The 72,089-nt window shown below is 44.3% G+C and overlaps 2 protein-coding genes across 2 annotated transcripts; one reads left to right on the top strand and one right to left on the bottom strand.

The window, feature by feature from the left end:
• Positions 1-22,988: 22,988 nt before the first annotated feature.
• znf281a (zinc finger protein 281a) lies at positions 22,989-28,379 on the bottom strand (the record flags this gene model as incomplete). Its single annotated transcript, XM_080524918.1, has 6 exons — positions 22,989-24,632; positions 24,836-24,954; positions 25,184-25,267; positions 25,938-26,064; positions 26,233-26,334; positions 27,969-28,379. 6 exons carry the CDS (start codon positions 28,377-28,379, stop codon positions 22,989-22,991), a joined length of 2,487 nt encoding a protein of 828 aa, XP_080381044.1.
• An 8,612-nt stretch (positions 28,380-36,991) lies between these two features.
• kcnj19a (potassium inwardly rectifying channel subfamily J member 19a) lies at positions 36,992-50,789 on the top strand (the record flags this gene model as incomplete). Its single annotated transcript, XM_080522331.1, has 3 exons — positions 36,992-37,657; positions 45,481-45,697; positions 50,128-50,789. The coding sequence occupies 3 exons, from the start codon at positions 36,992-36,994 to the stop codon at positions 50,787-50,789; spliced, it is 1,545 nt and encodes a 514-aa protein (XP_080378457.1).
• Between the last annotated feature and the right edge of the window lie 21,300 nt (positions 50,790-72,089).

The following is a 72,089-nucleotide window of genomic DNA, read 5'->3' as shown; positions in this document are numbered from 1 at the left end:
TATTTGAGCTTACTGTAACTGTTTTTTGTTTAACAGCTTTTTCGTCTGTAATGAGTTCCCTGAGAAACCATAGAGAACAACTCCAGCTGCGTAAAGACGTAAAAAGCTGCTTAGTATCATAAGAGTGGCAAAAGAGTGACTCGATAATCCACAAAAGTGAGAGGTACATAAAAATCCCCTCTTTATTGTAGCTGAAATTCTACTCACTGCAGCATAGCTAAATGAGTCTGTTAGCCAAGATCATTGCAGTTTCTTTAAAGAGGACTCTTATTTTAGCGTCTTATTTGTCTTAGCCTGTTGTTGTGACTCGCCTGTCCCCATTGCTCTTGAATGCACTCTCACTTTCGTCTTTGTGTTACAAAGAGAATAGAGGCAGCCACAGAGCAGCTTGAGGAGCAACAGAAACAGCGGGAGGTCTTTGATACTGCTTAAGCCTGTTTGCGTCAGATCCTCATCTGTAGGCACTGACTTAATGTATTACAACTCTCCTTCCCTCCTTCAGCGTGATATGACGTGCACAGGCAGATGGATTGACGCCTTACACACACAGTGTCTTCTTCCAGGCACCACAATTGTATGAGGAAGTGGGGAGAGACTAATATCTGATTCTTGGTATCCTTCAATTTTCCAGGGACTCAATGTGACAGAGTGTACAGTGTGACCTAATGATGTTATCGCTTGGTAACCAAACTCATTCACATATCAAAAAAACACAGGAGAACACACACCTGTCGAGAACACGGTGGCCATCCGTTTCTGAGATAAAGTACACACTATTCAATCACACACACACACACACACACACACACACACACACACACACACACACACACACACACACACACACACACACACACACACTTGTGGCAGCCAAATGTCAAAAATATATATTTTTTAAAAACAGCTATTTTTAAAAATAGCAATACAAATAGCCTTCTATTCAAAGCTTTTCTCTTGGTCCACCACCTATCATATCTGATAGTTCTATATTTATTTTTTGGCATGTGTGTTTAAAATGACTGATGGATAAATGATTCACTTACCCAAAATGTGTCTAAGTAAGTGAATCATTTATCTATCAGTCATGTAACTATGCTCTGACCAGGACACACGCACACATCCCAACCATAGACACACATTATGAAGGAAGTGGATTGAATAAATATAAAACGATCAGATATGATGGGGGGTGGACCAAGACAAAAGCTTTTATGATCACAGTACTTTTATGATCATTTGTATTGCTATCAATGGTTGACACAGTCAGATGGGGTGGCCGAAACTAGAGTAGTGTAATAGCAACACCCTATTGTAACATAGATGTATCTATCTGTTAGTAGCTGTCATACAGATTAAGAATTAGATGCCATAGTCTGAAGGCTCAAATTTGATTAACAGAGATCAAGATTAAACCCGAACAAAGGCTAATGAGAAAAGTCCCTCCTCTTATTCTCCATGCTAGATGTAAGCAGTTAACACCATGTTGGCATGGATACAGCTGGTTATGTCAGTTACTGTCCATCCTGTATGTCCGTCTATCTATGTTTAGATAGATGGATGACAGATGTCCTTACAGCTTAGGGTGAGGCAGTCTTCTCGCCTAAGAACACTGTGACTCGTTCTGTACATTAACGTGAATCATCATCAGTACAACAAACATAAAGTATCACATTCTGTTCATTTGTAGGATTCCTCTGCATGGATTTGACAATAGGCCTTGACGAAGCAGACATACCTGAGAGAGAGATTGTGTGTGTTCAGACCACTGTGGTTGGACTTGGACAATGTGCAGAACACTACCGTAATGCCTGGTAGTGTTGTGGCTTACCTCAACCTGGCAGCTCCATCTCAGGTCACCATCATTGTACTTGAACCTGAACCTAGATCACACAGTGTGGGTCTGACTGGGTCAAGGACAATGGCCGGCGTAGACTGCCAGCATCAATGCCACCTGCCAAGAGTGGGCAGCCTTTACAGTGATGTTAATGTGTGTTTAAGGAGATGGTGTTGAAAGAGAGCAGGCCTTGCCCCAAAGAAATTGGGAAGGAACCTAGTTTAATCTCAATACACTACTTCCTGGTTCAGTCAAATTCCACTTGGTTTCTTCACCTTCTTTCACAATTTGTATGAGATATTGAGACACATTATGAGAGACTCGACCTTAAAAAATGTTTTACAAAAATAACTGACTGATATCAAAGTTGAGAAATAGTAGTTTGCACTCACCAATAAAAGTCCATACATGACACATCACTTGGTCAGAACAGTGTTTTATAAGCATCCAAACTAAGGTGTTAGTCACATCCTTAAGCCACCATCAAATAAGCATTCCCATCACTGCTGCCATGTATACAATAGCCACCATGATTACCAAGGCAACAGAGTGGAAACAACAAAACTTATTTAACTTGTTTAAAAGAAGAGAGAGCACATCACTCCTGTTTTAGCTTAACTGCACTGGCTCCCTGTTTCTTTTAGAATTGATTTTAAGGTCCTTTTAATTACCTACAAACTATTTAATATCCTATCAACCACTAAAAATCCTTTGATCCTCCAATGCTGGTCTTTTAATCGTGCCCAAAGTACTCCAAAAACAAGCCGCTTTTATGCATTATGCACCAAAACTGTGGAACGCCTTGCCCATATAACAGGCAGGCTCTGTGGACATATTATTATTTTTTTATTATTTTAAACATACCATTATTAGAAGGCTTTTAGCTAACACATTTTTAGCTTTTACAAAAATAAAGAAAAGCATAGTTTCACTTGACCAGCCCGATGAGGACAATGAGCCTGGTTCCTCTGAAGGTTTCTTCCTCCGAGGGAGTTTTTGCCACTGTGCCCAGTGGGTCTACCGTCAGGTCAATAAAATAGTTTGGTTCCTCTCTCCAGGAGTTGTTACTTTTATTTTTATTTTATTTATCTAGCTGTTCTATTAATTTGTTCTTGCCACATTAATTTGTTCTTGTTTTAATGCTTCAAATGTAAAGCACATTGAGATGCATTTTATGTATGAAAAGTGCTTTAAAATTAGTGTGTGTGTGTGTGTGTGTGTGTGTGTGTGTGTGTGTGTGTGTGTGTGTGTGTGTGTGTGTGTGTGTGTGTGTGTGTGTGTGTGTGCGTGGGAACATGTTGACGTTGTGATTGTCGACATTTTCACATTCAATATCACTTTCCTTATGGTCGGATAAACTGAGAAACCCGAAGACAAAATACATCTTTAATTAGTGACTAAAGTGTAAATTAATATATTTGTTTGTAACACATAATAATACACTGAGCCTCCAGCTGGTCCAAGGGGGACTACTGGAGGAACTTGATAGCATACTCCCTGCCTGCCAACAGACACAGGGGGAAGCTACGGCCCTCAAGGTAATTCGCCAGGCAAGAACATCACACACACACACACACACACACACACACACACACACACACACACACACACACACACACATGCACACACTATCCTTATTTCACTTAACATTATTTGTCCAGTTGACGTGAGAAGCAACCTTGCGTTACAATACAGCCTGGTTATTTACTTCCACCACACTGTGGACATTACTTCTCTATTCCCAAACCAGAGAGAAACCATAAACACTTGGAGGAAGTTTGTTTGTAGGTTTCAAATATCACTGTTATATCACTGTTGTTAGTTCCACATTCACACAGAATAGGAGGACTGGCATTATATCCAACTGCATTTCCAACTAATTTGTCATTTAATCCTCAATTACTCATTTGCAGGTACTACCGGTACATAAAGTACAAGAACACAATAAGCATTGTAGAGCTACCAGGGATTTGCAAATTAACCTTTTGCCAGCTAATCCCAGGTAGACACAAAAGGGATGACTGGGTCAAAGGTAACCTAGGTAAGTAACCAGACTATCACTAACCACTGCCACTAACCATTGTTAATTGTTAATTGTTCATTTTATTTATAATGCGCCCCCCATCCAACTTTTACATCGGCCCGGGGCGCAGCCCGTCTAGTATCTAGTTATCTATTTTCTATCTATCTATCTATCTATCTATCTATCTATCTATCTATCTATCTATCTACCTATCTATGTGTCTCTCTGTCTCTCTGTCTGTCAGACTGTCTGTCTATCTATCGATAAATACCACACACTCAGTTGGAGCTACTCACGATGTGGACAAAGTGGACCAGTTGAGCCTGTGGTGTTACGTAGTGCTGGTTTGATGTCATGTCAGTTGATTCACACCATTGGACTGTAATTAACATGAATCACTGAGTGTACCGCACACAATCCTACTCACAAGCAACGTGAAGTCAACACTGTCACAATCACAAACAATGTGGCACAAACATGGCTACAGGCTGCCAACACCCCCCCCCCCCCCCCCGACCCCCCCCTACTCCCACACAGGAAGAAAAGGGAGTAGCGTTGAGGCTGAGCGGAGTCCCGGGACTCTCAGTGTGGGAGTGTGTCGGTTGCTAGGGGAAACGTCCATTACCAGCTGTCAGAGCTCTTGCCTCTCTCTAAATCACTGAAGGGGAGAGAAAGAGAGAGATAGAGACTCCGGCAATGATGACGTTCTTCTGTCATTACAGTGCCGTACTTCACAAGGCTTTCTTTTCATGTGAGACAGTAGCACTTCTGTGAAGCACCTCCTTCATGACCTCTTCTGACTGTCAGAAACAGAATGACATTGTTACCTGTTTCCCCCCCTTCAACCCCAACCCGCTCAACGTTCTAACTTCCTGTCCTACATCTTACTGGAATGAGGGGCCATTGTAAATCGCTTTGGAATAAGGCGCTACATAAGTGCAGTCCATTTCTGTCTTCTTACTGTACTGTGTGCCTAGGCCCTCTCTGGTGATGAGGAGGTTCTCTAAAGGCCAGTTCAGATCAAAGATCTGTGACGCAACGTAACGCAACAGTTGTTAGAACATCCAGCTCCTAGTTGCAGCGGTCTGAATCATCACAAGGCGTCTCCAATGATCTAGCTTGTAAAATCGCCATGGGGAGTTTTAGAACATCCAGCTTCTCAAGAACGTTGCCATTTCTCTTCAGCCAATCAGGAAACAGCACAGACCAGTGTCATCTGTTTGCCAAGAGCGGAGCAGAGCATTTTCTCCAGCTGAAATGCAGTCCCTGTAGTTGGTGTTTTGTTTTTGGATTAACGGCCTCACCAACTCCCAACAGATGACAAAATTGCTCAGGAAATGGGCGAGCGAAATTGCTAAACACGATATATCCCTGGTTTCCAATTCCTCACACAAATTGGCGTAGGCACCCTGTCTCTGCTGCTGCAGTAGCCAAAGACAGCTACATATTCTCTGCTTCCTAGCTCGGCATCTTCACCGTATTGAAAAGTGTTATCACTACAATCAACTTAGCTAATAGCTCACCCAAAAGCCTATTCAATAGCGTCAAGCTTAGTCTGGAATTATAGCTATTCAGATTGGTATAATGTAATATGTGATTTATATTGATATACAAGGTTATACAACAGTTAGTTCCGACCAAGTAATTTGATTGGACAAGAGGCATTCCATGAGTTACGATATATAGTATAACAGCACTGGGACTTTTAACTATATGTATCACTCCGCCGCACAGGTGTTCTATTAAATGACCGTTAATTAGACTACATTACGATACAAAGTAGCTAGCCACGATACAAAGTATGCTAGTTTGTGTTCTGGCCTGGGTTGCACCAATTTGGCGTAAGTCATTACTAAATGTAGGCATTTAGTGGTTACTAAACCCCTAGTAGTTACTAGCTAGTTTCAAACTAGTTGTTTACTAATGTCGGTTGCACCACGCCAATCGTTTGTCAATCTTAGCTAGTAAATACTTAGTAATGCGCAAGTTGTTACTAAAAAGACATTGTCACATAAAACGTAGAAGAAGAACATTATAGCCAATCAGCAAGCAAAGCAAAACCCTCCGTTTTTAAATCCTCAATTTTGGCCGCCATTGGCTAAAAGCTGTAATTTGGCTCTACAAGTGTTAATATGTCATTTTATGAAGTTTTAATATGTTTTCAGGCGAGAAAGTAACCATATATATTCACAAAATGTGTCCAGTTTATCAAAATAACCCGTTTATGTATCTGATCTGACGTTTTTTCCCCCACTTCTGTGGGAAACTTCGCTTCCCGTTGCGGAACTATTTTTTCTTGACGGAGCCAAAATAAATGATTAAATAAACAAACAAATCATAATCTGTTGTCACTTATTACTGTTAACTAATAAATCTGCGCTGTAGAACTGTTGTATAAAAGCAATATCACACTCGAGGTCGTGTGTTATACTGAATATCAGCACGGCTGTGATTGTCTTCGGTACTCGGCCTGCGGCCTCGTACCTATGACCGAATCACAGCCGTGCTGATATTCTGTATAACACACTCCCTCTCGTGTGATATTGCTTAAGTCATGTCTGTGTGTGTTTTCTCCTGCTTGTTGTGAACAGATGGCTGTGAAGCTCATTAACTATTAGTACTGTAGCGGCTACACACATTCACTGTGCCTTAGAAATTGGTGTTGATGATTCTGTGTGTAGTCTGAAGCTAATTATCATCACCATTAGTGCATTAGTGTCTCATCTGGGTAAACGCAACTTGCGTCGTTGTTATGGAAACGGGTCATCTGTGTCTGTGTGCGTCTCGTTGCGAATCTTTGGTTTGAACTACCCAGTTTTAGAACGTCGGTGCCGAGTTTTTCTCTGCGACGTTCTAAAACCGACCCGTCGCGTCGCAGATCTCTGATCTGAACTGGCCCAGGAGTCATGAACGTTCCAGAAAGTTGCTGGCACTCCCAGTCACTTGGAGTTGCCACGGAAACATGCTACAGCTTACGTGCAAGGATTAGAGGAGCACGTTCCTGAAATAGGTTTTATCACTGTGAGGAACACGGATCTGATTAGAAGAATGTAGGGTGAAGACTGTCATGTTGGTATCTGACCCCTCATTCAGCAACAAGAGCCTCAGGCTATAGAAAAGGATCTAATTAGTATGGTAGGTAGGGATTCCTTCAGCGTACGCTCATATCACTATCCACATACTATTCATAGTTAACACTCACAAATGAAATCTTCAACATGCTCAGACTCAAGAGAGATAGAGCATGTGACATGTAATGGATGACTTTAGTCCCATTAATTAGCAATCGAGATCCAGCTAATGAGAGTGAACATTTCTTATACTACTTTATGACTCTGAGGTATTTGGAGAGGCAATGTCCCTTTGCTCCATCCTTGTGTGTACACACACACACACACACACACACACACACACACACACACACACACACATACACACACACACACACACACACAAACAACTAAAACAGTAACAGCAGGTCAGTTTCCCTCATCTTCTCTGAGAGAGAACCTGCCCTGAGGGCCCCATTTCTCTCTGACTGCGGCTGCCACATCAAAGCAGCGCAGCTGACGCCAGTTCACCAGGGGTGACCCTATCTCATGGAAATGAGTAGGACTGGGAGCTTTCAATTTCACCACCTACAGACCAACCAGGACCACATCCCTCTCTCTGTCTCTCTCTGTTGCTAACTGTCTCTTCTCAATAGATCTCTGATTGAATAGTAAAGATATGCAGCAGTCCTTTGAACAGCAAAGCTACTGTAAGTGGTAGTGCTCCTGTGAATATGGTTAGCGCCATTGAAGGTTGTTGATGCCGGTGGTTCTGTGACTGACAGATTCCTCACATAGTTAGAGCTACTTTTGGTTGAAAGACTCTACATGTTGTCTGTGGCCAAGGGAAGGAATCTGAGGATTCTTATCTTACTACACCCATCCAATGCCATTAAAGATGAAATCAACGGAACCATCCAATGATGACACAGTCTATTATTCACAGTTTATTATTCACATTTTAACAAGTGACAGGTATTAAGTACAGGGCTTGAGTGACTCTACGGCAGCTTTACCCATCCTTACGCTCGACAGATGATCACAGAGGCTTTAAAGATTATTTTTCTTGTGTCACATTGCATCAAGGGGCTTTCCTGATGCCCAACAGACAGTGACACACTGTGGAACCCCATGTTGTATAAATAGGTGAATAATTATGAGTGATTGAGCTTTGCACATATTGACATCAAAGCCCCTCCCTTCATGTTGCTCAGTCTGGTTCTGGTCCTTGATGTTGACAAACATGCACGTCACGCATGCGGATAGAGCTCATCTGGTCTATGGCTCCAGCTCTTCCTGTGCCTGGCCTGATGTCTGAGACACATACACACACACAAAACCCATGCAAACACATACACACACAAACATATACACATGCATACACACACACACACAAACATACACACACACACACACACACAAACAAACAAACACGTAGCACGCACGAACCCAAGCACATACGCACGCACACACACACACACACACACACACACACACACACACACACACACACAAACAAACACGTAGCATGCACGAACCCACGCACATATGCGCACGTGCACACACACAAACACACACATACTGACACGTACACACTGACGCGTAAACACTGAGAGCAGAAGGAAGTAACACAGCTACAGGGGCTTCTCGCAACCTATCAATACGGTGGCTACGAGTGGCACACACGGACACACAGAGCACAGGGAAGGGTAATGCATTACATTAGACAGACCAAACGGGTTAACCTGCACTCATTGTTTCTGGATGTAGTCTTTTTCATTTCTTTCTTCCTCTCTCATTTTCCTCCTCTCCCTCTCATTTTACATTTACATTTTTGGCATTTAGCAGACGCCTTATTCCAAAGCGACTTACAATCAATACATTTGAATGCTATAAGCATGTGAATCATCAGTCCACCATTCGTGGCAGGAAGAGTAATCTAGCTCAGGCCCGGGGCCATTGATAGAAGGAGAAACCTTCTTTTTTTATTACATTTTTTAATTATTTTTTTTTATACTGGAGGAACAGAGAAACAGTACAAGGGGGGCAATAGAAGTTCTTAGGGACACAGTAGAGGGGAAAGCGGGCGTCTTTAGGAGACGTAGTGCTGAGGGGCAGAAGATGTCTCTCTCTCTCTGTCATTGACCCGTCAACCTTCGGTTTGAATATTGTCCACATACAGTAATAGGCCTTAAGCGTGGACTTGTATCCGTGTCTCTGTACAGTATGTGAGCAACCGGGGCTCCTGCAGCTCTTAGGTAACAGATGGCTCCCTGGAGCAGCGCTGCTCGCTGACTGGGCCCCCCCCCCCTGCACATATCATATCCTATTAAAGCTCCGCCAGCACATGCTTTCCAATTACAGGGTGAGATTTACTGCTCCTGAGAGCGGCCCTAATCCAACCGGATACAACCGAGAGAGAGAGGGAGGGAGGGAGGGAGGGAGGGAGAGGGGGGGACAGAGACAGAGAGAGAGTCGGGGGGGGGGCAGAGAGAGACAGAGAGAGACAGAGAGAGAGAGAGAGAGAGAGAGAGAGAGAGAGAGAGAGAGAGGGAGGGAGAGGGAGGGAGATAAGGAGAGACAGAGAGAGAGAGAGAGAGAGAGAGGGAGGGAGATAAGGAGAGACAGAGAGAGAGAGAGAGAGAGAGGGAGGAAGGGAGAGAGAGAGAGGGAGGAAAGGAGATTGAGAGAGAGAGAGAGAGAGAGAGAGACAGAGAGAGAGAGAGAGAGAGAGAGATAGAGAGAGACAAGAAAAGGGAGCAAAGAAGAAAGCCATAGAGGGCAGACAGGGAGTGCAGACAAGACAGCTTGGGCAAAGGATAGAAGGTCATGAGGTGAAATCAATTAAATCTTCAATTAGCAATATTACATAAAGAAAGAGGAGGGCGGGGTCACACACTGATGAACAATGATGTAACCAGGTGCTTTACAGACATTAGGATTTGCTAGTCTCTGCTGATCAGATTAACTGGAGCCAGACTGGGATCAGCCTGCACATTGACACATACAGATACAGACCCCCACACTCTGTCTCCTGACCTTCTCATATAAACACCAACCACTGATGCAGTCTGCACTTAATCACACAAAAGAAAACTGATTAACGCGAGTGTGTGCGTGTGTGTGTGTCCTTTTCTTTCATTGTGCACCCCCATCCATTTCCTCCTGTGCAGACCCTGCATGCCTATTACATCATGACTAACCATCAAAGTATGACACTGGAGACATACGAAAACTGAGTCATGGGGCAGCGAAGTAAAGCTAGAGGAGAACAGACACCGAACAAGCTCCTTTTCTCTCTTTGAGAAGTGTCTTATTGAGGGCGCCAGACTCAGAGGAAAAGGGGCGCGAACCTCAGTAGGTCCTTTCATCTGCACCTCTTTAACACTCAGTCATGCCCCATGTTGAAGCCTCCTCGAGACACGAGTCCTTAAAAGAGTCTTTAAACACATGACAAGTGAACGAACCATAAAAACAGCCTGTGGGCCAATGGGATTCAGCACATGACAGCGGGTCCTCTCAGTTGTCATATGCAAAACTTGAACCCCTTCACCTTTCGCTCATCCCTCTAGGGGATATGGAGACAGGCAGAAACCCCCATAACTGCCCTAAACAAGATGCCATGACCAACAGAATGAACTACAGTGGTGCTAATTAGTACAGCAAAGTTGAGCCTATAATGTATATGTTCAGTAAGATTCCACAGTCAACTTTGCTACAGCGCTGCAGGCTCAAAGAATACACTTGGCTGATTTGTTCATAGTTGTGTCCCTAGGAGTTGTTTGACTGGTGGTGCCTCATTGTTCCTGGCATGAACTGTCCACACACCAACACAACTTGGCAACCCCCTGCCCCTGCTTTGACTCACAAACACATTCAGAGAGTGTAGGACCAGTGACTCACTCTTCAGTATATCTTGACTGCTATTTGGAGAGGAATGGGGAACCCCCTATAAGCCCCCTAAGAAACTCACTCCTTCACTTTAAGACTTCGCCAAAAAATGTTCAAGACGAAAATACCTAGGAGTCTAGATCTTGTGGAATGATACATTTTGCTATCCTCCTAACACTACAAGCTATTTAATTTAAAGTCATATTTCATCATAAAATATTTAATTTACAATTGGAAATTCCCAAAAGGTTTGATATTCTATGTAAGCACACAATGGATAATAATGGACTTCAAGTGAGAAGCATGCCGGTCTCAATGTTATCAACTTAATAAACCCAAAAAACGGCATCTGATGACAAACTTAATTCTGATTTAACTGATTCATTTTTGTAACAACAATTAACAATAAACGGATACCCTAATCCAGAATAATATAAGTCTATGATTAATCAAAGAAGACTTACCTGTACCAATAATTAACCATATAAAGATGATCAGTAGTTGATGAGAAAATCGTATCATATTCACTCTAACGCTTGTTCGAGTTCAGATCAAGGAGGGAACAAAAGCAATCTGGCGATGAACGGTTTAAATGTCTTGCTTGAAACGGAGTTATTCCCTTCGTCTGTCCGTGTCTGCCACAGGTGGGTCTCTGGCTGAGAGCGTTTAGAGATCTCAGAGCATTAAATACTTAGTCCGTCCTGGCATGGGGCGGGCTCTGCCTCCAACGCTCTGACTGGAGTTTACTCGCGCTCCAGCTATACTGTATAGTAGGTTATAGGCGGGAGTGCAAGGAGGTGCGAAGCTTTTTGACATGACCGCGACTAATTAGGTGTTGTTTATACGACATTCTTATTCAATGTGTCCTCCTCGGTTAGAAGTACCATACGAAATCAACAATTGAGGCTTTGTAGACATTATACAAATTCCCATAAACAACATTAGCCTAGTCTCCATGCAGCCAGGGAAATATAGGCTGTCATACATTCATAATTGCGATCCTTGACCTGGCTGATGGTTTCCGTGTGAGAGAGAAACTATCAAACACAAACAGGAAAAGTCAAATGAGACCATAAATGCAAGACCCAATACGATCAATCCGTGTCTTAATTGAATCAGTAAATAGATCGGTTGGTCACAACAGGTTTTGCTGGCCTAGGCCTGTCACTCAGTAGCCTAATGTAATCGTGTCTGTAAAACGTCCCGAACTTCGCGGGTCAGAATCTGATTTGGAACACTTTTATGGAAGCGTATAGCTGACTTAATTCAAATGCTAATGCAATATGAGATTGCAATTGCATGTTCCACTTTTGCATGCATTCTTTCAGACAATATTCAAATTCAAATGCAATTCTAATGATTTGCATTTTCATTTTCATGTACCTGATGTGCACATTCGCTGTCAATATTACAATTAGCTATAATGCAAAGCCATTTGACATTTAATTTTCAAAGTCATTCGCTGCTTTGTAGCTGACAAAATTCAAAAGTTCATTCTAATGTGCAAATGACTATGCAATCCCAAAATAGCATATTCATTTGCCACTTTTGCCTGCGTTATTTGAGTCAATATTCAATTAAAGAGAAATGGTACAAGAATACATTTTATCAATCTGAAACTCCATGGCCTTAGCTTATTTTCTATGAAAAACATGTAAAAGGAAAAAAAATAAAATGTTTTACACATCCTACAATACCCCAACAAATGTATGTCCTTCATAAGATGTTCGGGTCATTTAGGCCCGGATGCACAGAGACACACAGAAACATACACACACTCACACTGACACTCACTCACTCACTCACACACCTCTGCTCTGGCTTTCCCGTGCCAAGAAGCCGTCTGCTCTCGCACTTTTTACCCTTTGAAGTGCAACATTGTAAAAAAAAAAAAAAAAAATCTTGCACTATACAGAACGTATGCAGCAACTGCAAAAAGTACATTTGAGGTACACACACTGTCACATTCTGTGCTTCATGTGTTGTGTAGATAGGCATACCCATGCACACACAATTGTAGTCAGTGGTATTTCAGAATTATTTGGGATTTTTCAGACATAATACTGTATTTCGACAGTGACAGTGAAAACAGTGTACATTCCGTTCGTGTTTTGTGATTCAGCATTTGCAGACATTTTTGAGAGATGTATTTCATAGCTATTGGCAAAAACAATCTTAGTTTGGTTCTTTAATTTCTATTCTTGTTCATCACCTGTATTTTCTTTACAGCTTTGATTATAATTAGATAAATGTGAAATTCAATTGAGAATATAAATTCAAAATAATAAACAGCAATGAAAACATTGTTTCATTAACATTTTTCCTAGATAAGTATGATTTATGACACCCAGGTCTTTATTATAGTGGATTTTGCATTTTGAAAGTTAGGGGCATCATGTGCGTAAAAACGGTTCTACTCATCATGCTGTCGTACACCTATTCCCAGGGGTCTGACACTTTGTGGGTTGTTACTAGCATCCTCTGCTCCAGCCTCTCCAAAGGGCAGCCCCCTAGATCCACCAGAACAAAAGATATGCACTTTTGAATGTGTACACAGTACCTATTGTGCATTATTGGGTACAGTACCTGTTTGTGCCCACAGGAGGCGCCCTTTAATATTATGGGCTATTTTGGGGCTTTCTTGCGCCCTGAGTATACCCCCTTGTACGGGTCACCCTTGGGACTAGGAGCACCGTGTCAGGACAAGTGCTTTTAAAACCCCAATGATGTCCCGGGTCAACTGGACCCGAACAGTACGAAAGGGTCCAAAAAGTGAACATCACACAAGGGTTAATCCAGCTCCATCTTGTTTACATTTGGCCTGAACCCAGAGATGATGGACACTGAAACATAAATGAATCCCACTTTAATAATAAATAAATATATATTTAAAAAAAAAAGAATGTTAGGGTTAAAATGATGATGTTCAACAGGTCTCTGATTAATTTACTAAACCTGGATTAAGCCTAAACTCGAAAGTAATCAGCTAATAATATCACCATGGTAACTAGACCTCTTCAACAAGAGTTAACAACTTTTTGACACAATACATAATAATAATAATAATAATAATAATAATAATAATAATAATAATAATAATAATAATAATACATGTATTTTATAAGGCGCCTTTCATGGCACTCAAGGTCGCCGATAACATACATAACAACTATTCTTACCTTGGGCATTGCAGAGAGACCCAAACAGCAGAAAGTATATGTATATACAGTATATATAAAGCAGGTGATGGAGCATCAAACATGTCTTCTCTGTGTGACGGTCAGTTTAACTGAGGTAGCTAATTCATGTCTCTTCTTCTGATTCTGTTTCTCTTCAAAAACTGGTTCTAAAGGCGGACAGTAGGGTTGCCAGATGGGATTGAAAATGTCCATCTTAACCACAGTCTAAAAAACGCTAAATCCACCAAAAAAACAGCCCAAAACATAGATTGTCAGAAAACCTCTAATTACTATTGGCCAGGTGCCCATCTCCTACAGCTAAACTGTATGTCTGTTGCCACAAATGCTTTTTTCCGGCCCAGTGTGATTAAAAGTAGCCCATCTGGCAACCCAGACACTTTCACTACAGTATGAATGAATGAATGAATGGTCTTTATTGTCATTGCTATAGTACAGGTACCAAACAACGACATTTGGGAGGGGTAACTCCCCTGGTGCTAGGAAAGAGAAAAAAAAAACTAAAAAAACAAGAAGGGAAAGGAGCTAGTTTACATAAATAAAGGCTATGTACACTATCCACTATACTATACTGTACAGATAAAACGACTAGGGTTGTCATATTGCACATAGTGTTATTGCACATTCATTTAAAGTGTCGCAGTTTGCAGGCTTGAAATGTACACATTTGTGCCTCAGCACTACGCCTGATTTTTTCAATCCAGCAGCTGCCATCAATCCGTCCAGACTGTCCAGGGCCCAGAACCTAGGTCTTTGCTGTGTTCAGGGCCTGGATGGCCCTGGGGTAGAAGCTGTGCTTCAGTCTGTTTGTCCTTGCGGCCATGGTCCTGTACCGCCTTTTCGAGGGCAGCCGGGCAAAGTGTTCGTACCCAGGGTGGGTTGGGTCTCTGGAGATCTTGGAGGCCTTCCTGAGGCAGCGTGTGTTGTACAGCTCTTCCAGAGAGGGGAGGGGGGCGCCGGTGATCTTCTGGGCTGTTCACGACTCTCTGTAGCGCATTTCTCTCTGCGGTTGTGCAGCTGGAGAACCAGTTGCAGATGCAGTAGGTGAGGATGCTCTCCACTGCGCCGCGGTAGAAGGCCACCATTATCTCCTGCTTGATGTGTTCCTTCCTGAGGACTCTCAGGAAGTAGAGCCGCTGTTGTGCCTTCTTGATGGTGGCTGCTGTGTTGTTCTTCCAGGACAGGTCATCCTGTATGTGCACCCCCAGGAATCGGAGGGTTGAGACTCTCTCCACGCTCTCTCCGTCGATGAGCAGGGGCTGGACCTCAGATTTTTTCCTCCTGAAGTCCACGATGATTTCCTGGGTCTTTGACTGGTTCAGCAGCAGGTTGTTAACCTTGCACAGCTTGCTCAGCTGCTCTACCTCATCCCTGTACGCCGCCTCGTCCCCCCCCCCGAGATGCAGCCCACCACGGTGGTGTCGTCTGCAAACTTTACGATGGAGTTGCTGGGGTGGACGGGGGTGAAGTCGTAGGTGTAGAGGTTGTAGAGGATGGGGCTTAGCACGCAGCCCTGGGGGGACCCAGTGCTGAGTCTGAGGGCTGTGGAGGTGTGGCAGCCCACCCGCACCCTCTGGGGGCGGTCGGACAGGAAGTCCGTGATCCATGCACATATAGAGTGTGATAGTCCCAGGTCTAGTAGTTTGGTCACTAGCCTGTCTGGAAGGATGGTGTTGAAGGCAGAGCTGAAGTCCACAAAGAGCAGTCTCGCGTAGCTGTTTCCCCTCTCCAGGTGGGATAGAGTGGCGTGGAGAGTCGTCGCGATGGCGTCCTCTGTGGACCTGTGGGCTCTGTAGGCGAACTGGTATGGATCCAGGTTGGGCGGGAGGCGTGTGACTATGTGGGCCCGGACTAGTTTCTCGAAGCACTTCATGATGATTGGTGTGAGTGCCACCGGGCGGTAGTCGTTTAGGCAGCTCACCGTGCTTTTCTTCGGGACTGGGATGATGGTTGAGGTTTTCAGGCAGGGTGGGATGGTGGCCTGGGACAGGGACTGGTTGAAGATGTTGGTGAAAACCCCGGCCAGCTGGTCGGCGCAGTCCCTCAGCACCCGTCCCAGGACGCCATCCGGCCCAGAGGCTTTCCTGGGGTCCACCGCCTTCAGCACGCGTCTCACTTCATGCTCTGTGAGGGTGCAGTACATGACGAGTTGACCACTATCAGGTACACGGACTTAGCGGTCGCTTCGGGACACAATATTTTGCACTCATATTGATTGTTAATTGCTATTTATTTAATAATAATAATAATAATAATAATAATAATAATAACTTTATTTGTATAGCGCTTTTCCTGTATCCAGATCTCGTTATCTTGTGATGGTGTGTGTGTGTCATCTAGGCTGGTTAAATTGTGTGACTGATGTTGGATTCAACGCTTTTCACTCACACTAACTGCTACGTTATTCTCCCATCAAAGGTTACCAGAATTGCTTGTAACAGGTGATATGCAACATTTTCTCTGGTTAAAGTTGGGGGGGACCCCAATATTTTTGGCAGCACCCCCTCGCGAAATATAGCCTACTACGTCCCTGGCAACATTAAGTTTGTGTGCTAATGGAGGACAGAAATGCTGAATTTTAACTTTGTTTTGAAGTAATTATGAATTAGTTAAGGTTTAGTCTAATCAATTCTGACATCCACATTATCCGTGGAACCTTTGGAAAATGAACCTTTGGAAACCCTGCCTTTCATTCATCTGTCATTTTGTCATTTTGTACATCAGTATTGCATAATGTTCTATCCGACCATCATACCAATGTACCATAGATTGCTCCAATTCTAGTTGTGTTTTCCTATGAGTCAAGCAATTGTTCAATCAGAAGTTTTAAATGGGTGCCTACTGCCTAAATGAGACGAGTCTTTGTAAACATAATGTTGGGTCAGCATGACTGCACTAACCCAGAACATTGTCCTTTTTCTCCAGACGTCTTATTTGTGGATGTTCTACTACAGTGCTGGCCCATCTTATATTACATTAAATTGGTTATGTTGAGAGACGGTAGGCCTACCATGAGTGCACATATGTCAAAGTGTACAAATCTGATGTTGGAGCCAAGTAACCACAGTTTGATACAGCTGTCAGGCCTTTATACTATACTCAGCATGGGCTGAATGGACTGGCCTATCTATAGATGATTTTGAGGTGGTGATTTGTTTGTATTGTTCTCAATAGATTACCAAGAAATATTTGGTCAGGCAAATAGACTGATGGCAAGGGGATAGCTACCGTATAGTTTAAGGTGGGGCGAGACTGCTTTAGGCCACAATAAATAGATGATGAAGGCAGAAAGTGACAGCCCCAAAACAATAAACCCAACACTGGAATTGAAGTGTCCATGGCCCTTATTTGAATGCCATACTATACATAAAGAAAAGGGTTTTGTTTGGGATCCTTCAAAAGGGGGTCTGCCAAATGAACCAATAACATTTCACCCAAAAAAAAGGTTCACCATAAAATGTGAAGGTGAACTTGAATTGACACATTTGATAACAACGGACAATAATTAGAGACTGAGAGAGAATGAGAGAGAGAGTGAACCACCGTAATACAAAGCATTAGGGTAGTTTCTCAGACAAATTCCTTCTCCTAGACCAGAAAGCACTTTCAATGAAGATCCTCCCCATTTGGGCAGATCCACTCCACCCTCCCATAGGCATGCCATCTTACGACCCCCATCTGGGCCACATCCTGGCTGAGGAGGGAGAACTCGCCTGTCTCCTACAGCAAGTCTGGTTCAACTCAGCCCTGGCCTTGTGCTGTATCCCCAGAGTCCAACTCCCTCTGATGTTCGCTACTCACTATCTCTTGCCTACACAGTTCCACATGTTGCCTTTCTACCAGCAGTGGATAAGACCATCCCCACCCCCCGCATCCACACACTTCACTGACTTCTCCACTGTGGGGAGAAGGGAGAAGCAACAGGAGGATAAAGAGTCTGAGGAGAAAAGAAACTCATTGCCTGGTTGGCAGGGTACCCATTGTTTAGAAAGCACATGCATTCATGACTAGCCAAAAACATCTCCTTGACATTCAGTTCCTGGAAACTTAAACACTGTTCTGCGAGTCAAAGACTGAGAAATATTTATTTGGGGGGTATTTTCTTTTTTAGTTCACGCCAAAAATATTTTCTTGTGTATGCCACCTGTATTGATTTTAAGCCTGTTTCCGTGTACGTTTCATTATTGATGAGAAATCTACAGTCAGCTTCGATTTACATGTCAATGAGGTCTAGATAACACAATGACATTGATCAACGAGTTGATAAAAATGTAAAATGATGTACAAATGTCATCATCTACAAACATACACTCAATTCAACTATTCAACTGACGATATATAAATAGGCGCCAACCTCACAATGACATGGGGGACACGATAAAAGAATGGCTGGAACTACATAGTCGTTGTTCAACATCAGACTACAAACAAAACCCGTCAGTGGAGGCTGGTGGAGGTAGAAATAGGAGGACAGGCTCAGAATGGAATGAGAAATGGTATCAACCACATGTTTGATACAATGTATCATTCATTTCTATGCATTACAATGAGCTATCCTCCAATATAGAAAACGGAAAGATAAAATTAATATAAATAATGTGTCAAAGTTGGCTACACCTACTCTCAGTGTGCGGTAGGAGTGGTAGTTACTGTGTCCGCAGGTATTAACAGGTTCAGATTCATATTTCAACAGGCAGATAGAATATCTGTCAATTTAACGTTCATAGAAACATAGTCTGATCCTTATTTTTCCTAACCTAAATAGAACATCACAATGGCAACTTGATCACCAAACACTAGAACTTATCACTAGTAAATAAATCCAATACAGACAACATGACTTCTTCCTTTTCTGGGGAACAGGGAACCACTATAACAATCCAACAGAGGGCTGAAGAGGAAGTGATGATGCCTAGTCACTAGTGATAATGCTATACTGTGTATTGGCTATGTGATACAAGGCCCAATGCTCAAGAGGGGCTTACATCATACACCTAGTCATGGACGCTAAACAGCATCAACAGGTGCAGTGTTTTATTTAACACATAATTATCAGTAGTCGTTTTGTAGGGAGCATTTTGTAGGGAACATTTTTTGGTAAGAGTTGCTGGAAGTGATGGACTGCTCTCACCCCCTGGTGGTGAAAGTGTGCAGCTTATGTACAATTGCTGATGAACAGAAACAAGACAAATTCATAGATTCGGTCTCTGACAGGTATCATCATCACTGTTCAACACTTACGATACCATTAGGAAGGCTGTTAGCTGAACTACCTGACATTAGCAATGCACGTACACATAACACATTAAAGAACCATTATTTAAAAAGTGTGTGTGAGGTACAAGGCCCAATCCCATTTGTCATGTTTACCCCTACCACTCGTTTTGGAGTGCCACTGGCTTTTTGGCTTGCCCCTCGGAAGAGAGTCACAAGGGGTAATGCTTGAAAATCGTCCCTTTTGAAATGGGATAACCCTTGAAGACCCTGATATGTCATCAGTAGTATCATAGAAAAGCCAGAATAGGACAACAGTGCAACAACTTCGCAGCTGAACTTTAGTTAAATTTCGGGCGTCATATGCCATCGAAGGGGGGAATGCGACATGGAAATATGTCACAATGCGGGACTGTCATGCACAAATAAGCCTTAAAATAGGTCATGTTAGATAGTTAGTTAGACAGCTAACATTAGAGACACAGCTACTACCTCAGCTGCTAGACATAGCATTTCTTTTGTTATGCTTGTTATAAAGAAAAGGTCTAATACATCGAAATGACATTAAACTAAGATAATTGAGATAAATAAGATAACTATGGTTATATTTCTTTTTAACATGCGTGGAGGTCTTTTCCTGCTTATTCCTGTTTTCACTATTGTGACGATGATTCGCAAGGCATTCTGGGATTTCATAAGATGGAGTGTTGTGGCTCTCCGGAATCTGGTCCCTAAAAATCTATGTAGCCCTACCGCTACATGAACTTGGGACACCCCTGCCCTGCACGTGAAGACACAAAACAGAGGGGTAGGGCTAAAATCTAGGGCCATGTGGTGAAATGGGATTGAGCCCAAGTGTGAAGTATAAGTCATTTCATAGTCAACATGTACTGTATTTACCTAACACTCAAACAAAGAACTTAACCAGGAGGCACTCCTCAAAACAAGAAAGGAATAAAAACGTTTAGATCAGCATTTTTATTGTTTTTTCCTAATTAATTAAAAGTCATTGGACAGGTACAGCCTTGTGAATCGGATCACAAGAATCTGAAACAAAATAAAGACAAAGGGAAGATAACAGCTACAAATTTGGTGTGGTGACAAAAAGGGGAAAAATAAAGTTGTACAAAAGAATTTATCATGCGAATTATATGGGGGGGAAAGACTTAGATGTAGTGTTTTGTACATTTATTGTAAACAATAGGCATACATCATAACAACAATATGGCAAGTAACAGAAAAGAGAGACAAGACAAGAGTTCAACTGTCGACTGAAACACTGGTTGGCATTAGGCATGAACAGAACCATAAAGCAATAACACTCTTGACAGGTCCCATGAACGTCATTTACGCAAGGTTTAAAAATAGTCACAAAAAACGGTGTTTTGTACATACAACAGCATCTCTGCTACATACATCAAACCTTCTGTCCTTTGTCCCTGGTTGTGTTTACAGTCATACGAGGTATATAAAGGTCAATTCTAAGGTTTTTACTGTTTACCCCTCACCCTTTCAATAAAAACATAGCTCGTGGTTCTAGTGGTCAGTCATTGTTCCCTATGATATTGCAATATTGCAGTCATTCAGCCATGTTTCTTGATTCTGTAAGACAAGGGGGCATCAGGGGAAAAAAGGATAAATAGAAAAAATAGAATCAAAAAGAGTGATAGCATTTCTAGCACAAAAGGCTTAGTTGTGACTAATGGAAGACAATGCAATTATTGTTCGATTTACAAAAAAGTACAGCATAAATAAATTAAAGAATCATTGCAGGACTACAAGAAATAACATCTAACAATGCATGAGAGAATTGCAATAGACATTTCCATTTCCTTGCTGACAACATTTCCCAGGATTAGGCACCCCATTTCTCACTACAGAGAAGAAATACCCTTGGTATCACCAGCACACAAAACATTTCTGAATAGGGCTGGGTTCAAAAAATCGATTTCCCGATTCTGAATCGATCTAATGAGCGATTATCGATTCATAAATCCCGAGATCGATCTTTCATGTATCTTTAAGAATAAAAATGATGACGAGAGATGAGCAGGACAAAACGAGATCTCGTTGCGGGTTGAAGCTGCAAGCAGAAAAAAACAAACAAAAAAAACAAACGAAGCTGCAAGCAGAAGAAAAAACACACAAAAAACAAACATGAAAGATCGATCTCGGGATTTATGAATCGATAATCGCTCATTAAATCGATTCAGAATCGGGAAATCGATTTTTTGAACCCAGCCCTATTTCTGAACCGTCTTGTTTATTACAGATGAGTAGAATTCACTCAGACATCATTTCCTGACATGGTTTCCAGGCTGTTTCAGTAACAGTAGAGGAAATATTCAGCGACTTTAAACACTTTTTGCATCAAATTCAAATAGTAAAGCAAAGCTGCTATACTGGGTAACCATTTAACTAAAACTACGGGGCTGTAAATTACTTTTAACATATTCCCATATTACACCCCTCCCCCCCTCCCCATCTAAACCAGTCCTACACTTGATAACATCCAGGAGACAATGCTAGTAAAAAATAAAAAATCCCAAGACCAACCCACCCCCCTCCCATTGTTCAAATCCCTCCCATACTAAACCATGCCATCCAAATATAGGGAATCCCAATCTAAGACCACCACCCATCTCCCAAACCCCTCCTTTGCGAGGGATGCATTTAAACTCAACAATCCCCCCCTACCCCCATCATCCAAACACATCTCCTTAGAAAGCAAGTCAGTTTCAAATGTTGCATCTTCCATGATCTGATCGGGTAGTTTATTCAACGGAATGAACGGCTCAAAGTGCTAATCGGATTCTTTTAAAGAAAGAAGAGAATTGAGGAAGAAGAGGGGGATAAGATGAGGAAGGCCATACCACCGCTGTCCAACAGCAACCTCTATTGGCCAATGAAAAGCCCTATCACTTTGTCTTCCCAAAACTAACAAGAACAATAAACCCCAACCCGACCCCCGCCCCCCTCTTCCTCGACTTCACCTGGCAGTCCCCCAGAATGATTATATCTGTTATTATACATATATATATTTTTATAAATATATATGGCCCTTATTGAAAGAAAACATGATTTTCACATTGACAAGAAAGTACCATAATCTCTATATAGCTAAGTGGAAAGTGTTCTCAGTGTAAGTGAGCTGGCAGCAGTCTCCTTTATTTTGTCGCACTCATTTACCAAGGAATAAAACATTAAAAATATCCAAACAAAGCATCCTCTTTGTAGTCACAAAGTTACACCTCTAAAATGAGTGCTCACTGCACTACTACATACATCTCTCCTTTTACACTTTTTCCTGAGTAATACTTTTATCCTTGTAACAGACAATATCTTTTTTTTTTTTTGCTATTTCAGTTCTGGGCTATTCCCTGCCATCATTGTTATTTTACAATTGTAATGTTGATTGCTAAAACACTTAAGCTGATGGGAAAATAAACAAATGTCTGTTGCTACTCTATGCTTGCTTAAAAAGTACTTTTCAATCTAACGATCAACAAGCACACCTAAAAATGACACTAATACAAAATGAATAAAACGGACTAAATACGACTTAAAAAAAGATATTTAAAAAAGTTGCATTTGAAGGAGGCCTTGCAGGCCGATCCCAGGGAGTAGGATTGGGCATACATAGCGGCAGTGTAATAATAACAACAAAAACATCACTTAAAAAAAAATCAAAATAATAATAAAATAGGAGCAAAAAAAAGAAAAGAAAAAGACAACAAAAACATGAACCACCAAACAGAACGTTCTCCCGTCCCAGGCCCTCATCTGTAGCTTTGGCTTGTTGGGGTTTTGGAACCTGTACTGACTGGCTCATGGACGTCGGCTAACAAACTAGTATACCCTGAGAATTCGGAGACCGACGTCCTTATCCTGTGGTCCACCTCCGCGCTAGAATCAGCGGCATAAGACAAGGAGCCGCGGCCAACAGCCTTAAACTGGGAGCCAAAGGCCTGGGCAAAGTTCTCTATCTGGTAAGCCTTGGAGGAGTCCAGAGAGGCCAGGTCCTGCGAATAGCCCCCATTGCCATTCTTAGTGGGCTGCTGGTCTTTCTGGCTGGCCAGGTCAGATGGACTGATCTGGTAGGAGGAAGGGGGAGAGGAGGAGTGCTGCTTCTCCATCTGGTCGGTGAGCTCCTGAGATGGGGTGAGCTGCTGGTGGGTGGCGGACTCCAGGCTGCTCAGGTGGAAGCCGTGCTGCGGCGAGGAGCCCGACAGCATTGCAAAGTGGGACTTTGGCACGGAGGAGGACAGGGAGGGTGAGGGCACCGACTGGCCGAAGCCACACTCCAGCGGGGACGTAGTGTACACATGCTTGTCAGAGAACAGAGGGTTGCCAGAGTGTGTGCTGGTGATGAAAGGGCCTGTAGAAGTGGGGCCGGGGCCGAGGGGGAAGCCTGCGCTGTGGCTGGTGCGCTCCAGAGCCTGCAGGAGGAAGCGGGAGTACTCGTGCATGATGACCGCCTTGTCCCCAGACGGGCTGGGGGAGTCGGCGTCGTGGCCCAGGTCGGCCCCGTCTCCCGAGGAAGCGTGCAGCTCCACGTGCTGGCCGCTGATGTCAAAATGCACGTCGTGGTGAGAACCGTCTGGCTTCTGGGTGTAGTGGTCCAGCAGGCTCTGCAACACCTCGTCTGGGATGACAGATTTGTCGTGCTTGTCCACGCCCATGGGGGAAGAGTCCAGCAGACTCAATGGCGTGTCACTGTCCAACACACCAGAAACCACACCCTGGATGACCGACTGCTGGGATGACAGGTGGCCAACGTTGACCTCATACTCGTTGCTGCCACCGGCAGACACCCCGTGACCTGATGCTGTGTTGTTTGCTGCGTTTAAGTAGCGCCTCTTCTTGAGGAACTGCATGGCGTCATCATAGTTGCTGCTGATGGGGCCTGCTTTGGCCCCAGAGCCCTGCAGGAGCCCCAGCCCATCCATCCCCCCTCCACTACCCTGCTCCATGGAGCCCTGCTTGGCCTGCCCCAGGCCCCCCTTGTCCAGGCCCTTACGGTTGGCCTTTTTGAAGGCCATTTTTGGGGGCCGACCGTGGTGCGCCTGATGCATGCTGGGCCCTGGCTGAGTAGAGGAGGACACTGTGTGATTCTCCATTGAGTAGTCATGGAGACTGTATCCTCCAGCTGCCCCATGAATGTGTGAGACCCCCATCCCTGCCGCGGCGGCTGCTGCTGCTGCCGCGGCCCCCTTCTTTCGCTTGCGCTCCCCACCTTCTCCAGAGTTTTTGGACTTGCCCCTTTTTCGGCCGGAGGCCCCAGCATTTCCCTGAGTGATTCCATAGCTGCCCTGTCCCATGTCTGCACAGCCCATGTCCAACATCCCCGGCTCCAGACCCTTCTTTATGGCTTCTCCACACGTTCGCTTGTGCTTGAGCAATCGATCTGTCCTGGAGAAAAACTGCAGCACAGGGAGGAAAAAAAAAAAAAAAAGAAGAAAAGAACTTGTTACAAAGAAACAAATTGCCTGTAGAAAATAAAAATGAACACTTGCATTTCAACATGCATTTTAATAGTATGAAACATTGAGATGCTGTACTAGTATGACCATTCCTTGTGCCGTGTTGAAAGGGAACTGAATTTCAAGGTTTTTTCTATGCAGACCTGTTGGCAGGTCTCACATCTGTATGGCTTTTCTCCACTGTGGGTTCTCTTGTGCCTCTCCATGTGGTACTTCTGAATGAAGCGCATGTTACACTGGTCACAGCTGAAGGGCTTCTCTCCTACCATGACAAAGACATCAAAGTGTCAGGGAAGATGTCTTTATTCAATCGGTTTCAAAGTATAAAATTGAGCCACTACTACCTACAATTGGTGTTCAAAAAAGCAGTCTGCATGCATCCAAGCAGTGCACTTGCACACAATCTTCACGTTGATTGTTCATGTCTTTCACAGGTTATTGACATGTGGTTGGCAAGGCAACATGCATGTGGGATGGGACATCTCACTCACCACTGTGGATCTTCTCGTGCCGCTGTAGCAGGTACTTCTGAATGAAACTCATGTTACACTGGCTGCACCTGAAGGGCCGCTCCCCTGTAAGACCACAGCTACAGGGTTAGAATCACTCAGTTTAACACTCTTCTCCTTTTATTGTGAATGTCTAACTCAACATTGTATTTAACTCTAATCAGTGAGAGGTTCCAGGGGGCTTTGGGAAACACTAGTTTAACTCAAAAGTGCAATAGCCATTCCACATGCAGGTAAAGAGGATATCATTTACTCTGCAAATGTGTTGACTAATTTAATCTAAAATGTAAATTGCCCTATTTGTAGAGACATTGATAATTGTGAGACACAGACAAGCAAGACGGATAGAAATGAACACTTGCGGTGCAAGTGGGACACACATATGTGGCAGCCCGTCGTATTTGGAGTTACCAGGCGCAAAACAGAAATACGTCAAATCAGTCTCCAAACTATTTCTGACCCAAGTCAGATTTTCGTTTTTTTTGCTAACATTCAACTTGAAGCTTTGAAGTACCCACTCGTTATTTTTCCGAACAGTTTTACGTTAATTAAATAAGTATAATCTATCAACAAAATTAGCTTGTTTGTCATGCTTTTTCCGATGCGCTTGAGGGGGTGGGCTGAAATAACATGTAGCTTCCATTTTGGTATGATTGGCTGTTGATGTTATGATCAGCTTCTTGGGGGGGGGGTTAACCTGTGGAGGTGTGGGGTGCATGTCGGGTGGGAGGGGTACCTGTGTGTATGAGAACATGTCTGCGCAGGTGGTAGGAGCTCCTGAAGGAAGCGTTGCAGTGCTCACAGATGTGGGGCTTCGAGTGGGGTGACAGGCTACCTCCATCTGCATCCAGCATCATTGATTGCTACAGGACAAAAAGGAAAGAGACAGGGTCAATTAGGATCAATTTAACTGATTTCAATGACGGCCATCAATTGAATAGCTACATGAATCTAGCATCTAAATCAAGGCTGATGCTGGTATTTAACTAAATGATTTTGACTCATGGCAAATTAGGAGGAGCACTGCACACCTTAGCCTCGCCACGTTTCCTTCTGGGCTTCCCCTCCTGTCCTTCACCATTTGACCTTCGACCTCTCCTCCCTGTGGACTCCTTTCCTAACCGACTCGGCAGCTGTGAAGATGACAAAAGGAGGAGAGAAAAAGACAGACAACAAATTCACTTGAGAGAAGGTTAAGGGCCTTGAGTCACAGGTTTGTAGCCTAAATACACACTTGCTCACACCAACACACATGCAGAATCTAGTGAAAGCTCATCTGAGCATCACAGAGGGCAAGTGAAGGGGTGTCAGAAGGGGAAGGGGGGTAATAAACCTCATTTATAGCCCTCATCTTTCCCTCCATGGTTCAGCTGCCAATGTTAGGGCTGCTCCTCATTCCTCATTTAATGGGAAAGGCCTAGTCCAAATTAACTGGAGGCTTAAGTCAAAATCCACAACAATTTTAAGAGCCTATTTCACACAAAGGATCTGTGCATTAATTTGGGGAGGGTGGGTGGGATATCAGCTGCTCATTGATCCCTTCCTACCTCACTTATTTACACCGCCCAAATTTCAATTTAACTTTATTACTCGAGGCGGCTGCTCCACCACACCATATGGATACCAAGCGTGTGTGTGTGTGTGTGTGTGCGCGTGTGCGCAATCACTGCATTAGACTAGGGGCAAAGCTAGCCAAAACAAACCACGTCTCATTTCCTCTACCCAATAAGCACAGGCCCACTGGGCTCAAAATGGCTGCTCGCTCACATGTATGCCATTATCCCGAGAACAACAGCACCATTTTGGGTGCACTCCAAATGAAAATACTCATAACTATGGATTGTTATTTCCCCCAAAATGGTTCCATCTTCCAATCTCCTCCTCACTGAACTAAAATGCATAATGTGTGTGCTTGCGAAAAACGTTCCCGTGTACAAAAAAGGGGAGCCACAAGTATTGAGCAGTTCAATGCATGACATCTAAGAAGTTCTCAGACATGTCCTTACATAAACCATTATATCATCTTTACGATGAAAGAGCAGGAAATTATTTATTTGGTGTTTTAATATGCTTGCCAAGTGACTGATGATTACTGGAGCTTGGCTATTGTTAAGATGGTGTGGGTGTGTGTGTGTATATATTATACACACACACGTTTGTGTGTGTATATATTATACACACACACGTTTGTGTGTGTGTGTGTGTGTGTGTGTAAGACAATTGAGATGCAAGCTCAAACAAGACAGCCGTGTCCTTGCCAACACATTTCTATTCATGCCGACAGAGGCCAAATGACATCATCTTTCTAGGAAAGACTGATTTATATTTTGCATCTCAAGCCTTGAAGATTTATGGTGACATAACCAACCCCACACTTCACCTCTCTTTCTCACACTCCCCTTCTACATCCTTCTCTGGTGAGATTGGATGTTTGACAAACCAGCAACCAATAGACAGGGGAGTCTTGGACTCCTGGACTTAAATGTAAAGTAGGGCCAAACGCAACATTGCAATTTGTTTGACTTCAGGTTTCAGCCAAAATAAAAGCAAAATAAAATTATAACTAAGAGCACACTAAAATAACTTATTTACCTCACAATTACCTCCGTAACCTGTTACTCCTCCTAACTCCTTTACTCAGTGAATATAAACATTAGGCCTATGCCCTCTTTACAAAATGGTGACAATAAAGAAAGGAGGTAGTGTGTCAAGACCAGACTAAACATACAATATCCCAAATCCCCCCCCGCCCGGCGGAAGGCCTTACGGTGCCATGGCTGAGGTCATGCACTAGCATGTTCTGGTGGTTGCCCATCGACACCTCCAGCAGCTCCGTGCTCTTGCCAGGGCATCCAGGGTACAGTGGCAGACGGTAGTCGTGTTCTGTCATCTTCTCTTGCTTGATGCCCATGGCATGGACGTAGTCTCCTGCCCCTCCGTAGCCCCCCAAGCTGGCCACCATGCCGCCTCCTCCACAGTCAGGCGAGTCCCGCTCCTTCTTCAGGATCAGTTCTTGTGGGGGCAGGTCCTGCATGACGGACTGGGCGGCCAGCCGGGTGAAGCTGGTCACGGGGGGCAGGTGGCTGAACATGATCATGCCAGGTGCATAGTTGGAGTCCATGCCCCCATTGGAGCGCAGGTATTCATTAGCTAGTTTGTCTTGATGAATGATGCTCATGGTGAACTTGGGCAGGCAGGCAGGCAAACTACAGGGAGCCAACCTGAATCATCCTGGAAAAGACAAAGAGCATGAGAGGTAAGGCCAAGCCAAGGGTGCACTTACTGTTTATTTACAGGGTGCAAAGCACCTTATTTTGAGGTTGCATCACACAAACCGGCCGTTCACCGAACATGGTTTACTAGCACACCACAAAATAAGAGTAACATTTGTTTAAGCGAATGGTAGGCCCTAAGGAATCTCATGTACTCAGATCAGCATCAAGTGCTTAGCCGGCTTAAAGATAAGAGTTTGTGGGTTAACGCCACACATCGCCAAGATCTGACATGTGTGCTATTCTAAAACCAACAATGGAGCATTTTTATATATAGTCATGACAAAATTGGAAAACAGACAGAGGTGGATCCTGAACACTAGACAGCCCACGAGGAGAGAGGTTGCATCTGGAAGTTAATCTGTTTAATGGGCTTGCTTGGCCCAATCATCCTACTTGCATGGACACAGCCAAGGAGAGCCTGGACCTGGAAAGGCTGATTCCAGCAATAGGCTACATTCCATGACCACGGTCATCGCAGGACACCCGTCAATCAAGGGATAAGACTTCCATGTTTACCAATGATCAGTGACTTTTTAAAGAAAGTAATATGATAAATAACTTAATGAACAACTAAACTGATGCTGTAGCACCGTGACATTGGAGACGTGGTTCTGTTATGATTTTCCGGTTCGCATATCCACGAGGAATCACATGAATTCGTATTCAGTTTAGTTGTTTTTTTACAAGCTTTGAGAAAACGGCGTCCATTAAAAAGGAATAGCTATTGCTAAATCTTAATTGAGATGCACCACGAGATCAAATGCACTGATTTAATTCAGGCGAAAGGAACACAAATGATCAAGCTGCAAGGTCAACATGAAACGCTGGCAAAACTCAGTGGCTGGTTTTGTTTTAATTAACGAATAGGCTACATTAAATCAATACCATCAAGTGTCATCTCAACATGTTAAAGTGTCTCAACTTCATTGTCTGACTGCAGCAACCATTGCTGTATTTGTAAATCATGCTAACTAGCTAGCTAACTTGCCACTTGGGTAATACCAATAGAGAATGCCACCTAACAGTCTCAAACGCAGTGTTTAGCTACCCACGGTGACAGTAATCAACTTCTTCGATTTTCAAAAGAATGGGAGTTCTTGATTAAATATCTTTCCTGCGTTATGCTGTGATTTATTAATCGAGTGTCCCACTGACTGTCTATACAGCTAGCTAGCTAGCTCAGTTAGCCATAATGCCTGGATAGCTACCAAGCAATTAGCTAGCCATTTGGCTAACCAGACTGCCAGGCCCTTTGTGATGCAGGATCATGCAATTATTAATACGGCCATCACCATAAGGCACAACTCAGCAAAAAAAACAACACAGCATACAGTGCATTTCATATTTCACTCAAAACACACGTGAGGATTTAGAGTTATTGTCTCATGTAAACCTAAATTCGATTACAAGTTCAGGGAATAAATAGAATAGAATTGTGATTGATAAAGTTGGCTTACGTGCGCACGCATGCAATTTCAGAAAACACGGTGTCGGCAAACATCATTTCAAGCACTTCATTTTTCGATGAAATACCTACACAGATTGGGATGAATAGTTCATTAAACCATTATAGAAAGTAAATCTTCGCTACTTGAACCGTTAGGTAACGGACAATCGGGTACAGGACTTAAACGACCATTAATATAACTGAACCCAATAATGCGCAAGCGGCAACGTTCGAGCCCATAACAAATGGCCCGTGCAACTCAAGCGAACAATTGATGCTCGGCTCCAAGCTAATGCTAGCTAGCTAGCTAACTAATGTTAATGCGTTGCGCTTTGTTGTCTGTCCCAGGCGCATGCCTTGGCGTCCTCGCTATTTCAGTTCTCCCCAAAAGATATATTTCCCCGTTTCCCTTACCAGTGCATGACCACCACTTCGTTCTTTTGGCTTGATTAATTTCACCTTCGGTCGTCCGTTTCAATCTTTAGAGCCTAAACATTGTTCTCCAGCAGCTGCTGTGTTCTTCCATCTTGTCTCAGCGCGGGGAGTTATGGGTTTAGCGGAGGACGGGTCCTGCGAAGAGTCAGAGACAGACGCTTTGATCTGGGGCAGGGGAGCATTGGCCGGGAATAAACCGCAGTGCGGGACACAAGCTATGATGTCTATCCCTCACACTTGTGAATGAATGGTCTTTATTGTCATTGATATAGTACAGGTACCATACAACGAAATTTGGCAGGGGGGGCTCCCCTGGTGCTAGGAAAAAAACTAAAAACAAGAAGGGAAAAGAGCTGGTTTACATAAATAAAGGCTATGTACACTATCCACTATACTATACTATACAAATAAAACACTGTGCTGTACTCTATGCTATGCTATACCTATTCTAACATTTCCTATCTCTGAACCTTATGTACCCGAGGGTTGTCATATTGCACATAGTGTTATTGCACTTGCTCCCGCACCAGATACATATAAAGTAGTCGTCAAATATTGTTATTGCTTTTGTTCAGTATGTCCTCTGATTCATTGGTGTCAACAGAACTCACAACAGAACTTGTTAGAATTGAGTGAAAATGTTGCCTTGAATGTACTAAAGTGTTCTGGAGGGACTAATTGTAGTATTTAGTAAGTAAAGGTGTAGCCTAAGCCTAAAACAGTGCTATACTAGAGTAACATAGCCTACTATCGGTCTACCACATAGGCCTGTGATGTTACGTAGAAATGTATAGAACATAGGAAGGGACAGATTATTGTTCTCAGAAAATGTGATTCTAGTTCAGCAGATTATTTCTCCTCTCTCATTGTGTACATGATCTTGAAACGGTGACTGCCCCTCTGGGTCCCAATTACTGAAGAAATAGGACACCTCTCATCTTAAGTGTAAATTGACAGAGCTCAGATTTCCAATGCTGCTTCTGGATATTGTGACATATTTAGCACAAAAGAAATCAATTCCTAAAATAGCTTCGGACTAATTAGTCACACTGGTCTCGTCTCCTGTGAACAGAGCGACCCTTAAAAACAAGTAGTGATCTTGAAAATAAGAAAATAGAGAGAGAGAGAGAGAATGAGGAAGAGAAAGAGAGGGAGAGATGGAGAGAAAGAATAACAAACATCAAACTAGTCTGGGAACAGTCATTAGAGACTTCCTCTGAAGTGAAATGTCTCTGAATTAGATGTGAATCTAGATCTGATGGCTGAATGACTGTGTATACTTCTAACCACATATCAGACTCTATCCCCCCTTCTGCAGAGCTCACCCGCACTCCTAATTGCCTCTGCTAACGACCCAATTAATTCAGGGTGAAGAGCATAATTTAAATGGAGACGGTAGAGTTAATGCAGAGAGGGTCAGTGGGCTAGTTTGACCCTCCCCCCTTCATATATCCCAGATGACAACCCACAATGCTGACAGCTACATCTTTGAAATCAACCGTGTGTTTAAATATGCATTAGGACTCCTCTCATCAAATGTGCAGCAATGTGACAATGCCTCGGGTGCATATGCTGTCATGCTGAGATCTATGGGATAATCAGAGATTAGAGGGTGAGATTGTAAAGTTAGCATACATTAAATATTCACCTCTTCTTAGAGTTCATTAAACGCACTGCTTGAAGATGAGACTGAGATGAATGTGGACATGCTTTTTTATTTTATCTTTATACACACACACATACACACACACACACACACACACACACACGCGCACACACACACACCCACACACACACACACACACACACACACACACACACACACACTCTCTCTCTTATACTCTTACTCTTACATATACACTCTTTCACACTCACACACACACACACACTTGTATCATTTTACAGTAATGTTATTTTCTAGTGGTTGGAGGCACTGGATGGGACGTCAGAGACGGCACTCCAGGTAAACCAATCTGCTCTCTGTGTGGGATATGACTGAGGAGAGAACAAGTCGGTACCCGCAAGCCGTCCTTGGCTATCAAGGGTGAGCACCGAGACAGGAAAAACAATCTCACATCATTACACTGTCTGGTATTTAAGGCAACGCACCGGGTCATGTGACTGCTCATAGATGCTTATCAATTCTCTTTACTCATCAATAATTCATAGTGCATTGCATTACTATATTCTCTCTGTCTCTCCTCCCCCCTCAATTCCTACCCAACCGAGGAGGAGGACCTACATAAAACTGAATGTTTCAATATCGCATTTCAGTCTTTGTCTATTATTGGAATCCAAGGAGGGATGACTGACTGCCAAGACTGAATGTTTGTCCTTGATAGACACAGCTGACTATTTATAGGGACAAAACACCGGCCAGTAAGAGAGCTAAACCTGAGTATGAAGGGAGATGTGTTGCTACAGGAGAGCCTCATTACAAGACAATTTGTCTCAACAGCTCGAATTTTAGAACAAACCACTGAATTACTCAGTGTTTTGTTCAGAAACCCTAAAAAATATAATGGTCAAACATTATACTACTACTACTATTACTACTACTATAACTGCTGCTGCACTGCTAATATCACTGTACCTCAAAATATTACTTTTATTAGCATACAGCGTTTGTCAGAAGGTCGGGGGAACGCCATTACAAATACTACAAAGTTTAATATGTTGTATTGAAGTTCTCTCTCTCTCTCTCTCTCTCTCTCTCTCTCTCTCTCTCTCTCTCTCTCTCTCTCTCTCTCTCTCTCTCTCTCTCTCTCTCTCTCTCTCTCTCTCTCTCTCTCTCTCTCTCTCTCTCTCTCTCTCTCTCTCTCTCTCTCTCTCTCTCTCTCTCTCTCTCTCTCTCTCTCTCTCTCTCTCTCTGTAGACTTGGCAGGCAGCCCAGTGGTCTCCTGTTATCTGCCAGACTTTTATTCTGGCTGCTGTAGACTGCTGTCGGCTGTGTCTACACATTGACCCTTGCCTGGGTTTTCTGTTTTCAGGGTTTTCAATGCTCGGATAGTTCCGTAAAGGGAGCAGTTGTTTCAGAGTAGGATTGCATGAAATAGTGATAAATTCTGAATTTTCAATATCCAAGAAACAAATCCAGGCTGAGAGAAGAAACAGATACAAAATAAAGTATACATTTGTATACATTTACATTTTTAAATGTTGGGCATTTAGCAGGTCCTTTATCCAACAAAAGTGTATAATGGTGCTTTTCCACTACAGTGCCAGCCCGGGTCGACCCGGGTCAGCCCTGTTCTTTGGCGCTTTTCCATTAAGCGGCCCGTGTCAGCACGGCACGGCACGGCACGGCACGGTAAAATAGTTCTTGTTCGGGATGGGTAGCGAAAGTTGGGAAGGGTGCTTTTTTGCCAGGTTGCGTGTGACGTGTGACGCTGCACACCGTTGATTGGTCAATGGAAATCGTCATCCCATGTTCATAGATTTCATCACTAACCGCCATTTTTAAATACCACAACAGATTTTGCTCTAGGAAAATGTCACTTACTGTTTCTGTAATAACGTATTAATAAATATTTGAAAAAATATGATAACCATCGTATTATCTTAGTTTAATGTCATTTCAATGCATCATAGAACTTTTATTTACAACAAGCATAACAAAAAATCGCTATTATGGCGATGTCCTGTAGAACTGAAAGCGGCAGATAACAGGCAGGTAACATCCATATGCTGTATAAATAATGTCGGTGTCGACCGTGATAGCAGTGTCGTATCGACACCATTCAAATGGTTTTGGATTCCCTGTCCTCTCCCCTATCCGGACACGTTTGAATTGTTATCCTAACCCACGGTAAATCACAGTTATTAACCCGCAAAGGGTGCCTCCGGGCACCGTGTTTGTCCGTCAATAACACGGCACACAATGATACTACAGTTCATAAAGCAGACAAGTGAAGGCAGTGGTTTTAAGGGTTCAAAAAACATTACTTTATTATGTATACATAGCTTCCTCTCTCTCTTTCTCTTTCTCTCCAAAAATCACGGTTAATAATATACCACATGCCGAGGAAAAAGTATACGATAGCTTCAAGTTCCTCCATGTTGCTATTGTTGTGGCTGTGTTGTGTCTTGTGAAAATATACGTCACCACCATGGCGCGCTGTTATGACGCGTAACTCCGCCTACTATCTCCTACTCCTCCTACTCGTTGCTGGTCTGTTGTGTATAGTAGAAAACCAGAACTGTTCAAAAGCGTGCCGAAGCGTGCCGAAGCGAGCCGACCTGAAGTGATCCGGGCCGATAGTGGAAAAGCGCCAAAAGTACGGCACGGCACGGCACGGCACGGCTCGGATACAAATGCGGCCCGGTTCGGGTCAGTAGTGGAAAAGCGCCATAAGCGAGGCACCCAGTGATGTCTTTTTTAAAAATCCAATAACGAAGAACTTTAGTCATGTATATCTTGATATAATTTTAATGTCAATATCATATTGTGGGGGTCAGTGGATGCAAGCACTGTAGCTCCTGTGGAATTTATTAATTCCTTCTAATGGATCCCTTTAATAGTTTCCAATGGACCAATCAAATAATCCGCTATGTGCTTGAAGATTACCATGTCTTTATTTGATGGTGCAGAATAACTTTGAGAGGTAGAGGATATTGGACCAGTCAATAACATGTGGTATGGCTTATTCTGTAATAGAGGAAAGTAGTAAAACTGTGATATAAGTCAAAGTCGTTAAGTCATTTCAAACTAATCTCAGTCCTATGCTATGTAAAGTCATAGAAGATAACTCTGGGAATTCTTGTTACCTTTTCTGTCATCTTCCTTTTCAACATGGAGGTAAAAAAGCTCAGAAAATGGCTGTTGTGTGGAACGCCCCTGTGGAACCGTCCTTATTTCATTTGAACACATCCATTACCTGTCTTCTAGATTACTGGAAAGCTACCCCGCTGAAGTGACTGATCACAATGAAACGTCTGGTCGTCAGTGAGTGGGCATGTTAATGGTAGGAACAGACAATTGTATTACCCCGACAGTGAATTCACTTGTTCCTCTTGCTCGTCTGAACCTGTGATGAGTCACCGCACCCAACAGAGCCACACTACACTACACAGAACACAGCCTCCTCTGACCTCTTCTTCTGCTTCCAGAATGGAGGTTACAGTCTTATTATAGTGTAATAATGACTGCAAAGACATAAGCCTTCATAACACATACACCTTCTATATTGTGTATGAGTGCATTTTAATGATTTGATAAGACGCCTTTTCATGATTATATTTTTGTCCAAACAAAATTGCTAATGAAACAGACAGAGGGGTGGAAAGATAGACAGACAGACAGACAGACAGATATGGTTATGACGTAGAATGCTGTAAAAGGATTACATCTGTGAACTAGGAGACATCTATGATTGCTTGTGGAGTCCACTACGGCTACAATACACTCCTTTGTGTGGGCTGATTAGCAGAGAGCGCCAAGGTCGAACTCCGTGCTTTAAAAACGTCCTTGGGGACAAGACTGGAAGGGGCCTGGAGTATGTTTGAATCAATAACAGGCTCCACAGGAAACAAGAGGAGCAAAGGGTTTATATATGGAGCTCCAACACTAAAATACCCTGGAAAGTTTGAGTAAATTCAATCAGTGTAAATTAACTAACTGCTTTGTTTGACTGTTTTATGAAGGGCATCAAGAGGCGAGCGCTTGTCCCTCGCAAATTACGGAGCCTAAGGGCATTTAGTAGGATTGTGCGTGCATTTTCTGTCCGGTAGGTGGCGTCGTCTGACTTGAGTGCAGGTGTCCGGTAAAGGACCATTCATGAATCAGGAGCTCGAGTGTCTTTGTAATCAACCGTAAGCCTAAACTCTCCAGTAGAATACTGTACAGATCTGCACACCAAATGATAATTTCCCTACGTAGGCCTGTTATGGAAATAAACAATTATAGATTAGCAAATACATTTTTAAAAAGATATATGCATTGTATGTTCATGATCATGGATATTTCCCGACTAATTTGAAAATGATGTTCCTCCATTTTTGTTTAACACGCACACACGAGCGCGCGCGCGCACACACACACACACACACACACACACACACACACACACACACACACACACACACACACACACACACACACACACACACACACACTTTCACACACACTTCTCCCTCTCGCTCTCTCTAGTCTCTCGCTCTCTATACTCTCTCACATACATACCTCCCCTTTCATCTTGGACAGCCCACCACAAGACGGAGGAAATGGTACTCCGCAAATGTTCCTCAGTCTCTCGCACTCGATTGGTGTGGATATCTCTCTTGTGTTCGCTGAGCTGTGCGCACTTTTCTCACACTTCACACTTTTTCATCTAAGGATAACTGAGAGACAGCAACTAGACATTCAACTCCTTATGCCACATCGACACACACGGTGTTAGGGAGATAAATGGTAAACCAAAGCCGAAGACAATAGCTTTTGAAAGCCAGCAGCTTTTGGAGAGTGTACTGCATTTTGAAGGAGATACCCACATTATTGCGCGCCGAGTAACTGGCCATGGAGCATTTTACGCACTGCAGATAACAAGTCCTTAGGAAACACAAGAAACAAGTGATGGGTCAAAACTGCAACTGATTTTTTTTCTTCATTTAATTGTGGGATAATTAGGTGAAGTTATGGCCGCGCTACGGAGGAAATTTGGGGAGGACTATCAGGTTGTAAATACTAACCGGGGCACCACTTTTTCAGCGCCTGTCAAAAAGAAACGCCAGCGTTTCGTGGAGAAGAATGGTCGCTGCAACGTCCAGCACGGGAACCTAGGAGGGGAAACCAGTAGGTACATCTCCGATCTATTTACCACCTTAGTGGACCTGAAGTGGCGATGGAACTTGCTGATCTTTATCCTGACCTACACGATCGCGTGGCTGGTCATGGCTTCTATGTGGTGGATCATCGCCTACATTAGAGGGGACATCAATCACGGCCACGACCCGTCCTACACCCCGTGCGTGGCCAACGTTTACAACTTCCCCTCTGCTTTCCTATTCTTCATCGAGACTGAGGCCACCATCGGCTACGGCTACCGCTACATCACAGAGAAGTGTCCGGAGGGGATCATCCTCTTCTTGTTTCAATCGCTTTTGGGTTCCATCGTGGACGCCTTTCTCATCGGCTGCATGTTCATTAAAATGTCCCAGCCCAAGAAGCGCGCAGAGACGCTCATGTTTAGCCAGGACGCAGTGATCTCGCAGCGCGACGGCAAGCTGTGCCTCATGTTCCGCGTGGGTAACCTGCGAAACAGCCATATGGTGTCCGCGCAGATCAGGTGCAAACTCATCAAGGTAAGGCAAACAAGCGCCCAGCTGCGCTCTGCGCCACCGGGGTATTTACTGACCATAAAATGACCCGCGCTGATAGTGTTCTACTAAAAGCCTGAGGTATGGGGTACAATTAAACTCACAAGCATCATGACATGCCAAGATGTTGTGCGCAAAGTGTCATAGCCTATTGTGCGTAACTTCGCATTCATGTAGTAGGACTATTGATGGAAATGAATAACATTTATTAAATACTAATGTTTTATTATTCTGTGAATTCAAATCTATGCTGTTCTGTCTCCTCTCTGGGGCCCTTTGTTGAAAACAATACATCTGAAAGTGGATATGCAAACAGCAGAGGATAGCACAAGAAAATTCAAAAACCCATACTGGTCCTGTCTGTACTGTGATTGGGATCTTGACTGACAGCCTAAATAGGCACACAGAGACATCTGTATTGCACGCCTTTCACCTTGGGGTTAAATCTCCAATGAGATGAGCAGCTACTGTATCCAAGATTTGAATTAATCTCCTTTCTTCTAAGCCTAATTGTAAACAGCTCCATTCCCACGCTGTGTACCTTGTTAAACAAAAAAAAATACTTACGATAGTATAAGATAATAATCCCATAGTGGTGAGATTGCATTGTAGTTGAGTGGCAGACGTGCCCCAGACAGGTCTAATAAGAGGGGGGCTGAGTGAGAGAGGTCCTCTGTGAGTGTCCAACATCAGTCACCCCTCAGCCAGTGACATTGAGAAGGGCAGGCAGTTTAATTGCGGGGCACGGCCGTGTTCCAGTGAGCTACTGTGACAGAGATACGGGTTCCGAGGCTCTGCTTTGACAGTTAAACCTCCAAGCATGAAACTCGCGCGATCATTTCCAGCCATGAAGCAAAGCGTGCTTATATGGATAAACCATAATGTCAGGTCAACAGTGCCCCTGAGACTGAGAGCCATGCAGTAAACAAGACACAAAGAATATCTAAGATGATGATACAGTCATTATGCCCAAAACATATGCTTGTCAAGAAATCCACAGTGCAGCAGCACTAAGACATATTAAAGCTGAGCTTCACATGCTCTCCTGCTCCCTGCTTGGACAATGTGATAATGAAGCTGCATGGCTACTCATTTTTTGGGTGGTGTGAATAGGATCCTGAGCTACGCTCAGCAATGCAGTGTTTTCGTGTTCAGAATGGCCCGTAAAAAAGACAGCATGAGCGAGGCGCCTGGAGCTTGTTTATGACTTGTGTTTCCCCTATATGTCCACATCAGCACAGCACATTGAGCAGAGCGTGGGCCAGGTTAATGACACATGCATGCTGATTGCCTGAGAGAGAGAACAGGGAGGAACAGGGAGAGCTCAGCCCTTTACCAGTCACAGGCAAGTCCCCAGAGAGAGAGAGAGAGAGAGAGAGAGAGAGAGAGAGAGAGAGAGAGAGAGAGAGAGAGAGAGAACAACCCCCCTCCCACCGCAACTCCTGTGTAATATGTCAGGGTGAACCTCAGCCCCCCAGCCCCCCAGGCAGACCAAAACACAGCAGCTTGAGGCACAGCAGCTGGAGGGGGGCAACATACCTGTGACAGTATAGTGTAGTGTCGAATCCTGTTTTACGGTGTAGAGTAAGTGCTGGGAATGCTATTCAGATTTCATTTACTCAGTGGATAGTGGATATAGTGATTAAGCCAGAGCCATGGGGAGTTTGATTTAGTGAGGCTCCAGTTTAGACCCAGAGGTTTGACAATATAATTCTCCAGAGAGAGAGAGAGAGAGAGAGAGAGAGAGAGAGAGAGAGAGAGAGATGGCCTCATGAAATGAAGCGAAGCTCAGGCACTTTAAGGACACGAATGAAAGCACACACTCACCCTTTTTCTCAGACTACAAAGAAAGAAAAAAAGAATAAACACCAAGCCCTCTCACCCTCCTCTCTCTCTCTCTCGCTCTCTCTGGCTTCATTCCCTCTCTGAAGCACCTGCAGCCCATACTGATGCTCCTTAGTGCATGTGTTCAGCTGCAGGGCTTCACAGCATAGCCTTGTATTTTCACTTCAAAGGCCCTTTAGCAGACACAAAACATATTTTGAGTATTCGTGAAATTACAACAAAAAACTCTACAAAACATATGATCTAAAATGAACGAGTCATAACTTTGTATCCTTGTACTTGTACTGGTGTGCTATCTTGGCCAGGTCTCCCTCGAAAAAGAGATTTTAATCTCAAAGGACCTCCTGGTTAAATAAAGGTTAGTTAAATAAATAAATAACTGTGTTATGTAAGCGAACACATTTTTTTAATATAAGACTAGTCAGTTGTAACATAGGCTGAGAGTAATGAAGTGTCAGGAAATAGGGCAAAGATTGGAGTGGAAATCATGTAATTTGGTTCAAAGTTACGTGATTCATATTTGCAGTGTAATACATCTAGAGAAATGATGGTGGTGCTGTTGAATCATCCCCTTCCTTCATGTAGCATCCTCCATCCCCACAGTAACCCACACGTTTGGGGTTTGTAATAATCCTCTTCACCTCAGAATTGGATATTCACTTACTGATATTTGACTTATTTATATTCAGAAGGGTACAGCATCGAATCACCTGAAATGGTCGGCTACATAAGGGAGTTGATCACTTACATAAATTGGACAAATGGAACAAAAAATAAAGAAATAAAGTAAAATATTTGTGAGAAAGCAACACACTCCTGATGATCTCCTTCATTAAATATTCTATTAATTCATTTAATTAATAATTTCTGTCCCCTACCGAACATCATCCTGTAGATCTACCATCACATAACACAATACAGACTGAGCAAAAGGTGTGCAAATATGTGTGTGCAAATGCACCTGCGCTGTGTGTGAACGTGTGTTCTTGCATGCGTGTGTAGTTTTGCTGCAGTGACAGCTGCTCATCCAGAGGTGTAGGCAGGATTGACATGGCGCTGTCTGCCTCAATGACATGTTGTGGGCACCCACTCCCTGTGCCAGGGTCTGCCAGTCACAGCAGCTCCTTCTCTCATCCCAGCCAGCACCACACACTTCAATCAAACCAACCAACCACAAAGCCAACCACATACCCACAGAATAGCAAAAAGCAGCATGTCACCCCTCAGCACACCAAGGGCAGGCAGCACCCAAGAAGATAAGATCAAGAATAGATATGTGGTTTTGACATTTCTGTAGAACTCTCACTGGATGATTTGACGAGTATAATTAGATAGCTAAATTCTGTCGAATACGGGCATGATTGTAGGAAGGCTGAATGTTTGTGGTTCAGTTGTAGGCCTATAGTGTTGTTTCTGATTGTAATACAGTGTGTCTGAAGTGTAATGGCTGATTACTGGAATACAGCAGAAAGCAGAAGGGCTGCTTCATCTCACAAGGAACAGCTACAAACCGGTCAGAGCTATCAAACTGTGTCGCACCACTAGTTGCGCAAACCCAGGCTTGCAGTCAGTGCGTCCTGCTAGAACAGTAGTACCAAAAATATGTGAGTGTGTGTGTGTGTGTGTGTGTGTGAGAGAGAGAGAGAAAGAGAGTAGTTAGAGCAGAAAGGGAGGGAGAGAGAGAGAGTGTGAGAGAGAGAGAGATATAGAGAAAGAGAGAGTGAGAGGAGACAGGAGAGGGGGAGGGAGAGAGAGAGAGAGACCAAAGAATTCAAGTGGCCAGGTTTTCTGAGAGAATTATTCTTCAGTTCTTCTCAGGGTATTTGGAATGCTTTCTTCTTCAGAGCAGGAGAATGAAGGGGGGAGGGGTATATTCCAGAAGCCAAGAACCGATTTCTATTTCCTTTTTCTAATGAGAGAAGAGGCACAATTATAAGTGTGTGTTGTGGAAGCCTCTAAGGCTGGGTGGCCTTGGAGACATTGATCAGACAGCATCTGAGCCTGAAATGTCTGACGTTTTAATATTGTCAACCTGTCTAACACTTCAGTGTTTCGGTGGATCTGAAGAATGTACAGTATATCTACAGTATGTGTGTGAGCACAGAGACACACACACACACAGTCAGCAGTTCTTAGGCAACAAGGGGTAAACACTACCATCCCCTACCTAGCCTTGCCTGCTTGCATCAGAGCCAGTCAGGCGTGAAGTGTGAGAGGTGTGAGACGGAGTGTAGGTTATTTGTTATGTCACTGACATATGGTCACGTGACCCATGGGAGTGACACAATCTTTTAATGTGTATCTCAGAAACAGCTGTGACACAGGAGGTAGAGCCAGCGTCTAATGGTCGCAATGTCGCTGGTTCAGTGGTTCGATCCTCGGCTGGCCACGTGTCGAGGTGTCCTTGGACAAGACACTGAACCCCAAATTGCTATCAATCAGCAGGCTAGTGCCTTGCATGGTAGCTTGCCGCCATTGGTGCGTGAATGAGTGAAGCTATTGTAAAGCGCTTTGGAATAAGGCGCTATATAAGTGCAGTCCATTTACCATTTACAAATGGACATGGATCGCGTGAAACACCCTGGAGGCAAAAAAACTACAACAAGTGGAGGAGGCCTATATGGCCTATATGGCCATATTATGTTACTGTTAAGCTTGCCTATAGAGCACATGTGTATAGTGTGCTCATACTGTATAAGCCTTGTTTGACTGGAACCTCATTCCCAGTGCTCCAAACCCTCTCAGACTTTTAGGGAATTAGTGGGACCTGGCAATACTGTCATATTTATTCTCATTCTGGCCATGGTAGTGATCACAGGAGCCCCTTTTAACCGCTCCTGTCAAGGCCAATGAGCATCACCTTGCAAATTAAAACAGTTAAAGAGAAAGAGGGAACGAGGATTCCCATCGAATTACAAACTAGCACCATTTGCATTTCACACTGGATGATATTATTTCCAAGAAATAGTTGTATGTTTCCGTTTCACTCTTGAGTCTCTCCCACTTTGTCTGAAGCATTCCCCAACTTCTGTAATTTCCTCAGTGGTCGAACTCCAATCATTTAATCAACACACCCAGTCCTGACATGCCGTGGCCTCTCTCAGCCCTGATTGATGAGGGCTTCGGACAGCGGAGGAGCACAGGCATGGAGTTGAGATGACTCGGATGACCAGGCCTCTTTAGGCCTAATCGATTTCACTTAGCACCTGTCCTCATCCATAAGGATCACTCACAGCCAGAGACCGACTCAAACATCAGCAGGGACTGAACTCACCCACCGCCAGAGTAAATGAGCATAAGGCTGGTTAATGGATAGGGTGTTGATGTGTGTGTGTCGTTTCTGGCTTTGTGCACTTTGGAGAAATATCGATGAAACTTCAGCACATACAGAGCTTCAATCCTTTTTTTCCCCCTTTTTTTCTTTTTTACAAGTATCTCGCAGTTCGGTCCTGCCTTCTTCTCAGAAGAATCATTGAGATTCAAATCAGACTTATCTCAGAATCTTCCTCTGTGCTAAGAGAGCGGAGGAGAGTGCCACAGGGGGCTTGTATAAGAAGATTTGCGTGGCGGCATTTCTGTTACAGTCATTCGTTCTTTTTAATCTTAACCGACACAGACAGGGAGTGTAGAGTGATATGGCCTGGAGCCGTCCGGGGGACATGTGCCGTACTCACTGGCTGGAAAACACCTGACAGGAAATGAACAAAGCCCCCCTTAAAAAACAATGTTGGGATTCTAACATACAGTAAATCCAACCGTGTGTCTCATTGATATTCGTCATATATATATAAACAGTACATACATTATCTGGCATCCCATGTTTACTCATGCCTCCTTCACATTTGGCACCTCAGAGGGATTCACCTCAGGACAATGTCACAGGGAGGTCACGTCAAGACTGGGGGCTTTCAACAGCATAATTCCCTTTCACAATCCTAGTTCTGCCCTAACCATGACCATGGTTGGTTCCTAGCTCTGCAAATGTATTAAATTGGAAATCGTTGTTTCTCAGAGTTATGGGCTATGTGTTGGAGGGGTGAGGAAAGCAGCTACGCCTTACCCACGCATGACATGATGACATAGTAAAGCAGTGTCCTCTGTGAGAGGGAGATTGGAGGTTTGTAGGAGTGATGTGTTTTGTACAACCGCAGCATCCAACAGGGGTGGTTGAGAGGGTTAGGGTTAGAGGGAGAGAGAGAGAGAGAGAGAGAGATGTTCTTCAAAGAGAATACAGCAACTACTTCCCCATAGTAGAGAAGGGCAAACACTCCAAAAGCTATTGTGTGCATCAGTGAGAAAATAACAAAAAACACTTTACTAAAGAACAAGAAAAAATGAAAAAAATTCTTGAGGTTTATACGGGTCCACATCTTTCTCTCATTGCTGCATTCAGTGTCTCATTCTCATTATTATCATTTGTATTATTATTGATAATCAGCACAGCTGTATGTGCATGGCCCTTGGTATGTGACAGCATAAAGCATGTTGGTTATGGGAACGTATGTGTGTAGGTGTGTGTGTGTGTGTGTGTGTGTGTGTGTGTGTGTGTGTGTGTGTGTGTGTGTGTTTGTATCATTAACCCAGTCATGTTCTTTAAACGCCTTCTCTTCCTCACAGAAAAACCAAGCAGCTGCAGTGAGCCTTGAGAGATGGGATAGGCAACGATAAACAAATAGATAGAGAGAAATACATAGTGGGCGAGAGAGAGGTGTAGACAGAGAGAGAGAGAAAGAACTCTTCTTTGCTTAGCTTAGACAGCAGAGACCCCAGCGCTATGCCCTGTCTTCATCTGGGCAATTAAATGCTTCCGCACCATTAAGCACTCCATAGGCATGGTCTGTCTAAACAGGGATGTCCCCTCCGCCCCATCGCCCACAGACTGGAAATCAACATGAAGGGCCTGCGACCTCCGCAAACATGGCATCAATGAATATTCAAAGCAGGGACAGCTCCCCTGGTGCTTGTACATGGTATGAGGAAGGGTAGTGTGTGTGTGTGTGTGTGTGTGTGTGTGTGTGTGTGTGTGTGTGTGTGTGTGTGTGTGTGTGTGTGTGTGTGTGAGTGTGTGTGTGTGTGTGTGTGTGTGTGTGTGAGTGTGTGTATGTGTGGACTGATTTGGGAACATTTTGACCTTGCAATTGTGGACATATTCATATTGGAATGTCACTTTCTTGACAGTCAGATGAACTAAGAAACCTTGAGCGTCCTCATTACTGATTCCAGTGGGGCTGCTGGGGTGTGTGAGACAGCAGAGTGAGAGACACCTGCAGCGATGCCTGAGAAATCTATCAGTTTAGCCCAGAGGCGTGTAAGGCTGTGCAACCACCCATCAAAGAGGTCCAATCATGGCTGTCAGGTCTGACTGTGTGGGATTGGACTGCTCTGACTCTCTGTCTCACCAACAAAGAGGGGCAGGGAAGAAGTGGCACACGTGATTTGTGTTTCTTCTTTCCTTTGTACCTTTCCTTTACTCCTATTGTCCATGAACAGCTGGGTCAGCGCTGTACAAGACTTCACACAACACAACTGTGTATAAAAGACCCACTGTGATAAGCTACACGCAGAGATCCAAAACCACACTTTCAACCTCTGCAGTCCTTAGCTCAGTCACGGACACAATGGGAAGAGATAAAACAATGTGACCCCAACCTCTGTGTGTGTGTGTGTGGGGGGGGGGGGGTTTATCATCTCTGTAGCACTGCTGAGAGCACTTTTTCTTGCGATGACTGATGGATGGATGATTCACTTACTTAAACAAATGGGTTTGTTGTAAGTCACTTTGGATAAAGAAGGCGTCTGCTAAATGCCAAAAATGTAAATGTAAATGAATGAATAAAACACTGTGGTAGAGCAGAATAATACAGTGAATTGAGTAAGTAAATTGATTCTCTAAAAGGTCTTCTCCCTTTTTCTCCCTCCTTCTTCCCTCTCTCCATCCCTCCCTCCCTCCCTTCCTCCACCAGTCCCGTCAGACTCCAGAGGGGGAGTTCCTGCCCTTGGACCAGTGTGAGTTGGACGTGGGTTTTGGAACAGGGGCCGACCAGCTCTTTCTGGTCTCCCCTCTCACCATCTGCCACGAAATCAATCCCAAGAGCCCCTTCTTCGACCTGTCCCAGCGCTCCCTCACGAACGAACAATTTGAGATTGTGGTCATCCTGGAAGGCATCGTTGAGACCACAGGTGAGGGATAAGTACACTCTCTCCACCTTGTTTTCCTGATTGCTGTTATCCCTCCTTCTCTCTCTCTCTTTTAACCCCATTCTTTGTTATTCCTCTTGTTATTTCTCTCTCTCTCTCTCTCTCCTTCATTGATTCCCTCCACTCTGCACTCGCCTCCAACTAATAAACTCTCATATGCTTGAGCCTTAGGTCTCCATTTCAACCCTCCTCACATTTCATATCTCCATATATAGATTGAAGGGATAAAGAGTCTGACCCTCTTTATCCCCCAAGCTCTCTCAGAAAGACATCCGATTAAACATTAATTTGAAGGGAGCGGTGGAGGTTAGCCAGAGAAGACAACACCAGCGGAATGGCCTTCTGATTGAATTATGAGAGATATTTTAATAGTGCATGATTGTTTCTATCCCTAGACCATGCATACTAAAAGCCTGTGGTTATAGATACGTGTCACCTTGATAAATGAGCTGGAGATCCAACCACAATTCTACTCCATGTTTCATACGACACGAGAGCAGAATACAGAGGAACAGATAGAGACGTCGTACACAGCAGCTGCAGTAAACTATACAGTCAGACATGCTGGGTCGCCCACGGCAACAATAGTGTTTTCTCTTTTTTACATCAAGCAGTGTGATTCTCCCTCATAACTTCGACACTGAAATACAAATAAACATATTTTGGTCTTTACAGTCATCGTTTAATTTCCTTATCTTTCTTTTTTATAACCCTCTCTTTATTGCTCCTCTCTCTTTTCCCGTTATCTCCCTCTCCTCTTTTCTATTCCCTCTTTGTTATTGCTATGGATAGAACCATGGATAGGCTTATAGAAGGAGGGATGGATTAGCAGGCAGGAAGGGAAGAAAGGAGGGAGGGAGCAAGGGAGGCAGGAAGGGAAGGAGGAGGGAGGGAGCAATGGAGGCTGGAAGGGAAGGAGGAGGGAGGGAGGCAGGGAGGGATGGAGGGATTGAGGAGGGAGGAAGAGAGGGATGGAGGCAGGCAGGGAGACAGGCGGGTTGGGAGGGAGGGAGGCCAAGAGGCAGGAAGGCAAGGAGGGAGAGAGGGAAAGAGGGAGATGTCTTTTACTTGTTTTAAGCAAATGGAATTTTCTTGTTTCCTCCATTTTCTTGTTTTTTTTTCTCTTGTTTTTGAGAGCTGACGTTTTGCAGTGTAGGCAGGCAGCACAGTCTGTGTTCTGTTGATATAATCTCCATCGCGTGGAAGTCTATGATTGGGAGGGGCATGCAGGGTCACCTTCAGGTGCATGTAGGGTCACCATTATAGAGACTCAGGGTCACCTTCAGGTGCATGCAGGGTCACCATTAGAGAGACTCAGGGTCACCATTAGAGAGACTCAGGGTCACCATTAGAGAGACTCAGGGTCACCTTCAGGTGCATGCAGGGTCACCATTAGAGAGACTCAGGGTCACCATTAGAGAGACTCAGGGTCACCATTAGAGAGACTCAGGGTCACCATTAGAGAGACTCAGGGTCACCTTCAGGTGCATGCACCCTGCACAACAGTGTCCCTAGATCAGCAGGATTCCATATCCTCAGGGAGTCTACCAAAGAGTCTCAAAGGCAAACTAATTGAATGCTAATTGCACGATTATCCTGCCATTTGAGATCTTTCCCCTCTTATCTCAGTCACCAAGTGATGGCTTCTCCCCCTGTGGTGTCTGTGATGAGATGGTTCATCTGCTCCTCTGGGCCTCCTTTGTAACCTGCTGTTTCAAAAGAGATGCATGTGCATGACGTCATGATGTTTCTGGCACAGCCCACCACAGGTGCCGGAGACCCCTGCTCTGATTACATAAGAGGTGCAACCGGGTACAGTAGTGCGCGGGTGTGTGTGTGTGTGTGTGTGTGTGTGTGTGTGTGTGTGTGTGTGTGTGTGTGTGTGTGTGCATGAACTGTAAGTCAGTCTCTATAGTTGTATGTCTAGCTGTCTTTCTCTGTCTGTCTGTCTGTCTGTCCGTCTAGCTGTCTGTCTCTCTAGACCTGGCGGCTGGACTCAAACAGAGGTTAGGAGAAGAAGACGCATAGCATTATGATAATGCACCATTTAAGTGATGCCAGCTCAGGCTGGCGCCAGGCATTTTACATAAAGCTCTTCAGGGACATCTCTCTCCTCCTCCTCCTCCTCCTCCTCCTCCTCCTCCTCCTCGGTTCGCCAGTTGTTTGCTCAGTTGTTCAGCAGCTCTTATTTTCTATGCAAGCCCACAAAACAAAACAGGCTGTCAGCTTACCCAGGGTACACCTGACTGATGGGGCAAACTGGCATGAAAGTTGTGCTGTGAACCACATAATCTCCCTCTGCACCTGTATCCCTGACCTGCCGGGTATCTACCAGCAATAGTCAAATATGACAGGTTGGCTCAGGATTTAGAGAGCTGGTGTAAAAGGCTAGCCTCGAGCTTCTCCCAGAACTAGGCCAAGCACAGTCTAGGCTAGCATCGGGCTAATTATATCTTGATGCTATAGGCTACTCATGAGTAGAAAAGGCCTTGGGTTTATTCTAGACATGCGTTTGTGATGGTCTAGGATTTAAGTATAGCCAGGGTAGACTGGGAGAGTGGCTGTAGGCTTAGGCTAGCACCAGGTTGTGATATTGCTGTGTGAGTAGTCCATCACAGAAGAACTGGATCAGAGCTCTCTCTCTCTCTCTCTCTCTCTCTCTCTCTCTCTCTCTCTCTCTCTCTCTCTCTCTCTCTCTCTCTCTCTCTCTCTCTCTCTCTCTCCCTCTCTCTGCTCAGCCAGGCTGTTTAACAGAGCCATTCAGGGGTTTAGCAGAGGCAGTGGCTTGGAAAACATCTGTATTGTGCAGTCATAAGTGTTTATTGATCGTCGAGGGCCCTCGATAGAGATATAAATGTCAAGGAATGATTTGACAAGAGCTGAGGTCAAATAGAGATCTGAATTCTTGGCTGTTAAAGGTACCCCAGAAGAGATGAGTTCTCATGGTCACAACAACGTCTGGGGTCAGAAAGAAGATACCCAACAATACAGAACCAGACAGCCACTCCCTCTGCTATCTCTGTACGTGTACTGTATGTTCTCCTGTCAATACGTTTTCTGCCTTCAGTTTCTGGCACAGCATTTATACAAAAAGAATCTTCAGAAAAAATAAAAAATAAACCTTATCTTACAATCTTTTTTTAGATGTTGTATCTCATGTGAAATTCAACCTATTATAAATAACACAATTAGCAACGTTGGTACCACTGACATGGTGACCCTAGGTTTCTGCTCCAATTTATGGATCTGGGAATGGTGTCAGGAGACGGCTAATGAGCCGAACTAAACATAAACTACAGCTGATTATCCCTGCTTACACATAACAGCACTGATATCATTGATTAATCATCTTTGCACTGATTTTATTGATTAGTCACCTTTGCACTGACATCATTGATTAGTTACGTCGAGGAAGTAATTTAGGACATACCAGGGACACCACAGAGCCGCTGTGGATTCAAGAGTGATTGAGAACCTGAGGGTTGTTGAGGACAACAGTTTCTATAAGACATCATAGACGGTTAACCAAAATGTCCTTAGTCAGCGACTCAGCGTAGTCCAAGGCAATTCGCAACAATGGCCTTTACACTCCTCTCTGAAGTGACAGAAGTTAAACAATGAAGGCAATATCTCTTTGTGTCTCTGTTTGTTTCTCTGTCAGCCACAGCCAAACCTATTAGTGGAAACCGATCGATGAGTAACGGTGCCGTGGCTGTTTTACGAGCTACGGGAGGAACGGCAAACGTCTCCCGCCATTAGATTTACCGTTGGCACAGTATTTAAATCTCCCCTGCATGGCTCGAGTGAGGCTGGCCTGTGCCAAAGCATAGGGAAATAGATTTGTTACTCCTGCAGAAGGACGGCAAATTAAAGAGTAAATTGATTCCTCAAGCAGAGAGGAATAGGGAGAACGAAAGGAGGTTAGGTGGAGAGATGAGGGGGGAAGGGTTGGCTCTTTTTTTTATGTAGTTATTATACGGCCATTTAACAGCAGTGTATGTTATATAATCATTGCTCTATAATCAATGCACTCTGGGCTGGAAGTAGACTTTCACACGTTAATGGGACACATCACCAATCAAAAGCCAGGAGTTGTACGGAGGAGCGCTTTTTTTTCTTTTTTTCTAATAAGCTACTGCCTCCTGATCTGGTCACTTCCAGAAGCACCGCACTAGCTCATACATCTATCACTAGTGCTTACTAACATGCATCATAGCTGCGCCTCCGTTGCAGGCTTAGAGGCACGAAGCACTTTGGACGTTGTAGGAAGTTCATCATTATTTCCTGGAACATCATTAATTCCTGTTCCAATAAAAAGCAATTTTCTTCTTTTTTCTCTAGTCGTGAAATATTCCTATTAATTCTTCTTCTTCTATTCTCTCTCTCTCTCTCTCTCTCTCTCTTTCTCTCAGGTATGACGTGTCAGGCGAGGACCTCCTACACGGAGGACGAGGTTCTGTGGGGCCATCGCTTCCTGCCTGTCATGTCCCTGGAGGAAGGCTTCTTCAGGGTGGATTACTCTCAGTTCCACAGCCACTTCGAGGTCAACACGCCTGCGTACAGTGTCAAAGAGCACGACGAGAAGACCTCCCTGCCCTCCCCCTTTTCCACCCCCAACCCTGCGCTGGGCGAAGGCAGCGGTGTTCGCCGGCACAGGGTCTTCTCCGTGGACTGCATCAACATGGCAGATGAGCGAGGGCATGGGGGGCACGGGGGCAGGCTGCCCAGTAAGCTCCAGAGGATGAGCTCGTCTGGGAAGGAGGACCTCCAGAGGAAGGTGCTGATGCTCAGCTCTCAGCACTCAGAGAAGGCCTGCAGCACGGGAGACCTGCCCCTGAAGCTCCAGCGACTCAGCTCCTCCCTGGGCCCCGAGGCTGAGGCTCGCCTCGAGCTGAAGGCCCTAAAGGTGGGCTTCGAACCCATGAGGTCTTCCACTGGAGACCTACAGCAGCACAGCCTGCCTCCCACCCCTGCGTCAGTCACCGCCTCCATCAACACCCCTCTGCCCTCATCAGGGGGGCGACCTGAGGACAACCTGCCCGCCAAACTGCGCAGGATGAACGCTGACCGCTGAGGTCACGACCAGACTCTGACCACACTTTCACCAATCTCTATCTGCTCTCTGACCACCCATTAAAACTATGGAGGGACATGAATGAATAGGAGCTGGTATTGAATACTGAAAGACAATGATATGAAAAAAAAGACAATGATGGGTGCTGTGTCACTTTTTCTTGATTTTCAAACACGATCTTACTGGAATTACTGTGATTTGTGTTGTTTCAAAGCAACAGTGTCCTCTTGTCACTCACACCCCTCTTCCGTTCATCCTCACCTCAGATACACACCCACACCCACACTAAACACACACCACACAGACACGTGTGCATGAATACACTCAATACATCTGTATGCACCACCGCATACTCCATGTCTTTAAATGAATAAAATATATTTAAGATGATAATAAAGTGTGCCTGCCAACTTCTCCTGTGTATATTCCTTTCAATGAAATTGTAATTTTACTGTGAAAATGCAATCCTTGGTTTTATTGATCACATCGATCATAATGTTGTTGCGGCAATAACTTCTAGAAGCCTAGTTTGCAAGTTGACAGGATGTTGACAGGATGTCTTTTGTTTTGTTTAATGGGTTGCCCTAACCTTAGCCCCTGGCCAGTAATACTTTCTGCAATAATAATTCTATATCTCCTCAGAGGAGAGAGCAGGAGAGGAGAGCAGAGTAACAGAATAGAGCACAGAGCAGAGGAGAGGAGAGAGGAGCAGAGCAGAGGAGAGGAGAGGAAAGGAGAGGAGAGGAGAGGAGAGGAGAGGAGAGGAAAGGAGCAGAGGAGAGGAGAGGAAAGGAGAGGAGAGAGGAGCAGAACAGAGGAGATGAGAGGAGAGGAGAGGAGGAGAGCAGAGGAGAGAGGAGCAGAGGAGATGAGAGGAGAGGAGAGGAGGAGAGCAGAGGAGAGAGGAGCAGAGGAGAGGAGAGGAGGAGAGCAGAGCAGAACAGAGGAGATGAGAGGAGAGGAGAGGAGGAGAGCAGAGGAGAGAGGAGCAGAGGAGATGAGAGGAGAGGAGGAGAGCAGAGCAGAACAGAGGAGATGAGAGGAGAGGAGAGGAGGAGAGCAGAGGAGAGAGGAGCAGAGGAGATGAGAGGAGAGGAGGAGAGCAGAGCAGAACAGAGGAGATGAGAGGAGAGGAGAGGAGGAGAGCAGAGGAGAGGAGAGGAGAGGAGAGGAGCAGAGGAGAGGAGAGGAAAGGAGAGGAGAGGAGAGAGGAGCAGAACAGAGGAGATGAGAGGAGAGGAGGAGAGCAGAGGAGAGGAGCAGATGAGAGGAGAGGAGAGGAGGAGAGCAGAGGAGAGGAGCAGAGGAGATGAGAGGAGAGGAGGAGAGCAGAGGAGAGGAGCAGATGAGAGGAGAGGAGAGGAGGAGAGCAGAGGAGAGGAGCAGAGGAGATGAGAGGAGAGGAGGAGAGCAGAGCAGAACAGAGCAGGTCAGAGAGCAGGTCAGAGGAGAGGACAGGAGAGGACAGGAGAGAGGAGCAGAACAGAGGAGATGAGAGGAGAGGAGAGGAGGAGAGCAGAGGAGAGGACAGGAGAGGAGAAGAGGAGAGCAGAGGAGAGGAGAGGAGAGGAGAGGAGAGGAGAGGAGAGAGGAGCAGAGGAGATGAGAGGAGAGGAGGAGAGCAGAGGAGAGGAGAGGAGGAGAGCAGAGGAGAGGAGAGGAGGAGAGCAGAGGAGAGGAGAGGAGGAGAGCAGAGGAGAGGAGAGGAGAGGAGAGGAGAGAGGAGCAGAGGAGAGGAGATGAGAGGAGAGGAGGAGAGCAGAACAGAGCAGGTCAGAGGAGAGGACAGGAGAGGACAGGAGAGGACAGGAGAGGAGAACAACCACAAAAACACAATCATACATACTACTGAATACACACACTGAATGTTCTAAAAGATTAAATTGTCCTCTTTTTTGCCAGATGTAATCTCTGCTGACAGAAGGAGAATAATTGTAGCTATTACCTACTAGAATAGGATATACTGATTGTATTTCCCTTACTCAAAAACATGTCCAGGCTGGCATGTACGTCAGAAGAGTGGTTGTTATGTTAACAGCATCCTGATTTTTCCAGCAGGGATTAACACGTCACAGGTAAGGAGGACAGCATAATCATTTTGGTCATGGTCTACTTCTTCTAAAACACATGATATGGAGGAGGGAAGAGAGGGAGGAAGGGAGGGAGAGAGAAGGGGAGGGAGGGAGGGAGGGAGAGAGAGAGAAAGGGAGGGAGGGAGGGAGAGGGAGGACATTACACTACATACTGGAGTTACACTATACTGTACGTACAGTAGCCTGTTATTATAAACTGTCATGTTTTCATACTCAAATATAAAACACACAAATACAAGAATAGAATGTTTTTTTTATTCTGAAATACTGTATATATCTCAGCAAACACAGTTGGATATGGAAACTTCATACAGAACAAACAAATAGAAAAAAGAAAATAAACCTTCTGCATATCCTGTAATCCTGTTCTCCCTGGCCAAGCAGTGGGGAAAGTATCACCTGGCATGATGAATCCAGCCCTGATATGCTTTAGCAGCTATATCACCATGCTTCCTCCATTGCTTGTAGGGGTATGGAGTCCTGGGGCCTGCGTTCATATACCTTCCAACGCCAAGCAGAGAAAAACTCTTCAATAGGTTTGAGAAATTGAGAATATGGTGGCAGATGAAGAACGGAAAAACGTGGGTGGTCAGTGAACCAGTGGAGCCTGGTGGAAATGTATGTTGTCCGAGATGACAACATACCTGGGCTGCTCTGGGCTATCCATCTGCTCGGCTGGGGTGAGGATATTGTGTAGTGTGTCCAGGAAAGTGATGAGATGGGCACTATTAATGATGATGGAGGACGACTTGGTGATTTATAACTGCGCACATGGTGATGTTCCCCCCTCGCTGGCCAGGAACCTCAACAATGTCATGCTGGCACAATGACGTTCCTTCCCCATTCCCGCCTTTTTGAGAGGTTGAAACCCACTAGTGAGATTTGTTCGGCCTTCAATAAACATTTTGCGGCAGCTGGCCACATTTTTGAGGATGAGGATCTTGGATTCCCTCCTGTTAATCTTGATTCTCTGCCAACAGGATATGCTGACGTATCTACCTCTAATCTTGCTCCCTGGTTTACCTTTTGTCCTGTCTCTATTAGTGTAGTGTCTAGAGCCCCTCAAGACATTGATTTTAAGAAATCCATTGGTGAAGATAACCTGGATCCATACAAACTCTCTGCCCTCTTAATTGCTGAGCATTTGACCCATATTTTGAATCTCTCAATTTCTACTGGTTTAACTCCTAGAGTCTGGAAAACTGCACATGTCCTCCCTTTGCACAAAGGTGGAGATAAGAGTGACCCAAATAATTATAGACCAATTTCTAGGTTGTCTTGTGTGAGTAAAATTCTTGAATCCCCTGCAACATAGCAGCGTCATGTCCAGGGGGTTTACATCAAGCCGCCTCACGCTATGGAAACAGGAGACTAAGCGGGCAACCACATGCCCTCTCGATCCCATCCCCTCCCCTCTTCTCCAATCCATTTCCCCCGACATCCTTCCTTACCTTACCACCCTAATCAACTCCTCCCTATCCACAGGATCTGTCCCAGCGGCCTTCAAAATAGCCTTGACCCATCATCTGTCCACAAATACAGACCTGTATCCCTTCTCTTCCAAAACCCTTGAACGCGCGGCATCTAAACAACTGACTGACTATCTCCGGAAGATGGAACACTTAGACCCCCACCAATCCGGCTTCAAGGCTGGGCACTCCACGGAGACTGCTCTCCTTGCTGTCACGGAAGCCCTCCACTCTGCTCAAGCTTCCTCCCTCTCCTCCGTTCTCATTCTCCTGGACCTGTCTGCTGCCTTCGACACAGTCGATCACCAGATCCTTCTCTCCATCCTCTCAGAACTGGGCATCTCTGGCACCGCACACTCCTGGTTTTCTTCCGACCTGGAGAAAATCGCTGTCTTCTCCACGAACCCTCACCACTTGGGTACCCCAGGGCTCCGTCCTAGGGCCCCTACTGTTCTCTCTCTACACCAAGTCTCTTGGCTCGGTAATCTCCTCACATGGGCTCTCCTACCACAGCTACGCAGACGACACTCAACTCTTCCTGTCCTTCCCCCCGTCTGATCTACACGTGGCAACCCGTATCTCTGCATGTCTCGCTGACATTTCAACATGGATGGCTGACCACCATCTCAAGCTCAATCTTAACAAGACCGAGCTCCTCTTCATCCCCGGGAAAGCCTGCCCTCTTCAAGACTTCTCTATCACAGTGGAGAACTCCACTGTAACCCCCTCCCTGACAGCCAAGAACCCTGGAGTGATCCTGGACAACCGATTATCCTGTGCGGAGAACATTGCAGCAACGGCTCGCTCCTGCAGATTCTTCCTATACAACATCAGAAGGATAAGACCATTCCTCACCAGAGAGGCAGCGCAACTCTTGACCCAGGCACTGGTCATCTCCCGCCTGGACTACTGCAACGTACTCCTGGCTGGGTTCCCCGCCTCCACCATTAAACCTCTGCAGCTCATCCAGAATGCTGCTGCCCGGCTGGTATTCAACCTCCCCAAATACTCTCATGTCACCCCTCTCCTTCGCACCCTGCACTGGCTCCCGATAGCAGCTCGCATCAGATTCAAGACCCTGGTACTCTCATACCAGGCAGCTAAAGGGCTAGCCCCTGCCTACCTGAAGGAAATGGTAACCCCCCAAACTCCAGCCCGCTCACTCCGCTCCTCCGCCTCGGCTGGCCGACTGGCCCCACCACCTCTACACAGCAGTCATGCTGCCCGATCACGTCTCTTCACAACACTGGCTCCCCGCTGGTGGAATGAGCTCCCCACGGCTGTCAGAACTGCAGTCACTACCCATCTTCCGTCGTCGACTGAAGTCCCATCTCTTCAGGTTACACCTTAACTGCTCCTCCTGAGACATCTTCTGCCCCTCAGCACTACGTCTCCTAAAGACACCCGCTTTCCCCTCTACTGTGTCCCTAAAAACTTTTATTGCCCCCCTTGTACTGTTTCTCTGTTTCTCCAGTGTAATAATAAAAAAAGGGTTTTAGAAGAATGTAATAGGAGAAGGTTTTCCCTTCTATCAATGGCCCCGGGCCTGAGCTGGATTACTCTTGCTACGAATGGTGGACTGATGATTCTCATGCTTAGTATTCAAATGTATTGATTGTAAGTCGCTTTGGAATAAGGCGCCTGCTAAATGCCAAAAATGTAAATGTAAATGTAGACTAACCCTAACCCTAAGAGCCATTAGGCTCAAGAGAACCATCAGTTCTCAAGGCTTCTTACTTACCTCCGTCGAGGGCAAAAAGGGAAACCCAGGAACTGGCCCTCTGGGTTTGTATTAGCGGCTGCCTTCCGTCTTGGTCTCTCCCGCCGGGGTCACTCGCCTGGCCTCTCCCAGCCGTCACTGGGGAGACAGAACAGATAAGTTACCTTTGCCAGTAACCGGCGCTCACCCTTCGCTTAGCGTCTGGTCGCGTCCCACTCACTCCTCTCTGGTTGCTTCCCGGCTCTTTTCTGTGCCTCCTCCTCGAGGTACAGGTGCGCCTGCTTAAGTTAATAGGCCCGGGGTGCGCTCCATGTCGCTGTCCGTGGTGCTGAAGGTCTCTGTGCTTCGGCAGGGGCAGGGGCCGGGGGGGGGGGGCACAGTGTGTGTGTGTGTGTGTGTGTGTGTGTGTGTGTGTGTGTGTGTGTGTGTGTGCATGTGTGTGATGACCAGGCACAATCCCAACACACACAGTTGTGCAATCTACAATCAATCTACACAACACTAAAGATAATTACTCCACACTCGAATACTATGGTAACGAGCAATAAACAACAAACAACCAGTGAACAAGTGAATTGCAAACGGACATTGCCATGTCACTGTCCCTATTACAGACTGATTGAAGAGCTCTGACCCCAGACACTCAAAAACCATGAATAGAAACTATTACTGGTTCAAAGAGTCTCTGCATACTGAGAATATTAATATTGAAGCCCTGTGCTCCATTATTATCTCTTTCATATTCAGGGCTCATTCAAGAATGTCAGTGTCTGTAAGATCCTGTCTGAGGAGATTTCAGTAAAAATCTGTCTGATGGATAATGAGCCTGACACTAGTGTCTGCACTGGTAAAAAAAAAAAAAAACTGACATGAATACTTAAAGAGACCCGGCATGATGAGGATCAGGGGAACAGTCTCAGATCAGACTCATAGATGGTCCTGTCTTTTGCACTGGAGCAAACTGCCACATCATGATCATCAGATTATCCTGGGAGAGGTAGTTTAATCTAGAAATTGTAATCTGTAATTGGTACATCCATTTTTTAATGAATGATGTATAGTCATTGATTCTTGAAAAATATAACTAAGAAATGGTGTCTTATTCCATCAGAACCCGCAATATAAGCTTGTTTTGTTTTGTTGTCTTGTAAAGAATGAAAGAATACAATTGTAAACAAACAATGTACAGCATCACTTCAAAACTACTATAACACTACAATTTTGGTCTCATGGGTGGTCAGTCATTGCATCCATAGCTCTTGAGAGTATGCACGCACACACGCATGGATGCACACACGCACACACACACACAAGCACAGACACACATACACATTTATGTTGCTATGATATACAGTAATTAAGTTTGGAAATGGCTGCAGTTATAGTGGTTGAATAATTTATTTTGCAGGTTTATGTGTTGCTGTCACACAAAGAGAGTTCTATTGACCGGCCATCATAGCAGTATGCCCAGAGTGGGATGTGTGCCTGGCTAAGCAACCACACCAGGGGACCTCACACATGTACACTTGCACACCTGCACAGGAGCACACACACACACACACACACACACACACACACACACACACAAACACAACACACCTTTCATCTCTCTTTGGACAATTGTTTTGTGGAGTGTACAGCCTGTTTGTGTGTATAGACAACAACATACAGTATCTCAAGCACATGCAAACATGCCTCCACAACCACAACAGTAACCACGGCAACCTTGAAGTCTATGTAGTTGAGCCCCGCGAAACACGTACATTAAACCACACGTGTGCATTAAATGTGTCGGTCACGAATGAGTCGGCTCTCTGAGCCTGCTCCTTTAATCTATGAGCCTGCTCCTTTAATCTATGAGCCTGCTCCTTTAATCTATGAGCCTGCTCCTTTAATCTATGAACCTGCTCCTTTAATCTATGAGCCTGCTCCTTTAATCTATGAGCCTGCTCCTTTAATCTATGAGCCTGCTCCTTTAATCTATGAGCCTGCTCCTTTAATCTATGAGCCTGCTCCTTTAATCTATGAGCCTGCTCCTTTAATCTATGAGCCTGCTCCTTTAATCTATGAGCCTGCTCCTTTAATCTATGAACCTGCTCCTTTAATCTATGAGCCTGCTCCTTTAATCTATGAGCCTGCTCCTTTAATCTATGAGCCTGCTCCTTTAATCTATGAGCCTGCTCCTTTAATCTATGAGCCTGCTCCTTTAATCTATGAGCCTGCTCCTTTAATCTATGAACCTGCTCCTTTAATCTATGAGCCTGCTCCTTTAATCTATGAGCCTGCTCCTTTAATCTATGAGCCTGCTCCTTTAATCTATGAGCCTGCTCCTTTAAGTGAACGATGGGAGCCGGCTCCCGTCTGAGAGAGCAGATTTCTTTATTTTTTTTTTTTTATTAATTAATATTTAATAAACTAATACTAGATACTAATATGATCAATTGTGATCATACTTCAGTAAGTTCTATATTTATAATAATTTTTCACAGCTATTCCACAGGTTTACCCCTTTAATAGATATACATCATTCCTATTCCCCTGAGTTTATTGGTTCTCTCTAGTTTTACAGTTTTTTACGATTGCTAACTCACCATGTTCAATACTGAAACCACAGTTTCACAACTCTTCATACAGTCTGCATTCGTAACACTCATGTTGGCCAATGACTTCATTCATGTCTCAAAAGAAGCTCGTTCAACCACACACTGTCAACAATGTTCACTCAGAAGCATACACAGTCATTCATAACATTCTGACTTACAAAATACTAACAACAGGGAGCATTACATAGTTTGAATGATTTTCACAAGAATGAATATTTCATTATAAAAATGGTTTGATTTATAGTAATCATAGACAGAATGTACAGTTGACTGTACAATTGTAAAGTATTAGGCAACAAGAATGAATCAGAAATGCTGCAATTTGCTTCTATCCTTTATCCTATCTTTTGCTTCTATCCTTTACTGTATTCTATCGTTTATCCTTTTTTTTCAGTATCTTTGCAGAAAGTAAGTTACTGTACATTTACTTCAAAGTACACTACATTTGTGGAAAATGAAAAGTGGAAAATAAAGTGGAAGATGCAAAGTTCAAACAAAAAAGAAAAACTGAAATTCCAGGGCTACAATACAATAGCAATCACACCAAAAATTTCTCACTCCTGAGGGTTTTGGTCCACCCTCTGGTCTGCATCTGGTCACATCTAATGTCTTCCCTGGCAATGCATCTAGTCTATTTCATTTCATTGTATATATTCTGCTACTGTAATATTTTCTAGACATTTCAATATGATTACTGCAAATAGTGAAAATACCACCGCTCATCCCTTATGAAACTTTGCTGAGGTGCTGGAACTGAAGAGTATCAATAGAGTGCAAAATAACAGCATCTGCACACTCAAACACTTTGCAAAAAAACAGTTTATTGCGAGCTTTCTGTCATATATGATAGGAATATGATTACTGCAAAATTGCACCAAATAATTCAGTTTTGAACGTGTTCTTCAGAGTTTTGAACACAGTATGTTAGCAATGAAAAAATGTGTTGCAAATACATAGTATTTTGCAAGTGGGGGAGTTTGAATGAGAGAAGTGTTATGGCATTTGGAGAACGTAGTCATTGAATGCATTCTGTATGAAAGCAATGCACAAATCACAGAGAAAGAGTCACAGTTTTGTTCACATGGGTTTCTGCTCTGCTGACTGTATGAAGAGTTGTGAAACTGTGGTTTCAGTATTGAACATGGTGAGTTAGCAATCGTAAAAAACTGTAAACAGCTCCTGAATCAGTGGCGTGCAGTCAGGTGAGGCAGGGTAGGCAGTGCCTCACCCAGGCATTTAAGAAAGAAAAAGAATATCAGTCTTTTTAAAATAGTTTTTTATAATTTTTTTATCTAAAAAAAAAATATATTTTTTATTTATTTTACTAATTATTCTTAACTTTAATGTGTTAAAATGTTGTTAAAATAAAAATAAATGATGTAAAATGTGTTGTTTTAAAAATATAATGCATGCCCTGGCACCAGGAGAGTTTGCTCCCAAGGCTAGCTGATTGCTGATTGCTGGCGAGAGGCACCTGTGTGTGCGAGAGGCAGACTGTGCTTGTGCTTCTGTGCTATGCGAAGTGATAGACCAACGGTTTCGTAGGTTTGCGCATGCGTAGTCTGTTCTCACATTGTCTTCATTGATGGACGTTGAGGCACCGTGCCACGCTGCTTCTGACAGCATGATTGACAGTTTGCGTTTGGCTTGTTTGGCTTGCCGTAGCGGCATTCCTCTGCTGTTTGCGCCACGGTTCTAGTCTACATTTCCCCAGCTAACTTGCGATCTCGGCATCATGGATATCCAACAGCTAAAAAGATTTTCAACCTTCAGTTTTGAGCAAAAAACGAAATGTGATTGAAAATGGGACGGCAACACCTGACCTATCTCAATTAACCCAAAGGAAGGGACAGAAGATTGTACGAACATTTCAAACGGAATGGTACAAAAAAAGGACTGGCTGTGTGGATCCTGTGTCCTGTGTTGTTGATGCAGGTGAATTTATATTGTCATTGAGCTGTTTTGCGTGCTGCTGTAAATCCTGTTGAGATGCAGGTGAATGTAGGCAATGCCATACAGGCTGTTGCGCTACGCTATGTGTAGTTATGAGATAACAATACATGACATTTTTGACCAGCTATTTGATAGTATAGTATATATGGGCTATGTGATTGACTTTATGGTATAGTATATTAGCCTACATTACATTACAGTCATTTAGCCGACGCTTTTATTCAAAGCGACTTACAATAATTGCATTTAATGTAGGAGTGTACTGCTTTTTTAAGGCAAAATGAAGAATAGCAAACTAAAAATACAGTATAGCAATATAGCAATAGCAATAGCATAGAGAAGAATAGCAAACTAACAATACAATAGGTGCTTAACAGGGAGGTAATTATGCGTTAATCGCATGATTTTTTTTTAAATAGCTCACTGCCTACCCAGCCAATGACCTCACTGCACGTTACTGTCCTGAATATAGTTTGGAAGTGGATTATCCATACTAATATGTAAATGAATAAAAAGTGTGTTAGTTGGTTCATAATAATCCGATCAATTTACAATTCTTATAGCTCTCTTTTGTAGTAGGAAAATCTGATTTGTGATGGTTTTATATGTGTTTCCCCAAACCTACACACAGTAAGTAATGTACGGAACTATGAGAGAACAATACAGTATGCACTGTATAGTGAGTTCTGATTCAAGATACAGCACATTACAAACCATAGCAACAAATACACCACAAAACAGTAGAAAAAAAAAAGAGAACCCAAAAAAAAGTGACAGCCTCCCTCCCCTCCTGGGATCCAGGCCATCCGCTCCATCAGGTGGTTACTCTAGGAGGCTTTTGAGGCTTAGCAAAATTGAGCTTCACATCACCAATATTGACTCTTTCGCCCCATGCATCCAGGCTGTTGATAGTTCTAAGTACACTATCTCTCGGTATGTTAGGACCCAGACTGCGAGAAAGTGAATGGGGAGGCTTCCAATGTGTGGCAATTGTTTTCTTAGCTGCTGTAAGCCCGGCTAGTAAGCCTTGCATCTTGATCAGAGGTAAGCCCAGATTGGATAGTTTGTTTAAGATGAGTGCAATAGGCGAATAAGGCACTTTAGTCTCAAATATCTCAGAGAGGTTACTGTGGCCGGCTAACCAAGACTGAGAGGGACTGAATGAGCCTATTTCAGTGCATCAGTACTGATTAGGGCCAGTCAGACAAGGACCAAAAGCAATCCCAAACCCAATGAAAACAGCCCTGGTATATAGGCCTCTGGTCTATGATGCAGTCTTCTTTCAACCTGCAGGACCCTTATGGCAATTAGACAAAAAATACATAGACAAGATCAATGCAAATCTGCTTATGCGGTAGAAACTGCAACTTTGAAAAGAAAAGAACAATTCTGAATGACCAAGCATATTGATTTCCCATGTACCGTATATACTTTATATGACCCTGATGCACTCGCCTCCGGGCTGAGCGTGAAGAATGTGTAAGTCATTCAAGCGTGCCTTTGTCTGGTGAAGATATTTTCTCCTATTGGAGAAAGAAGTGTGTATCCCATGAGCCTCGAGGGATGTGCTCTGACAGATCCACCCAGTATAACCAGACCAAAGATCGAAGGACCAATCAATACCTTTATTTCTGCGGGGACACAACCCCTGACCCATCAGAGACCTTACCGCTGGAGACTCTGACTAATCACTCTCCTCTCTGCAGGGGTCGGTAACCACCTCAGGGAGTGGGGTGTTGGATGGAATTCTTGGGCATTTTTATCTGCAATAGGCTCTGTCTTTGTCATTGTAAGCAAATACATACGCATGCATGCACATGCAAATGCAAGTACACACACACGCACAATCGCACACACGCAGTCACAAGCATACACACATATATTCACCCACGCACACGTGTGCATGCACACAGAGTAAGATAGAGTAAAATGTTACATTTGAAAATGCCCTCAAACTACCAACAGGGGTCTGGGCAGTGTAAAAAGAAATATACTGTATACAGTGCCCTCCACAATTATTGGCACCCCTGGTAAAGATGAGTAAAAAGGGTAATACAAAAATTCACCTTTTGGTGAATTAGCTTAATGTCACACTGAAACATAACATGTATTCTGAGAACTAATATTTTTTTCTAACAAAACCTTGTGTGCCCCAGCCTGGGCTGGACGGACACTCCGGCTAGAGACTGAACAAGCTGTAGGGCTGCTGGACCTAGAACTGCCCAACTGTATACAATATGTTATGGAGAATGAACATCCTGTCAAACAGCTGGTTATGTTAATATTACACAACAGGGGCACAATAGCTGACTTAATGTAAGATCATTGGATCGCAGTAACGCTACTAACCATTTCAAAGCCTTTTACTTTTACAGTTACATGGATAGTCAGTCTTAGATGTGTACAACATTCTGTAACAAGTATTCACTCTAGATCGGCTTATCCACCCAGCAGTAATTAGGCACAGTGAGACAATGGGATTGATTTGCAATTTGGTTTCTGTAACAGGGAGGGGGAATAACATATGATTGAAGAAAAGGGAGAGTGAGCATGTCCACAAAGGAGAATACAATCCCACAAATAATATAAACTATAATCATTTGAGGGGATATAATCTGGTTAAAACTGCTAAGTGATACCGAGGTCCCATTAGCCTAGGTCCCTTCCCATTAGAACATACATAGCCCCGCTCAAATGCTCGTCTTGGACTTTGGAGACACCATCAAGGGCAATGTATATTCATGTCTATATTTATGAGTGTCACATTTAAATATCCAGATGATTAAAATTCGAGGAACAAATAGAGGAGCCAAGCTAATCAATTAAGCTCCTGCCGCCAGCCCCATAAGACTGCCATAAAAAACACAATTAGGCTAAACACAATGAAAACAAATAGACAGTGGTTAACGACTCCCCCTTATTCATGCACATGCACACGCACACACACACACACACACACACACACACACACACACACTCACACACTAACACACTCACACACTCACACACACACACACACACACACACACACACACACACTTGTTTAACGCTGCCCCCTGGACTGAATGAAACACTGACTAATGAGAGCCCTGCCCTCCAGCCCTGTGTGTGTGTGTGTGTGTGTGTGTGTGTGTGTGTGTGTGTGTGTGTGTGTGAGAGTGTGTGTGTGTGTGTGTGTGTGTGTATGTATGTGTGTGTGTGTGTGTGTGTGTGTGTGTGTGTGTGTGTGTATGTGTGTGTGTGTGTGTGTGTGGTGTGTGTGTGTGTGTGTGTGTGTGTGTGTTTGCGTCAAACAGCACACACCTCCTGCCAAGACTAATCCTATTCACTAACAAAGTATCACCATTGAGCATTTCCTCCTCTCTGTGGACGAGAGATAAATAAAATCCTGGTGTCGCTAACCTGTAAACATGAGTAATGGCTTTTCTCCATGATCCATTTATCTATTTAGTCCTGTTCTTTTCTTTTTACTCATCTTTTTCATTGTGTTTTATTCCCCTTCTCTGTTTTTATGGCCTATTGCGCTGTTGCTGTATTGTGCCTGATAAGCACATTTCTCCTATTTGTTTCTGATAGTACCTCTTCTGTGAAATTACACTTGTCACACACACACACACACACACACACACACACACACACTTCGATAGAGGGAGAAACTATGGACTATAAGTCCTACCCTCATTTCACAGTTGTCTGTCAGCAGAAAACTTTATCAGAAAACTATCTAGACTTTTTATCCTTTTTTTCAATCTTCACTTTTGAATCTAACTCTTTGAGGGCAAGAGGGAGAGAGAAAGTGAGGGTAGAGAGAGATAAAAAAGAGGGAGCGAGAACCCCCATCATTACAGACTGCTATAATCTTTCAATTATTAATAAGCGCAGAATAACCCTTATCACGCTGTCTTTCCAACAGAGCCTTAATTGGGTTTCAGATTCTTAAGAGCTAAATTACATTCCTGTTACATCCCTTCACCCCTGACCCACCCCCTGCTATGTCTACCCCTACACCCAATGAGCAATTGAAATGTATTTCTGTGTTTCAAAATAAAACATTTTGAACATTTTGATTGGTTGCCGACTTGCGGCCCAAATGACCAGACCGTGTCACAATTTAGTTTTGTTCTCACCATAAAACATAAAGCACAACCCCTAACAAACCCACGCAGTAAGGGTGTTTGTTGGCCCTCCGGCCTCACAGTGATAAACCTTTATCAATAAGCATGACAGGGATTAATGAGCAGGGGATGGTGAACACCCGGTCAAAACCAGCTGTGCTCATGATCAAAAGAATCCCATCACACTCCCTTGTCCAAACTGTCTTTCTCAATCATCCCTCTACCTCTCTCCATTTATCTCTCTTTCTCTCTCTCACTCTCTCTCTCTCTATTTCCATCTCTTTCCATCTCTTTCTCTATCCCTATCTTTCTCTCTCTCCCTCTCCCTCTCTCTCCCTCTTTCTCTGTCTCTATCCCCCCCCCCCCTCTCTCTCTTTCTCTTTCTCTCGCTCTCTCTCTCTCTCTCTGTCTCTGTGTCTATCTCTCTTTCTATCTCTCTCTCCATCTTCTACTCTTTGTGTGCAATCTGATCTCTTCCTTTTTCTTCCAAATCTCTATTGTAAGAAGAACGGTGTTTCCCTCCTCTCTGTGTTCTCAGATCTTGCTGCTGGCGTGCTGCTGGGATGAGCGGAGCTCCCAATGCCTGTTTTTCACTTTACTCCCTGCTGGCTGCTGCCCCTTTGATATGTAAAATCTGTTCTGCACCTGACCCACTAAACGCTGGGTGCACAGCGCGGTTCTAATCTCCAGCACACCGTGTTTGTTTTAAAAGAGTCCAAACACTCCATCCCCCCCTCGCACAAAAGGAGAGCACACGGTCTCTGTTTGAACATCCTGCAACTGCCTGTCTGCCTGCCAGCTCACACGTTTAGAACAAAAAAAGAAAAAGAAGCCCATTCGAATTCAGACGTTTCACACAAGTGGATTAAATCAGCCAGGCTTTATCAGAAGGAGTGCTCGCCTCCTCCGTTTGCTAACGGATATCGGTAAACATGTCTCTGTGTCTCAGCATGGTAATATCAGAGAGCCGTGCCGGGTCACCAGAGACCATTATTGTAATGACTGGAGTAACTCAGATAAAGGACTGAAATGCACGACTCAGAGATAAGAATCTTGAATCAAAAAGTATAGTCTTTACTTGCAAAAAGGGTTAGGGTGAGGTAGGCCTACGGTACATCGGTGCACCCTACATAGGTAGGCAGTCAGTATAGGTAGACAATCCAGCAAGGAGAAGGTAAAGGCAAAGTCAGACGTTACAATTATTGATTGGCTTGCTGATCAACAGAAATGGTTGGTGTTACTCAAACATCATGCTGAGACACAGAGCATGTTTACCGATATCCAGCAAACACTCCTTCTGAAGAAGCCTGGCGGAATTAATCTACTTGCGTGAAACGTCTGAATTCGAATGGGCTTCTTTTTTTTTCTTAACGTGTGAGCTGGCAGGCAGACAGGCAGGCAGCTGGATGTTCAAACAGAGAGTGTGTGTTCTCCTTTTTGGACTATGAATGAATGAATGAATGAATGAATGGTCTTTATTGTCATTGATATAGTACAGGTACCAAACAACGAAATTTGGGAGGGGGGGCTCCCCTGGTGCTGGGGAAAAACTAAAAACAAGAAGGGAAAAGAGCTGGTTTACATAAATAAAGGCTATGTACACTATCCACTATACTATACTATACAAATAAAACACTGTGCTGTACTCTATGCTATGCTATACCTATTCTAACATTTCCTATCTCTGAACCTTATGTACCCGAGGGTTGTCATATTGCACATAGTGTTATTGGACATTCATTTAAAGTGTCGCAGTTTGCAGGTTTGAAATGTTCACAGTTGTGTTTCAGTATTGCACTTGATTTCAATCTAGTAGCTGCCATCAAATTGTCTAGATTGTCCAGGGCCTAGAACCTAGGTATTTGCTGTGTTCAGGGCCTGAATGGCCCTGGGGTAGAAGCTGAGCTTCAGTCTGTTTGTCCTTGCGAACATGGTCCTGAACCGCCTGTCCGAGGGCAGCCGAGCAAAGTGTTTGTTCCCAGGGTGGGATGGGTCTCTGGAGATCTTGGAGGCCTTCCTGAGGCAGCGTGTGTTGGACAGCTCTTCCAGAGAGGGGAGGGGGGCGCCGGTGATCTTCTGGGCCGATCTCACGACTCTCTGTAGCGCATTCCTCTCTGCGGCTGTGCAGCTGGAGAACCACACGCAGATGCAGTAGGTGAGGATGCTCTCCACTGCGCAGCGGTAGAAGGTCACAAGCATCTCCTGTCCGATGTGGTTTTTCCTGAGGACTCTCAGGAAGTAGAGCCGCTGTTGTGCCTTCTTGATGATGGCTGCTGTGTTGATCTTCCAGGACAGGTCATCCTGTATGTGCACCCCCAGGAATCGGAGGGTTGAGACTCTCTCCACGCTCCCTCCATCGACGAGCAGGGGCTGGACCTCAGATTTTTTCCTCCTGAAGTCCACGATGATTTCCTGGGTCTTTGACTGGTTCAGCAGCAGGTATAGACTAGGTTTGCTCTTATCCAATGAGGTATCTGACAGGGTCTGGTGAAACAGTCCCCAAGTAGAGCAAGGTCCTTTTCCAGTTTTTGACAGATTTTTAAAGTGCAGATAGTAGTGGTCGAAGAAGATATGCTTATTTGAATGGTACACCTGGTACACACCTCAAAACAACACCTCGAAACTCGCTCTGAAACAGAACAGACACGTTTGCTACCATCGTGTTGGTAGCTAGCTAGCAGCTAAGAAGGAACATCGCTATGAACATCGACCTGCATGTTAAGCACATCACAACATGCTGAAAGAACATCAACATGGTAAAAACACGTAACTACACATAGGCCTAATTAGATGATCACATATTCCTTGCTTTTGAACACGACCTAAAACGTAAGATGGTTTACAAACCATCTATCACTAACCCAGCAGCCTGAAGCAGAATGGGAAGCGAGACAGTGAATCCAATTCACAAATTCACAAAAGTGTTTAGTGATCCTAAAACGGTTGCTTGTTATATTGAGTGGGCTCTTCAACACTTAAACTTTCGTATTATGAAAAAATAAGCTTTTTGGTCATTTGCACGACTTGAGAATTGCCAACATGCTGACCTTTTCACCAGACCATGTCACCTATGAAACCCAGGCGCGGCACAGCCTGGTCTGACCCGTTTCACCACTACAGGACGGATTGATGGCAGCTGCTGGATTGAAAATCAGGTGTAGTGCTGAGGCACAAATGTGTACATTTCAAGCCTGCAAACTGCGACACTTTAAATGAATGTGCAATAACACTATGTGCAATATGACAACCCTAGGGTACATAAGGTTGCAGAGAATAGGAAATGTTAGAATAGGTATAGCATAGCATAGAGTACAGCACAGTGTTTTATTTGTACAGTATAGTATAGTGGATAGTGTACATAGCCTTTATTTATGTAAACCAGCTCCTTTCCCTTCTTGTTTTTTTTTTTGTTTTTTTTCTTTCCTAGCACCAGGGGAGCCCCCCCTCCCAAATTTCGTTGTTTGGTACCTGTACTATATCAATGACAATAAAGACCATTCATTCATTCATTCATTCATTCATTCATTCATTCATTCATTCATTCATTCATTCATTCATTCATTCATACAGTATGTAGGCTATTGTGATCTGTGATAGCTGTGTCAGCCTAGCAGATCAGAACCACAGGAGGATTAACCAGGCTGATATGATAAACCCAGAACACACAAGTGAAAGAGAAAGAGAGATATGGAGAGGAAATGAAAAGAGCTGGAGATAGAGGGTGAGGGAAACCCTATCAAATGAAAAGAGGGAGAGAGGGAGAAAGGGACGGTGTGATAGGAATGAGGAGCAACCCTACTGCTTACATCCAAAGCTTCCTGCTAGAATACAAAAACTCTGTTACTGTTCAATCAATATGAGCCTTTCGCTCCAAGGAGAAGGGATTATATCAAGACAGTGTTTTGTGCAAAAGCTCATTTGTCGTATCTTTTCCTCTACACAAATCTGCCCACTCGAAAAAACCGCAGCTTTATTTGCCAATAGCAATTTACAAGGATCTGCAGATGCAGCATCACCATGGGGTGCCCTGACAGGTGTATGCGTTCGTGCGTGCGTGTGTGCGTGTGTCAACAATAATCAATTAAGCCCCTGCCGCCAGCCCCATAAGACACAATTAGGCTAAACACAATATAAACAAATAGACAGCGATTAACGACTTGCCCTTATTCACATGCACACATGCACACACACACACACACACACACACACACACACACACACACACACACACACACACACACACACACACACACAGTCAGTTTCAACAACATCAGATGGAAAGATCTGTATTGACATGGCGGTTACGTTCCTTGTAGTTATTATTGACATGAATGGCAGTAATATGCAGTTCTGCCTGCTGGAATCTCAGAAGAGCTCATTGTAACCCAGAACAGGTGTGTGTTTCTCTGTTCCCCACTTGTAAATCAAGGCCATGTCTGATGGGGGGAAAATGAATCATCAAGAGACGCCTGTCGACGAGTGAATGTTTCTTCAGTGTGAAATACAACAGAATTATAGACAAGCTGTGCTTCTGACAGAGGGAGTGAGTTCTTTTGATGCAATATTACTACGAAAATAAAACATATAATAATCCTGGTGATTCATCCTTGCCTTTTGTCTTTCTATAGACATACAGAATTCATCATAAAGTGTTCCTTTTAGCACAACAGGTTTTGCTTCTAGGCTCTCCTCTAATCCAAAGACAATGAACCATGAAGGTTAAGGTGAATCTCTGCATCTTTGTTCTAAACAATTGTAAAGCTGCTCTCATACATTTTAAATGCATTTTTTTTGCTGTCTATGTGATAAGATGTACCTTTGTATGCCCCTTGAATTGAGCTGGGGAGGTTCAAATGTTTTATGTTCGATTGTTTTCTACCGGGGTCAAAGGAGTACAGAATTTATTAGGATCAAAATCAGAATTGCTTTTATTACATCCAATGTACAGGTACACAAGAGTACAACTCTTAGGCTTAGGTTCTTCGACATTGGCATTACAACAGGATACAAAATCAATAATAATAGAATAAAGTAAAATAAGTAAGGTAAGTAATAATAAAGTAGAATAAGGTAATAAAGTGATGATAGTCGTACTACAGCGGGACCAGTCGTACTGCAGTAGAACAGTACTGCAAAATGCTGTACTGGTTACAATATGATGAAATGCTATATCGAACAATAGGCAATATACACTGCTAAAGAAAAAGATATATAAGAATAATTAAGGGAACACTAAATCTTCACAGTATAACACCAAGTCAATTAAAGTTCTGGGATATTGATCTGTCCAGTTAGGAAGCGTAAACGATTGTTAATCATGCTTTGGTGCAAATGAAACCGTCAACAGGTGGACAGGAGAGGCAACAGCAAGACGGTTTTGCAGGTGGTGGCCACAGACCATTTCTCTCTCCTTATCCTTCCTGACAGATTTTTCTCTAGTTTTGCATTTTGCTAGTGCCCTTGTTACTACTGGCAGCCCGAGTACCTGCAGCCCATTTAGGTTGCACAGTCCAGCTCCTCCAGGATGGCACATCCATATGTGCCGTCACAAGAAGGTTTGCTGTGTCTCCCAGCAAGCGTGTAGAGGAGATCCTGGGAGAGGGGCCATTACACGAGGAGAGATGGACAGGGCCGCATAAGGGCAACAACTTAGCAGCAGGACCGGTATCTGCTTCTTTGTGTGAGGAGGAACACAAGGAGCACTGACAGAGCCCTACAAAATGACCTCCAGCGGGCTACTCGTGCGCATGTTCCTGATCAAACTGTCTGTGACTCCATGAGGGTGGCATGAGGGCCCAACGTCCTCTAGTACGACTTGTGGTCACAGCCCAGCACCGTGCAGCTCAATTGGCATCCCAGAGAACACCAGAATTGGCAGGTTCGCTATCGGTGCCCCGTTCTCTTCACAGATGAGAGCAGGTTCACACTGACCACATGTGACAGACATGAAAGAGTCTGGAGACACTGAGGCAAACATTATGCTACCTGCAGCATCCTCCAACATGACCGGTTTCGAGTGTCAGTGATGGTTTGGGGAGGCATCTCCTTGAAGTGTTCCTCTAATTTCTTTGAGCAGCAGTCAGGTAGTGTTCAAGTAATCAGGTAGTGTGCAGGTAGTCATAATATATATTAATTTTGCAGTAGGGATGGTTTGGGGGAGACTTTTGCTTACTTCCAGTGCATTTCCCCAGGAGCCTGATTGCTTGAGGGAAATAGCTGTTCGACATCCTCTGGGTTTTAGCCCTGAGGCTACGGTACCGTTTCCCAGATGGCAGTAGTAAGAATTTAAGATTTCTCTGTCAACTGAGAATGGATGACTGAGAACTGACACCATTTTAAATAGAAAGCCCCAGTGGCCGGGGTTTCACTGACATTTCCAACCTGTCACTGGCCCAGGCAGTTGTCCCCACGTGCTTCAAGTCAACAACCATTGTGCTGGTGCCAAAGAACTCAACGGGCAACGGGCCTGAATGACTTCCAACCCATTGCGCTCACCTCCATCGCCATGAAGTGCTTCGAGAGGTTGGTCCTGGGTTACCTAAAAACTCACCTTCCCTCCACACTAGACCCCTACCACAACTAGTTTGCCTACCACAAGAACAGGTCAACGGAGGACGGCATCTCCACGGCACTTCACTCCACCCTGACCCATCTAGATACAAACAACACCTACGCAAGGATGCTGTTCATTGACTTCAGCTCAGCATTCAACACCATCATCCACTCCAAGCTGGTCACCAAACTCAGAGACCTTGGTATCAGCACCTCCCTCTGCAACTGGACCCTAGACTTCCAAACCAACAGACCCCACCTCGTCAAGTTGGTCAACCACTCCAACTCCCCCCTGACCCTGAACAGTGCCACAGGGCTGTGTGCTGAGCCCTCTCCTCTACTCCCTCTTCACCTATGACTGTGTGCCGATACATGGCTCTAACACCATCATGAAGTTCGCAGATGACACCACAGAGGTAGGCCTGATAAGTAACAATGACGAGTCGGCCTACGTTACATTCCGCAATCTACATCAACAAGATGGATGTGGAGCGTGTTCCCAGCTTCAAGTTCCTGGGTGTCCACATCTGTGAGGAACACTCTTGGACCCTCAATTCCTCTTCCCTGGTCAAAAAGGCACTGCAGCGCCTATACTTTGCCTATACAGGTCCTGTACCAGCAGGTTCCAGAACAGCTTCTTTCACAGAGCTGTCACTCTGATAAACAATCCCCCACCCACACACTTTGATGAACAAACCCCCCCCCCCCCCCAACACGTGGTACACTGACTCTCAGTAACCCCCCCCCCCACGGTCACTGTGGACAACCAATTTAGCCTTTGCACTACAACTGCTG

This window comes from Nansenia antarctica (genome assembly GCF_963989245.1).
Source record: "Nansenia antarctica genome assembly, chromosome: 2".
Taxonomy (NCBI): domain Eukaryota; kingdom Metazoa; phylum Chordata; class Actinopteri; order Argentiniformes; family Microstomatidae; genus Nansenia; species Nansenia antarctica.
This window is presented reverse-complemented; position numbering and strand designations above follow the sequence as displayed.